The 72,089-nt window shown below is 43.7% G+C and overlaps 3 protein-coding genes across 3 annotated transcripts in view; 2 read left to right on the top strand and 1 right to left on the bottom strand.

Moving 5' to 3' along the window:
- The window catches only part of map2 (microtubule-associated protein 2), a 43,812-nt gene extending 39,238 nt beyond the window's left edge, over positions 1–4,574 (top strand). The window contains exons 14-16 of the mRNA XM_083682604.1: positions 1,701–1,782; positions 2,398–2,510; positions 2,643–4,574. Coding sequence (XP_083538730.1) covers positions 1,701–1,782; positions 2,398–2,510; positions 2,643–2,858 — 411 coding nt within the window. The 3' untranslated portion in view covers positions 2,859–4,574. The remainder of the gene's footprint in view (positions 1–1,700; positions 1,783–2,397; positions 2,511–2,642) is intronic.
- Positions 4,575–4,940: 366 nt separating this feature from the next.
- myl1 (myosin, light chain 1, alkali; skeletal, fast) lies at positions 4,941–9,539 on the bottom strand. Its single transcript, XM_083681571.1, has 6 exons — positions 9,315–9,539; positions 7,978–8,005; positions 6,552–6,695; positions 6,043–6,216; positions 5,743–5,820; positions 4,941–5,446 (listed from the first exon to the last, which is right to left on the bottom strand). Exons 1-6 carry the CDS (start codon positions 9,447–9,449, stop codon positions 5,418–5,420), a joined length of 588 nt encoding a protein of 195 aa, XP_083537697.1. The 5' UTR covers positions 9,450–9,539; the 3' UTR covers positions 4,941–5,417.
- A 9,283-nt stretch (positions 9,540–18,822) lies between these two features.
- cps1 (carbamoyl-phosphate synthase 1, mitochondrial) lies at positions 18,823–53,518 on the top strand. Its single transcript, XM_083681565.1, has 38 exons — positions 18,823–19,079; positions 19,958–20,067; positions 20,577–20,721; positions 20,940–21,029; positions 21,152–21,208; positions 21,317–21,409; positions 21,552–21,641; positions 21,777–21,905; positions 22,055–22,161; positions 22,337–22,478; positions 22,581–22,658; positions 22,896–22,994; positions 23,132–23,227; positions 23,984–24,173; positions 24,333–24,490; positions 24,630–24,758; positions 24,927–25,071; positions 25,263–25,473; positions 25,781–25,979; positions 26,095–26,271; positions 27,199–27,317; positions 30,234–30,375; positions 30,762–30,827; positions 30,958–31,021; positions 31,139–31,320; positions 33,042–33,236; positions 34,628–34,695; positions 36,452–36,527; positions 37,961–38,038; positions 43,349–43,456; positions 43,617–43,706; positions 44,058–44,228; positions 47,740–47,814; positions 47,907–48,005; positions 50,778–50,837; positions 50,983–51,095; positions 52,120–52,249; positions 52,389–53,518. Exons 1-38 carry the CDS (start codon positions 18,960–18,962, stop codon positions 52,488–52,490), a joined length of 4,503 nt encoding a protein of 1,500 aa, XP_083537691.1. The 5' UTR covers positions 18,823–18,959; the 3' UTR covers positions 52,491–53,518.
- The last annotated feature ends 18,571 nt before the right edge of the window (positions 53,519–72,089 follow it).

Genomic DNA, 72,089 nt, shown 5'->3' with positions numbered 1-72,089 from the left:
AAAGCCCTACAGCATGTCAGGGGATGCTACGCTGCCTTTCCTCTTGGGGAACACTAAGCTGTAGTGCACTAGGTTGCCCAGCTGTAACTAAAGACAAAAGGTCACAGTGGTTATGTACATAAATAAAGCAAACACTAAGGGGCATGGTTGACAACGAGAGACAGAGAGTGGTCTCCCATGCCTGGTGTTTTCAACTTAAAATGACCATGGTAACCATGTTGTGATGTTAGCTCTGAGGAGCAGTGAGGAGGGCTGGGTCAGGGTTCACTGCCAGTATGATGCTCTATGTGGCGAGACCTCAGGGAAGCTGTTTGCTGAGCGTCTGAATGAAGTGGCGTGTCACAACCCCAATCCCTCTCACTCACACCCCCCTCACATCCCACAGGTTCTCATTCCCAGTGTTAAACTGGACTTTAGCCATGTTCAGTCTAGGTGTGGCTCCCTGGACAAAAGGCAGTATTCTGCAGGTGGTGGAAACGTGAGTCTCTTACCCTAATACGCATTTATCTCTCTTTCTCTCTCTCTCTCTCTCTCTCTCTCTCTCTCTCTCTCTCTCTCTCTCTCTCTCTCTCTCTCTCTCTGTCTTTCTCTCTATTTGTGGTGGTATCCCTCCTTCACACTCACTGGGTCACAGTTCCACGGAGTGTGTGCTCCTCACCCGGTTCCCTGCATTGACACCTCTCTTCTCTGTGGCTGTGGTTTTTGTTTCTTGGGAGAAAAGGGGCCTCATCTCTGACCCTCACAAACCCACATGTAAAATTGGAAAGATGGGTTGATATAGATTCGTCATGGAGAGGCCAGGCAACCCAAACCCTTGTTGTCAGTGACACAAATCACAGCCGCATCTTTCTGAGCACTCACACCTTCACTAGCACTTGCATGATCAGGGGTTACTGCGACACTATTTCAACCAAAACCACTTATGTGTTCAGCCGATATTATTAACACTGGTAAATGAATGGTAGACCCTAGGCATGTTTCTTGAATCATCTTGATGGATACACCTCCTGTGTTCTTGTGATTTGTCACTGTCTAATGCCTATGCCCCTGTTGTGCTTGCTTTCTTATTCTCATAGTGTAGCCTGTCAGTGAGGTTCCTTCTCTCTCCAGATCACCTGGGTGATGTCATAACTGCATAACCTCCTCTGTGCTTTTCTGTATATTATGTCTTTGCCTGTGGCTAATTCTGAATGGGCACTCTTGTTTTATTGTCCTCCAGTCTCAGGTTTGAAAGATAAAGCCCGTAAAAGTGTTCCTTCTCAGTCCTGAACCTGGTTGGTTGTCATAACAGATGCAGCACTTAATCAAATAAATGAGAGCGTTGTCATTAGGGAATAATTATTTCGATATGCTTTGGCATTTACTACAAAGTGCTAGCTATTGCCGGGACTGTGGAGAACAGCACCCCATGATCCTGAGGTAATCATAACGTACGGTATTGGTGCTGAAAACTTTGTGTTTTCCCCTTCAAGTAGTAGAAGCTTGAGGTTGAATGACTAATATCCCGTCCTACAGCTCACTCCACAGTTACACAACATGTCAGCCGGATAGTACAGTCCATTACTGTCGACAGGAAATGATAGTTTTGATAGTTCTACTTCTTGATCCTCCCTCTCAGGAGAATGGAGATAGTGACAGTAGGTGTAAATGTGTGGGCTCAGACAGGCCAACTCTGACCAGGTCATCCCCTACCCCTACAGGTGCAGATCCAGACCAAGAAGATCGACCTGAGTCATGTGACCTCCAAGTGTGGATCCCTGGACAACATCCGCCACCGGCCAGGTAACCTAGCTGCTCCACCTGGAGCCATGATTCACTCACTCCGTGGGCGGATCTGTGAGCCTATTTCCACAACACACGGTCAGAAGCCACAGTGACCTATTGGAATTAGACTACTGTTTATGTGCAGACCACACAACACACAACAGCCACAGTGTGCACAATTAGACTTTTGTGTTATTGTCGTAAAGGACAGAGTGAGAGAGCATCATAAGAGGATCAGATGTTTGCTATGTGATGCGGAAAATTCCCCCTGCTCTGAGGAAGTGGTGACTGACTGCATTAGAGGGCTGCAGCGCCATCTGCTGGTCACATCCACTCTCAGCTTTTGTGCCTGATTATAAATTCACACTGCGACACTCAGCGAATTGACTTATAGGTAATAATCAATTTCAGGAGCATCTTTCAGAAGCATTATCAACTGATTTATTCAGAGTCTCTTTCATCTGTCTTTTCTTTACTGACAAATTATTTATTAAACATAATGATAGATCAAATAAATGGGAGGAGGACTTGCCAAGTACCTCACTTACTCAATATATGTGTATGTTGCAGTCTATTCTTGACTGTCTTAATCTCTCTATCCTTCTCTCCTGTTCTCTCCCACCACCCGTACAGGAGGAGGTAACGTGCGCATTGAGAGTGTGAAGCTGGACTTCAAAGACAAAGCCCAGGCCAAGGTGGGTTCTCTGGATAACGCACACCACACTCCAGGTGGAGGCCATGTGACGGTAAGTCCCATAGTCATTATCATCAAAGGTTACAGGACATCACGCTTCTCTCAAGGTTAGCATAACTTCACCATCCATATGACATGTCACATGTGTGTCCCCCACCTATCTCACACACCCTACTCCCTCTAGATCGAGAGCCACAAGGTGTCGTTCAAGGACACGGTCAAGGCTCGCGTGGACCACGGGGCAGAGATAGTGACCCAGTCCCCGGGGCCGTCCGGCACTGTGTCCCCGCACCGCCAAAGCCACCTGTCCTCCTCTGGCAGCATCAACATGCTGGAGTCACCACAGCTGGCTACCCTGGCTGACGATGTTACCGCCGCCCTGGCCAAGCAGGGCTTGTGAGCGCCCAGACCCCCATGGACCCCCTGGACCCCCAGACACCGCCAGCCTGCATCCTGTCCTACTACCCAGCTACCCAGCATCCTCCTCATACCCAAGGAGCTGACCCACTACTCTCACTCCCCTGTCAACCAGTAAACAAGAAAAAATCCTTCTGGAGCAAGAGACTCTACATTTAGGAAGTACTTTGGTCAATTTTTGTTTCTATTTCCAACCCAAGTACCTGTCTTTTATTTTTGTCTTTTTTTATGGTGTGTATAGATAGTGTCCAAGCACTGACCCAAGATCAGCTTTAGCTGTTTGCACAAAATAGTCTGGGTAAGGAGCAGGGATTGGGGCAGCTGGTCTCTGTTCAGTGCTTGGGAGAGCAGCCTTTTTCTACACTAGGTAGGAAGTCATGTGGCCACACACACCATGCAGCACGTGTTGTTTTGCTCAGTAAAGTGCATGGACCCAGACTCAACTCAAGCATCCTTGCAGGAAGTCATGCTTGCCCAACATCCAATATATAATATATACACAATATATATATATATATATAAACATATGTATAAATATACCAGCTCTTTGTCAGCAACATCTCTTCAAAACAGTTTTAAAAAAGTACTAAGTCCTACTATAACTTATACCTGTAAAATTGCATTATTGCAAAAACTAGATCATGGTATGATGAGCATGTATCAATTCTAGTACAAAAAGAGGCTATTTTCTATTTCCAACAAAGGATTTTAGTAAGTTATTTCCTGAATCATTGGATAAAAATGAACACTTCATGTTTTTGTAGATATTAGTTCACAACTGACGCGATGCTTGTTGATGACTTCAGACAACTGCTCTGGCATTGCTAAGGAGTGCATAATTCAGTCCTGCTGAAGAGGAGTAATAAACTGCTATCTTTCTCGTGAGCTCTCTCTATTCACTCTAGAGAGCTGGTTGTATGTAACAGTATACACCAGTACGCCTGAACAACCATCTAGCCTATCCTGGTTGTATAGAACAGTATGCAGCTGTATCTCATACCAAATGTCTCATTTTACAGAAACATTGACTTCCTGTAACAAGGAGCCTACAAACAGTCTCAATACTACAGATCCACTGATACGTGGATGATCGTACTGTATGATCTATTCACCAGTGTTGGCTTTGCACCTGGTGAATTTTAGATCTATCTTTAAACATTGGGTAGGGACCAGTGAACACCGCTCACTTTGATCTTCATGGTGCAGGCTGAAAATGCACCCATGAGGGCTTGCAGTTGTCTGAACCACATTGTGGGTGAAGCTATGATGATTATAGATCCAATTTAGGAAGCAGCTAGTCTGGACACTATTACTGTGTCACAGACCCTGTGTCCACGCCGTCTACTGTACATCTGGATGCTAGGTTTGTTTTGTGTAAACATTTAGGGGAAAAGAAAAAACATTGAAAAAATGAATTTAAAAAAAGACATTTCATAAAAACAAACTGAAAAAAAAAGTGAACTCAATCATGTTGCATCTGTTTGATAAAGTGTTCCTGTATATTTTTTCCGTTGCCATTTGTGGTACTCTACCCCTCCCTGTACTCCTGATGTTTGTTTGCTTCTGTGTTTCTTCTGCATCCCCCCATCCCATATCCCCAACCTACAGCAACTGTAAATGTATTTAAAAGGTCAAGTAGATGTACGCAGTTTTTCTCCTGTTGATATGATACTGATAACAAATGGTCTTAACAATTAATGACAATAAAAAGAAAGAAAAATACCTGATATAGGGAGTATTTCTGAGTTTTTCCAACCAATTTTCTTTTGGTTCACAGATCACAGGCTGGACGTCTAGCCCTGTTTAAATATGTCATAGACTACTTCTCCTCTATCAATGCAGACAACCCCAATAATTAAGTATGTCTCATCATGTCTGAATGTATGCTACTGTATGTCATCAGTAGAGCGCAAAGCCACGATAGAACAAGGCACACGTTTCTCATGGCACTGCACGACACACGTTTCTCATGGCACTGCACGACACACGTTTCTCAAGGCATTTGATTTCTTCGACATTCTCTCCAAACTCAAACAAAAAATAAGAGCCTTGACAAATAGGAGTTTGTGAAAAGTTTATTCTGTGAAATGACGAAGGAGAAAAATAAATGAGGACAAAGGGGATAAAAGCGAGTATTGATGGTCAGTCTTCAGCAAAGCCAGTTACTTATACCGGCCCAATGATCCAGGCAGTTAGGGATGGATGGGGCCACTTCACATTTCAGTGAGTCATCCCTTCTGTACCTTCTCTCCCTCACCATTCCACTGTGGGAAGGCATACCCCGACAAACCCAGGGGCAAGAGGAACGTCTGCTGGAAAACAGGATGGCTTCCAATGGAGGTAAATAGAGAACAACGGAGTCGGACAAAAAAAACAAAACAAGGAAAGAACGACGCTAAACAAGAACGGTTTAGAAATGACATCTCATAGTCCATTTTTTCCCCTGTTTCCCAGGTGGTAATGGAAACAGGGAGTGGATGTCCCGACACCATGGGGTCTGCAGATATATGTTAGCTTCCTCACGACTGCAGCAGGAGGCTCCTTACACAGACAAGATGTGCTTGACGAAGGCTGTGAATGGGGTGGTGCACAGGGAGCATAGGGAGAGAGAGAGAGAGAGAGAGAGAGAGAGAGAGAGAGAGAGAGAGAGAGAGAGAGAGAGAGAGAGAGAGAAAGAGTGAATGAAGCTTCCAATTTATTTTGATGAAACACAAATAAAGCATAAAAACGAATGCTCATACAGTACCTGAACTCCGAATATCTTTGAATAATTTCAGAATAATTCTATTCTATGGATGTTCAGTATATCACACATCATAATACAATGGTATAATTCTGTGGTATATCATATGATATTATAGACTCACCCTCGTAGTTGATGCTGCCATTCTCGTCCTCCTGTCCTGTCATGAGAGCATCGATCTCTGCCTCAGTCATCTTCTCACCTGTAGGGAGAGATGGGAGATAGCAGGTCACCAACACATCTCATTTAATATGCATGTCATTTAACATGTGCACACATACATATACACACACACAAACACACACACACACACACACACACACACACACACACACACACACACACACACACACACACACACACACACACACACACACACACACACACACACATTTACTCCACTGAACCAAGCACTGCCACTCACCCAATGTTGACAGAACGATACGCAGCTCAGCGCCCATCACTGTGCCGTTGCCCTCCTTGTCAAAGACGCGCAGACCCTCAACGTAGTCATCAAAGGTTCCCTTGTTTGGGCTGTTGACAATGTGCTGGAGCATGGGCAGGAATCCTTCGTAGTCCACTCTCTTGTTGTTCATGTCTGTGCAGGAAAAGAGAGTCATGTATCACACTGACAGCCTGTAACCCTTAAATGGGTTTTAGAAAATGGAGCCTCTTGCTGCTACTCAGGCTTTACACCATTGGGGGAGCTGTCTGTCATATCAGTGGTGAATTGCAACAATATGTTAGAAAGGGTTCTCACATATTCCACATATTCATATAGGTTTTGTCACCTACTGAGTGACCAATGTACTTGAAACGTTATAATAAAGGGCTCGTATGTGTGTGTGTGTGTGTGTGTGTGTGTGTGTGTGTGTGTGTTTGTGTGTGTGTTTGTGTGTGAGAGAGACAGAGGGAGAGTTTGGTGTGTCTTACCATCTTCAGAGGGGTTGGCCAGGAGGAATTTCACCTCCTTGTTGGTGGGGTTCTGTCCCAGAGCGCGCATGATGTCAGCGATCTGGTTGTAAGCCACCTTGCTGTCACCCACCCTGTCAAAGAGACCGAAAGCCTCTCTGTAGTCTGTGACAGAATGAAAGGAGAGAGGAAGGCTCTTATTATTGTCAGCATCCTTGTGTGAGCCAGTGGCAAACAGAGGCTATCCAGGGTAACAAACCAAAAGCTCTCAGAAACAAACATGCATACTCATTGTGGTTTACATGTGTTGATAAAACTTGGATGGATTATTGTTTAATGTGCACAAGTTTGGATTAATTTTTTAATGTGCGCAATGAATAGGTCTATTGCTGGCGGTTTGATGTGTGGGACAGCTATTGTTGGCCCAGTCATTCTTAGGGTATCCTAACATAGCATATGTGCACAAACATTCAATTAGTACATAATAGTCATTGAGGTGAAAATTGGTATTGGGTTATTTATTTGGGAGCATTTTTTTTTGTTGATATGGGAGCAGTCGGCACATGCGCAGCAGCAGGTTATCTCAGGTGGAACGCACTTCACTGAATTCATCCCAACTAATGACAATAGGAAATCGCGTGGGTTCCACTGGCAGAGACAGTTCCGGGCGATAAGGCAGACACGTCAAAAGGCTTTGCGATTAACTCAAAGAAAGTGATCCGTGGTAAGATTAATAGCGTAGCTCTTAATCTGATTTCCGCGCACGAACAGCTGTCTCTGCTACAGGACGCCAAGGATGAGGCATTTAAAGCACCGACTTGGAATCGATACGCAGCTGAGAATATGAGCTCCTCCTTTATAAGGTAAGACTGTCTGCAAACGGAGGCATGCTGACCACAGCGTAACCAACACCTGGCGGGATGACTAGCTGGCCTATGCTGAGATGTTGGGTGCATACCTCCAAGAGCACATATTAAAAGTATTATCCAATGGTGACAATAAACCGTGAATGTCTTTATTTTTGGGGCATCAAGGCTACTGCACAGTAAAAATTGATTCATAAAAATAAAATAAAAATGTAGGCTGAATCTGACTCCTTGCCACTATTTAGTGAACTCATGTGATTACAGGTGCCAATGTGTTTATTGTTTTATAACTTTACAAGCAACTAAACTAATTGGCAAATAATCTGGGGATATGTTCTAAGGTTGCTGCAGTCATGTTTTGCGCCGTCCATAACTCTCTCTCTCTAGGCCACAACATGTATCTGTTTATGGGAATCTAAAATGTGTTGATGAAATAAACCTAGACTAGGCCGACACTATTTATTCCTCCATCCAGGTTGTCCTTTCACAAATCACTATGTCAGCTACTCCATGTTGTGTAGCAAAGATTTATGGGGAGTTTTTAATTAGAAGAGGGGTACAGTAACACTAGAGTAACTTACCATCCAACTGGTCTGGAGTGAACTCCACCTGTAGAGGGCAATAGAAAACAACCCTAAGAGTACGGACTGGGGGGGCCCATCAACATCTATAGCCTACTCTCAAACCTAGATTCTGTCCCTCCACACACACACCAGACAAACAGACGAAAGGGACACATACAGTTCATTTGGGCACATTGCTGCAATGAAAATCCCAATTTAACTCTTTATTCCATACTTCTGAGAGGGAATATCATGTTTGGGTGTTTGCTAAGGGAGCTTGAGAGCAAATCAATTGATTTGATAATGTCAGCTCTTTCAGGTGCATATATTCCATATGGATTTGGCTTAAAGAGTCATGGTAGAAAACATTACTTTGCAAATGTGCTGTGGCTTATGACAATATTCAGTATTTGTAGCCTCTAATTTCACAGTTGTGGCATTTGACTGCTAATTCAATAAAGTTATCCCGGCAAATAGTAGTTGTCCAAATATTAGTTCATAGTAGTACTTATCCCCCCAAATAGTAACAACTAGTGTAGTTCTTAAAAGTTGTATTTATAGAATCTGCTCTTGCTATATTATCGATAAAACTTCATGTAAAACTCATGCCCAAATGAGTTGCATCTCTACTCATACGATGGCACTCGTTTGTTCGAGGTCTGTCTTTAGATACATTAACATCTCCACATTTGGTGGCATACTGCATTGCCATTTCGTATTTGTCACAACTACATCAGCCAACCAAGGGGTGTGAGAGGTGTGGCCTCTGCGTGCCTCGCGCCTCTGGAGCTATCCATGGTACTGATGTTTCAGTCCTTCCTTTGAACTCACTCAGTGCGGCTGTGCCATTTTGATAGTGTCGACTATCAAATATGTGTACTAGTTATACAGACTGAAAACAACTTCAGAAAATGTCATGTGTTTAAAAACAGCAGCGCTTTCATTCAAGTATGATCTCGTACAATGTATAGGCTATCCTACCAGAATATTAGGCTATGTGACACCATAAACTGAGGTAGACTTCATATAATATGTTAAAGTAGCAGTCGGCCTACTGGGATACCCTTCCTACAACATACACATTTGGAAGTCTGAGGCCTGTCCCAAAAGCAAATTGAAAAAGAGATGCCTATTAGACTTGTAGTGGTGATAATAAGTGGGAAATAAAGTCCCTTGGTACTGACATCATGTAACTTAAGAGAAACACAATTTATAACGAAATCCAATATCTATCAGGCCGAATAGGCCCAAGGTATTAACAGTTGATAGACAAGTGATAGGCCTAATGTGACACAGGAATTATGAACATTTCTTGACCAGACAAACGCACACTCAGGATGGGGCACGAAAGTTACCTTGACGGCGGCCAGGTCAATTGGTGGGGGAGGAGGAGGTGCTTCGGGCTCCTCCTTTACGGGCTCTTTTTCGGCCTTCTTTGCTGCCGGTGCGGCGGGCTTGGCGGGTGCCTTAGCGTCCTTCTTGGGTGCCATTTTAGCAGAGAGTAAGTTTTTCTACTTCACAGAAATACAGACAATTCCCGATGAAGGAAATCTGATGACAACACAAGGAGTATACAGCTTGGAGGGGACTCAGAGGATGAGATGGGCATCTGGGCGTATATATATGAGGATATTTTACTCAGCACCGTCATCAAAATAGCCCATCTAAGAGGATTGGACAACGCGCAAGAGGGGAGGGGTGCCTTTCTATACATGGCATAGAGGCGATCCATTTAAGTCGAAGGGTTGAGCGTCAGAATCTGTTTATTTTGAACAGCCCCTGAATGAAAAAAGAAAAACATGGGAAACGCTGAACGAGGTTGTTCGGGGTCACTAGGTAACGCTAATTTCCATCCCCACACTTTCTATTGGACTTTGCATCGCAGGATCGTCATTTCAGCTAGACCTAGGGTATGGCACACACAAGGAATCACTATAGCCTAGTCATAAGTTGGGCAGAGGGTCTGGGAGTCCTCCCCAAGGAAAATGTGGTATTCTCTAAGCGCATTTCAATGCAATTCTACATCGTTTTTCAGGAACATTCCTCAGCGGCAGTTTGCTTGCTACTGAGTCACCACACTGGGAAAAACCCATATTTTATCTTTTACTTCAGGTTTCGCGCGCAAGGCTTTCCAAAAGATGGATTTTCCAAAACGCAGTTAGCATGGTAGGTCTAGTTTAACCCCAACACACCGACAATCATGCCATGGAATTTGTTTGAATTACTTTGTTTGAATTCTCTACAATCCTTGATTCTGCCCTATTTACAGTTATTGTAGCCTAAAGGTAGCCTTTACCAGCCGCTACGTGCTGGTAAACGGCACCAGTTGTTTACCACTGCAACTCAGCCAGTGTCGTGCCAGCTGGTTCAATAGACTACCCGACTTTTCAAACACAACCATAGCCTAGGTACAGGGGGCAATTTCTAAATGAAGATTACACACATTATAGAGAGGAGTGAGGGTTGTGCCATACCCAAATGACGCCCCTGCAGGATCATGCAGACCTATTAGGCCTATTTTTTCTAAGATAATAATATTATTCTCTATATAGGCTACACTTTGGTGCATGCAGTTCGTGCAGTCAGGTGTCTCTAATTTGTGTTACTAATTCTTTACATCGCATTTTGGCGATGAGTAGAATGTTCTACTGGGAAATAACGTCACGCCCGTGACAACAGAGCAACTTTAATCAAAGAAATTAGTGAACAAGAGCGTCCACTCGTTTCACTGCCCTCCAACAGATGGAACGCATGCGCCAATCACATTAATCTCGCATCACGCTCGATTCTCCAGTGTTGCGTAGACCCGCACGGAGTGACGTTTCACAGTGGCCACACCTCTCTACTCGGGTATGGAAGTGCGGTTTCCAATGGGGTTTTCCAATGTGTTTTCCAGTACAATCGTCTTTTATTTAAAATGCAAGTGATTGATGAGGATGGCTGCTAACTATTTTTCTATTTTTCTCTATATATTTTTTTACACCTCAAACAGTGAATGTCGGAAATGGTCAACAGTAAGCTATTTGTAGGGTCAATGGGGAAACTTTACCCCTGTACCCCAGTAGAGGTGCATGGCTTCAGATTTCCGGGATTTGACCGCTTCCTGTGTGAGTCCCTATCTCAATTTTTAAAACTCTCTGGTAGCATTGCCCCACTCGTTTTGCTATGACTATCATATCCTTGAGTCCTCAGTTTTATGCTAACAAATATTTCCCAAATAACTTTTTCCTTTTTGTCCAATCAGATAATTTCTTGACAATATTCTTGTCTATTAAGGAGACCCTTTTTTGGCTTGTGAGTGCTAATTTTAGTACTAGTGGCTGAAATTATACAAAAGTGAAGAGTAGAATATTCTAAAAAAACAAACAAAAAAACAGCATTTCTCACAATTAAGGCCCCTTTGAATATTATTTATCCACGGTACACAACGTAAAAAGCTGATATGACAATCACCATAGGCGATATCATTAGCTGTCATAGTCAGTGACTTTGGGGAGAGGCCTTCAAGGTGATCACTTGAGCTCTAGGCAGCCGTAACGCACACAGAGACACAATCGCATTGTGGCACATCATCTATTTCACTATGAGTGGAAAATAAAATCAATTTCCGTTACTCAGACACTCAGAATGGATGGGTTTACTGTTTACACACACAAGGCATTCACTTTCCTTTAAAACCATGAGAAGACACAGCATACTTTCAAATCAGCATATTTGCTAACAGCGGTGGCGAGGTGTATATATATATATAGAGGTAGACACTTCCTAAACCTTAAACCATGCAGGAAAGCTAGAGGGAGGGAGTGAATTGGGGGAGTGGGGAAGTAGGGTCTCACACAAATTTGTGCAAATTTAGATTTCTGCCTGTTATGGTAATATGTCTGAATAGACTAGACTATGTGTGGACTTCAGTTGCCAGTTTGTGTCATTTTATCACATTGTGAGTACAGTATGTGTAGTGATACACAGCTGAGGAAAGCTAATAATCCCACAGAGTTGTAAGGCCCTATCTGATCATTTGGGTGGGTCAATATACAGTGTTGTGTTCCTGTTGGCTGCTTCCTGACATGAAATGGAGAAATGAAAGGAGATTGCACAACAGGTGCAATGGAATAATAAAAACCTATAGTTGTTCATTTACACACTCCTTTATGTATTGTCCATCACAAGGTAGATTCAAGACTAATTTAAAAGGTAGATTCAAGACAAGTATAAAACATTCCCGTCTTTCAACTTGTTTCATAGATGAAGGCTTCCCATTAGGATAGCCAACCATTTAATGAAATACTTTGTTTTGATAATGAGTGATCCTCTTATTTGTCCATGTTGAAAGTGAGGGGGGCCGGGACAGGGGAGGAGTGTTGTGCATGAATAAATGACCCCACATGGGGTCCAGAGGCCAGGGGGTGAGAGTGACCATTGAGCCTGGGTCCTATGCCTAGAGGATGTGTGAGGCTTTAGGAGTAGGAGATGGAGATAATGGGGTCTCAGCTGCTGATGCCTGTAATCAGACATGGCCACCAGAGAAAATTCTTGTCTATATTTGTCTCAGAGGGGCACTGCCCCACCCCCTGACAAGGCCTGGTAAAGCAGAGACTGGATAAATTCCTCCACTCTTCAATCCCTTTCCCCCGCCCACTGCTTTCACTGACCCCTTCACTGGAGGTTGAGCCAGAGAAAGCCTCATTCCCTCAGCTGTCATCGGTGCTCGCTCCTGGCATCCTGGGGCACCTTCTTAAGGACCCCTTCCCCCCTCCCTCACCCCTCCTCCAAACCTTGCCCCTCTCACTGCACCTGTCCTGGAGCCTAAAACACACTTTAGGGTTTTAATGATTATAGCAGCTTGAAATACACATGCAGAGCAGCCAGCAGTCTTTTAGGTCGGGCAAGAGGAGAGAGGGTTGCAACATCAAGTTTACAGTAATCAAATGTCCCAAGATGGCCCTTGAGGGCACAAAGTGCAACAAGTTGGTGAAGGAAGAATGCCCCAAATGTCAAATAAAGAGGACCTGGTTTCAAATCATACGCCCATGCAAAATAGCAAAATTATCGTAAAGTTTTAGTTGTTAAGGATGGAGAGGCTACAATCAGACCACACAATTATCATGCTTGAGGAGGGAAAGAAAATATGGTCTCATGTTTAGGATTTCATTCAGTGGACTGGGATGTTTTGTGTGATTGTTGCTCAGCCAGAATTCAGCTTTTGTGAAAAAAAGTTGAGAACTTGAAATTGAGCTGAGAATAAATACACAAAATGAATATTCCATCTGTGAAAAGTTTACCTTACATCAATACACTCTAGGGTGTCAAGTGATTTTAGGTATCAGTGGACATAAATCATCAATAAAAAGATTCTAAGTAACGTATACTTGGATATTCATAAACAGTGTTCCGCCTCCTTTGGTCGGCAGTCATATTGAAGATGTGAGGTCAGTTCTCTGAAGAGGCGTGATTTGCACTGTACAGTAAAGGGCAAGTGGGCTCCATGCTGGAGTGACGCACGCCTCAGATCAAATTTAACCCCTGGCCATGGAGCCAACAGCACTGAGAAGTATACAGTACGGTGGGAGAGGAAGCAGGAGCACCCTTGAAAGGTTAACAGGTCTCAATACATATTGAATGCAAAATCCCACAATCCTCTCCTGCAACAGTAAGGGGGGCTGATGATGGAGGATGTTTTTCCTATACGAGTTGGTCAACTGAACCTTGTTGGCCAGCTTTCTAGGTGTAAAATACACTCATCAATGATACAGGTGAAGAAAGCCCCATCTCTCTCTTACTAGGAATCCCATCCACGAGTCAACAGCACAGGTTTACTTTGAAGCTATAGAATAAATTCAGACAATCTGAGGACTGCCGCTTGGCACTCCACATCCACTTAATAAACACGGCAACTTAACACCAAATGGAATTAACCATGCATCTCTGCCATCCATACCCAAAGTCATAGAGTTTGTTTTCATTCTCTGCGATCCTATGGCTAACTACTGTTTGGAAGCATATCAATTATGACCAAATCAAATTTGCTTGCGAACTTGCATACTCTTAAAGCAATCGACTGAACTGAACTGTATGTTTTTGACACTCAGCTACTTACAAACATAGGGAAGCACTAGTGACCTAGTCGAAGGCTCACACAGCTACTGCCTTAGAGTAAATTAAAAGAACCAAGCATGTTACCATGTGACAGTAAAATCCTGATTTAATTCAGAAAGTCCATACATCACTGTCAACTATCACTGTCATTGGTTACTGAAGCAGGTCGTGTGGCTTACAGGGACCTCAATGAGAGTTCAACAGCTTTAGCTCACCAGCTACAGGATCAACCAAGGTTAGGAGGTTGTATGGGAGGGAAGGTATCAAGCTCTGTGTGGCACTGTGGGAGCAGTCAGGGGGTGGTTTGTTGGGGGTAAAATACCTGTCTCTCTCTCTCTCTCTCTCACACATCATCATTCACTTTCTCATTGGAAAAGGAAGGGTATGACTTTCATAATTCTTCCCAGGCCGACTTGGGACATGATCTGTCCTGGATTTAACCGTTTCCTCACCGGAGTAATGATGAACTCAGTTGACCAGTAAAAAGGACCAGTACTTGTGATAAAACCAGGGTGTTGTGGTTTGAATTGCTAAGCGACTTTGTTTATGTCAAGCAGGATTCGATCTGCAAGCTTCAATGTAATACATATTATGCAAAGATTATACAATAGAAAAATAGTATTGAAATACATGAAGATAATGAGCATAAGCTTGCATTGCAAATAATGGCTCAAAAAGTTTTTAATAAAATGTGTGATTACACAGCGAAGGACAGAACTAATCAGTAGGTTAAAGATCCAACTTTAAGCTTGGGGTCTTACATGGCGAAGAATGATTGAAGAAATGTAAATAGCCTGAGCTCGAGGAAAATCACGAGATGAGTAAGGTATGGCTTGAGTGTACAAAGGTGGTAGGGGTTTGGAGATCATTTGCACTCTGCTTAAAATGTGTGCATGTGAGTGAATGGAGAGGGCTTAATATGAAACTCAAGTTGAGGTCAATGTCAGGATGAGACTGTATGATTCATAAGGGTGTTTTGGGTATCATGTCTGCCACATGCTGCCTCATTGTAAAGATAAACCAGCCCTCCGTGGTGAATGGTGTTTTGCTTTTGGACTTTTGGTTCTGCCCCCCCCCTCCTTTCATGTCCCCCATCAAACCAACAACCCCCCCAACCCCAGGCGCCCCAAAAGGAATGAGCCTGTAACTGAGCCTAGGGGACAGATGGCACCTATTTATAGTCCCCAGCGGAGAGGTGTGAAGTTTCTTGGGATTTCTAAGAGAGAGGCCATGGCTCCTTAAGGGGTCTGATGCAGTCTTTCTGGCCTGCTGCTCATAGGCCTCCACTGGCCAGACGTGGATTAGAAAGGGGCAGGCTAAACAAAGCCAGGCTCTGTCCTTGGCCTGCGACTCCGCATCACCATCACTACACAGGGGACTGTGGAAACTTGATACTGACTGAGGGAGAAACTCCACCATGACTTTATCTTGTTCTACTCTGAAGATGGAAATAACTCCTCTGGGTATGATGGATGTCACAGAGACAGTGCGTCCTGTGACGCTATCCGCAAAGACATAGTCCCTCCAGCCAATCAGAGATCTGTCAATTTTTTTATTTTCTTAAAGAGTGAAACAAAATGAGGAGGAGCATTTGTGCAGTTAATGACCTCAGTTTACTGTTAGTTATATCCGTTGATCTATTCCAAGTATTCTACACTCCCAGACAGAAAGCATTGTTAAAGAATAACAAACAAAAAAATAGCAATGGAATGTTATAGTTTCTTATAGTATTGTTTCTTATATACTTAGGGTTGGGGTCCTATAAATATAGGATCTTGATAGGTTCCCGATATGTCTTCTAATCTCACTTGATGCTGTGTGTATTGTTTGAATGTTTTGATAACTATAATCTCAGTGCTGCCATCTAGTGCTCACGTCGGTTCAGATAAAGAAAATGTAATATACTGTAAGTATATTACAAAACTACTGCTTTGAAAGGAAGAGAATAACAAGTGGGGAGGTGTAGACCAACTCTGACTGAAAATCACTTTGATGCTTTAGCATGTCTTGAGATGATCAGTATTCATTATTAAGCATTTATAAAACCAAACTATCCCCTGTATCATTTCTCTACAACCAGCCAAGATCAGTTCTGTGTTTGGAAACCTCAAGAGAAGGGTCTACAGTATTCTAGCTGGCTATTTTCAGTCCTTCATGTATGGTAGACGTCTAAAAACTGCACTTGTGATTGCAGACAATGTGAGTCCCTCCAGGGAGACAGACACTGGACCCTCATTAGTGGAAAGGCTATGCCAACGAATCAGTGCAGAGATGCTAATCACAGCTACAGTAATAAAGTGCTGTGCATTTCAGAGGCTTCTCATGTTCTCCAATCATCAAGCAATTTTCCATCGTATGTCTATGAGCTGTATTATGGTCAGCTTTGCTCTGTTGCTTTGCAAAAGGGATACATCTCTGAGAATAGTAACAGGGGCCCACCAGCAGGCACTCATTAGTCTTATGGTATTCTCTGCCCTGACCCACCTTCAACAATAAGCTTTTCAATGCTATCCTGAACTGACAGTCTCTCTGCAGTCAAAACATGCAAATCTGGTGTAACATTAGGTAGTTATTACTGTGTAGCACATCAGAGGAACTTAAAGTAAGTAAAAAAATGCATGGCAATTGTGAGGACATTTGCATTTCCAATAAGATTGTTTTCAATGAATTTGTTTTGAAGTTAGATGATGGTTTATTTGTATGTATCAATTAGTCTCACTTTTGAAGATAGAGAGGAGCAAAAGGTAGGTCTGTCTGCCATAGTACAGTACATGCATATACTACGCTGTATCATCTGACTGCCAATGTATTTTCATAATTTTCTTTACAGTATCCATGGGTGGTCCAAGTGCAAATTTGGTCATAATGACTACACTGCTAAATGATTGGCCTGTCAGATGCAGCCTATAGCCTATAACATTGTGACAGCAGGCGGCATCCACTCTTCCTTATGTTGCTACGACTGTTAAGTGGTCTCTAATTGTTGAGTTGATTTAAACGTATTCTTTCTATAAAGCACATTGTATTGTGACTAATGATTGCTTGTGATTGACAAGGTTAATTGACCAGGTGACCTGTGTATTTAAACTGCAGCCACCCACATGAAGTAATGCAGTCTGGAGATACAGTGGTCCTGTTGCTGTGACCATGTGCTTGGAATGATTTTACAGTTTTAAATTAACTAAAGTGATATGCTATACGCCTCTCGGGCTTCCCTGTGTTCCTGATTTTTGGTTTGTTTTTGATTTATTGTTTGTATCCTCCCTGGACTAGGCTGATTCAGCTAAGAAGTGATTCAGTTTTGTATTTGATGATTATTGGAGAGGAAATAAACTCAATTAACTTGGTCCATGCCTGATTTTTTTTTATTGACCTCTCAACCCAAATCAAAGAACCTGTTTGAGTTGAACAGAGCTCCCTATGCTCTGCTTGTCTTAACCCAGGGTAGTGTATTAGGGTATGTTGCTGTGTGTATGAAATGTGCAATATTAATACAGTTTGATTTGAGTCTTTCTGAAAACGACCACTGGAGGACCCCATTGCTCTACAAGTGAACATAGGGATACAATTTGATTCAGAGAACCTGACCTGTGGTTAGAGTTATAGTGATCCCATATAAGAGGCCTACATGTCCACATTGTCTAGGGGAGGGAACTGAAGGTTGGCAGTATGGGAGTCATTTATCAAATATGTTATCAAATACTGAAACAATTATTGTGTCTTGTAAATACTCAAATAACGTGTTAAGGAAGAACATGGAGGCGGCAGGGGTGCATAGGTTTTGTATGTAACAAAGGTGTTGCTGTGCTGTGCCATGGATGGGTCTCTGCAAGGAGTAGGAGGTCAAAGGGGGATGTGACAAATGTGATTCAGTGAACAATGCTTGTGTGATAAGATCTAAAGACTTGCATTGACTCCCCCGTATAGGCTTATGAACAGCAGGCTTTTGGTGGAAATAATGCAGGAAGTAATCCCCAGTATAGGCTTAAAAACAACAAGCTTGTGGTGCACTGGAGACCCGAGATTGAACTCATTACTTGGCCTCCTCATCCTGTGAATGTGTCATGTCCATCTAAAGGTCAAGGGTTGCCTCCATCACAGAGTTTTTCAACGGTCATTGTCATGGGTGTATTGTCTGGATGTTGGAGCCCTAGCTGTCTCTTTGCTGACATGCCCCAGGTCTCATTACTCACGCCCTGCCTGTCTGGTCAGTGTCCCATCACAGACTGCTGAACCCAGCTATAGTGATAGGCATTCCCACCATGCTCAGCAAACATAGGCACCTCCTAATCCCGCTCCACGGTGGCTTCCCATTGTCAGGATGCAGGAGGCTACAAAGAAAAAGACCAAAGATTGGTGTTAAAATAAATAATTATAAGAAGTATCATAGTACAGAATAAACTAGTCTTATAGTTTCCTTTTATTTCCATATAGAGAAAGAATGCCCCAAGTTCAAATGTATTAATGAAATAAAAAAATAAAATATCATAAATGAGTATTGTAATATATGATATATAATGAACTCCTCACGAATAAAATGTATTGATGGTAAAAATGATCATAAACATTTCTCTAGTTAAATACCAAAACGCGTTGATTTCAGCGCTCAGCTGAACCAATCAAAATCCTAAGCGCAACGATTGCGATGTGAAAAACAACTCAGAACTCCATTCCCAGCCAACACCATACATAGTAGACGTCCGTCTGTTCGATGACAACGTCGCTGCTGGCAACTTTCCTTTGACGGGACACGCGGGGAGGTCGAGCCCAAATTCATTCATTCATTTTAGTTTACCTGCTCTGCCAGTATTGCTTTGACAACAATACAATACACACCATACGGCAGAAACTTTGCAACAGAGCAACCCCTGCCATAGTCAGTATAAGGTAATTTTAGAGACAATATGACATATATGTTGCCAGCTTTCAACGTCTTCAAATCTCTAAGGCAAGGATGGCTCATCACCAGAAGACATCGTAACGCAGTCTGTTTGAGATCCACTACTAAACTCTTCAGCGTAAAGGTAAATGAGCAATTAGCTAGCTAGCTACTTTGAAAAAGTTCTGTCAACATGTTAGGTCACGTTTTTGCTAGCCTAGTTGTTGCACGTAGCCCAAGTGCGTGCTTGATTTTGCGGCTCTCAGGTAGCTTCTAGCTCACACGAGGGAAATCCTATTATTTTTGAACGAAACATGGGAAAGAAACACAGTGACTTAAAGTTTACACAGTGGTTGGTAGTAATTAGTGTAATGTTATCCAACTTTTGATAATCAAGACACGAGATAAAGTTGCTTTCCAAATGCATGCGAGTAATGTTGCGTTATTTGGTACACTACTATGCGATGATGATGTCCGCCCCCTTTTACATTGGCATGAATCATAGACATTTTGCACAAAAACCTCTCTCTCTCACACTCACTCACTCACTCACTCACTCACTCACTCACTCACTCACACACACATACTGTTGATAATCCTGGGTAGTGAAAAACAGAACAAGAGAATTGCCTGTCTCAGCATTCAGAGTTGAACAGTCCAGGACTGGCTGCTCTTTGAACATGTGGCAGAGGCTGGTCCCTCTCTTTAGCTTTATTTTATACTGTCAAATTAAAAGTCAAATTCACACTGTCCTCAGGTCAAATTCACACTGTCCTCAGGTCAAATTCACACTGTCCTCAGGTCCAACCCTTGAATGCCTCTTGTATTGTGTGTGCTACCCCCCCGCCACCCGCTCTGGGCACAGGGTCAGCCGTCTTCGGCGCCTCTGGACCAGTTAGGGATTAAGTGCCTTGCTCAAGGGCACAACGGCAGTGGTAGGCACCTTAGATATGATGCCAGCAACTCGCCAGTCACCAGCACAGATGAGTATGTAATGCTCTGCCTGTTTCCCCTGACCCACAGGCCCAGACGGCCCACCTGGTCCTGGAGGATGGCACCCGGATGAAGGGCTTCTCCTTTGGGCATGGGAAGTCTATGGCTGGAGAGTTGGTCTTCAACACAGGGCTGGTGGGGTAAGATGAGTCCCTGATGCACTTGTCTGCTTAGGCCTCTAATCACTGTGGCATCTCAAGACTAATGTTTGAAACCAAGGGCATAGGAGACAGCAGGCACCTTTATTTTGAAAGGCTTCTGCACTGCTATTGTCTGCCTCAGCTGTGAAGAAATGTGGATAAACTTGAGATGTTGAATTGTGTTAAATTTGAACATTTTTTAGAAACTATAGATAGGTAGGTACTTTATTGATCCCCAAGGGGAAATTAAGGCGTTACAGCAGCTCACATCACAAACAACCAAACAACAAAATAAAGTGACAATAGAATAAAATAGACAAGCTTTTTTTATAAGCTTACTAGTTACTGTAGCTGCAGTGTCAGGTTTTATCTCTAGCACTTGCTAAGTTAGCTAGCTAATGTTGGGTAGTTCTGGCTGTGTGATTGCATATACTTACAGTAACAATGCATGGATCACAAATACATGCCTGCACTTCTTATATTGTTAGATATAATTATTCTCTTCACAGGTACCCAGAGACCCTTACAGATCCCAGTTACAGAGGCCAGATCCTTACCTTGACGTACCCCATTGTAGGTAACTATGGTGTGCCTAACACACAAGAGCTGGACGAGCTGGGTCTGAGGAAAAATGTGGAGTCAGACCGTATTCAGGTAGGTCAGGAGGAGCATTGTTACATTGGAGCATTATTACATTATTGACACTGTAACAACAGTGTAATAACAGTAGAATTTGACCTTTGATGCATGCATTTAAAGTGTGTACTGTTAAATCCTTACAGGTAAATAGGTAAAACACTCTAAAGATGGTATTTCACCTGGTATTATTCCTGGTATTTCACTATAGGTTTCTTACACCTGTGTTTGTGCAGGTGTCTGGCCTCCTGGTACAAGACTACAGTCATGAGTACAGCCACTGGAACTCTGTCAAGTCCCTGGCAGAGTGGCTGGAAGAAGAGAAGGTAGTGACCGCATCACAAGTCCTCATCATCGCCTCACATGACAGCACACAGACAGGTCGATGTTGTGTGTTAAATCGACGTTGTCTTGCATTGCTGAGCTTTTTCTTTTTTGTCGTTCAAAGGTCCCTGCATTATTTGGAGTGGATACTAGGATGCTGACCAAGATAATCAGAGACAAGGTAAATGTTTTGTTTGACAGTTTGCATTTGGATTCAAGAAACAACACTGAATGTGTTTGACGTCTCAGAATAATATTGTGGATCTTAAAACTATATATTTTTTCTCAGGGGACGGTTTTGGGGAAGATTGAGTTTGAGGGGCAGCCTGTGGAGATATCAGACCCCAACCACAAAAATATTGTAGCACAGGTCTCAACAAAGGTAACTCTCAGCCCCTATCACACCTGAAAATACTCATTGTTACCCATGACAACTGAGTAGGAAAGACAAAACTCTCCAAACAGCGCTGCTTAGTGCTTACAGAATGCTGATGATACCCTCTCCCTGTCTTACATGTTCCCAGGAGACCAAAGTGTTTGGGAAAGGGAACCCCATTAAAGTGGTTGCTGTTGACTGTGGGATCAAACACAACATCATCAGACTGCTGGTCAAGGTGAGGGAAGGAGACTGGTTTAGGGTTAGGGTTGAGACTGTTTGAGTGTGACCAACATATGAAATATGGGTTTGTATCTGCTAGCACCTTGAATTAATTTGTTGATTGGTAATAATAGTGATTGTGTGTGTGTAGCGTGGTGCGGAGGTCCATCTGGTGCCCTGGGACCAGGACCTGATGAGTCTGGAGTACGACGGCCTCTTCATCTCCAACGGGCCTGGGGACCCCTCGCTGGCCGGATCCCTGATCCAAAACCTCCGCAAGGTACTGTGAGAGCAGCTTATTGCACTTCAAGGACAGGGGACTCGTTAATAGAAACGTTGATGCTATAGCTATAAGCATAAACACCAAGAATGTTAGATGTGACATGTCATTTTAGACTTCTTACCCCCATGTGGCACTGTTGTCCTAAGGTGCTGGAGAGTGACCGACCCCAGCCTGTGTTTGGCATCTGCATGGGGAACCAGATCACTGCCCTGGCTGCTGGGGCCCGGTCTTACAAACTGCCCATGGGCAACAGGTGAATACACGTGCTGGACAGATGCACATGCAGTTTCACCCATCCTTGTGATTAGATTAACTTCTACTTCAGGGGGATTGAATAGATAACACTTTTCTTCTGTACAAACAAGGCTGTAAGTAGGTAGATGAATGATGGCTAGAGTTCACAAGAAAACATGTTTGTGGTTCCGTAGAGGGCAGAATCAGCCGGTGCTGAATGTGATGACAGGTCAGGCCTTCATCACAGCACAGAACCATGGTTATGGCATCGACAGTAAGTCTCTGCCACCAGGCTGGAGCCCATTGTTTGTCAATGCCAACGACGGCACCAACGAGGTCTGTTCCTTATTTATCTATTTTTCTTCAGATAAGTTTGTTTTGAATTATTACATTTAAGTTGTTTGTATTTACTCAATTTCGGTTGTGTTTGTATCCCAGGGCATCATGCATGACACCAAACCGATCTTCACGGCTCAGTTCCACCCAGAGGCCAAAGGGGGCCCCACAGACACAGAGGTAAAGTTGTGATGCAAATTCTAGCAATTAAAGTGTCCATCACAATGCCACCGTAACCATTAGAGACCCATTGGGCCTCAGTTAGATTGACATCCAGGAGGGGCTGTGATTGAATGCAAACCATCCACTGTAATCTCTGCCCCCAGAGATAGCAAGGCAATGCTATAAAAAATGATAGAGCTGTGCTTTCTGTTATTGAGTTGTATCTCACTTATAGTGTTTCCATTGTTTTTGCAGTTCCTGTTTGATGCCTTCATGTCCATGATAAAGAATGGGAAGGGTGCCAACATTGTGTCAGCCATGCCTAAGAAACCTGCCGTCCCACCAAGAACTCCGGTCAGATGCCCACACCAATGATAGTATATTTACTAAACATCAGTCAACCTTGCTCAGTTTGATCAACATATGCCATAATTGTACTTCCCCAAAGTGTGCATTTATCTTTTATACTGTATTGTCTGTCCTTGGTGCAGGTTTCCAAGGTGCTGGTGCTGGGGTCTGGAGGCCTGTCCATCGGCCAGGCCGGAGAGTTTGACTATTCAGGGTCACAGGCTGTCAAAGCCTTGAAGGTGAGAAGACTTTGCAGTGTCAGGAGAGACTTAGCAGCAGTTCAAGATTGTCAAAAAGTTACAAAGAGGCTGAAAATCCTATTTTCACACATATAGCCCCTCCCATAAGCATTGGAAAGAAGAAGCACTTTGTCGTCTTTTAGCTCTATACTCCAAGTTTGGATTTGAAATCAAACAATTAATGTGAGGTTAAAGTCGAGATTTTCAACGTTAATTCAATGTATTCTTTTTTTCTGATTGGTTTCATTATTTAGAAACTACAATCCTTTTTATACATAGTCCCTCTATTTCAGCGACTTGCTTATGGAAGCCCACCCTAACTGAAGATGGCTGTAGTATAGGCCTGGTAGAACATCACCAGAGAATATACCCAGCATCTGGTGGGGTCAATGTTTTCAGACAGTTATTGCATGCAAAGGATTGTGGACCAAATACTAAACATGAATACTTTACTTTATTTGGGCATTATGTTTTTAGGGGGAGTATGTTTAAAAATGTTGTACTTTCTAAATGGTGAACCCAATCTGAAAAAAAGACACCATTGAATTAAAACTGAGAATCTCTACTTTGACCCCGTAGTAATATTGAGGTATAGAGCTAAAAGAAGACAAAATGCTTCCTCTTTCCAATACTTATGGAGGGAAATGTATATTGTGTATGCCGGTCTCTTCCAATGGTGTTAGTATGTTTTGGAAGTTTACATTTAAATCAACATTCATATTTCTGGGTTGTGGGTTCTCTGTGTTCCTGCTACAGGAGGAGAACATAAGGACGGTTCTGATGAATCCCAACATTGCGTCAGTCCAGACAAATGAAGTGGGTACCAAACAGGCCGACTCTGTCTACTTCTTGCCCGTCACGCCCCAGTTTGTCACCGAGGTCATCAAGTCTGAACGACCTGACGGCATCCTGCTTTCCATGGGAGGGCAGACCGCTCTCAACTGTGGTGAGTCCATTGTGTGTATGTGTGTGTGTGTGTGTGTGTATGAGTGAGGGAGAGTGAGAGGGAGGAAGAGAGATAGATATGAGGATATGTGGGCTTACATTTTTACATGCATGCATCCCCTTGTGTTTGCTCATGGTTGTGTTTTCCTGCGTGTTTCAGGAGTGGAGCTGTTTCAGAGTGGGGTCTTGCAGAAGTATGGCGTGAAGGTGTTAGGGACTCCGGTAGAGTCCATCATGGCCACTGAGGACAGGCAGCTCTTTGCTGACAAGCTGAACGAGATCAATGAGAAGATCGCCCCCAGTTTCGCCGTTGAATCGGTGAGACATAAAAAAAACAAATCTACCATGATTAAATTTGGCTTGAATCTGATGAATGCACTGCTGGTCGCTCACAACCCTACAGCAACTGTAGTCATCGTAGAGCTGGGGTGACGTTATGATGTTGTATATCCTACAGGTGGCAGACGCCCTAAAAGCAGCGGAGAAGATTGGTTACCCTGTCATGCTGCGATCAGCGTATGCCCTTGGTGGGCTCGGCTCTGGCCTGTGTGCCAACAAGAAGAAGCTGCAGGAGACTGCTCAACAGGTGGGTCCAGGCCATGCCAATCAGGTCATACTGAGACAAGGAATTTACAAATGCAAAAAAAAAAGTGATCTAGTGATATTTACCCTAATATGATATTTAAGTGATATTTACCCTATTGATGTTTGCTGGTCCTACTGTGTCTGAGTGTGTGCGTACGTGTGTCTCCAGGCTCTGGCCATGAGCTCTCAGATCCTGGTGGAGAAGTCTCTGATGGGGTGGAAGGAGGTGGAGTATGAGGTGGTGAGGGACATCGCTGACAACTGTGTTACCGTCTGCAACATGGAGAACTTTGACCCCCTCGGCATCCACACAGGTTCACACCCCCCACTCACATCTGTAGTGTATAATCTATAGTGAAATTGAAACATTAACAATACCATTTTTATTATCTCACAAAGTCTACTTAGTTACATCATTGAACTTAGAAAACAATTAAGTAATCTTCTCATCACGGATTTGAAGCATTTGTCTATATTCAAGGTGTGGTCCACCCTATCTCCCCAGGTGACTCTATCGTGGTGGCGCCCAGCCAGACCCTGTCCAATGAGGAGTACCACGTGCTGCGTGAGACAGCCATTAAGGTTGTGCGCCACCTGGGGATCGTGGGCGAGTGTAACATCCAGTACGCCCTGCACCCGGGCTCACTGGAGTACTGCATCATCGAGGTCAACGCCCGCCTCTCCCGCAGCTCCGCCCTGGCCTCCAAGGCTACCGGGTAAGAAACACTTCAACGCTTCCCATTAGGCTGTGTTCTGACATCGAATCTCGTGGGGTGTAAGCAGAGACTGTGGTCAGTATTGAAGTATTTTGGAGAAAAATGGGACTGATTGCGGGCATATAAATATTTTTTCATTCCACTGCCTGTAACCTATGAAGGAAGTTTTTTGTCTTGTCCATATTTGAAACGGTGATTTTTACATTGCATCCTTCCATAAGATCATGATATCCAACTTCATCCATCTCAATACAATCTCCTGTCTGAAGTCTCTCAGCCAATCAATCTCTCCTCCTTTTTCTCCCAGATACCCTCTGGCCTTCGTGGCAGCCAAACTGGCATTGGGCATCCCTTTGCCTGAGATTAAGAATGCCGTGTCAGAGAAGACCACGGCCTGCTTTGAGCCCAGTCTGGACTACATTGTCACTAAGATCCCCCGCTGGGACCTGGACCGCTTCCAGGGCATGTCCCACGAGATTGGCAGTGCCATGAAGAGTGTTGGAGAGGTCGGGGACGCTCTATGACTTGAATAGCATAGTTATTCTCCTAGGGGGGTTACAGATGTCTATATACTAAGACCTGTCTCTCTGTCTGTCTTTTAACCCCCTTTAACCCCTCCAGGTGATGGCTGTGGGCCGCACCTTTGAGGAGAGCATGCAGAAGGCACTGCGTATGTGCCATCCCTCTGTGGACGGCTTTGTGCCCCGCCTGCCCATGAAGAGGGCCTGGGGCGCCCAGCAGGACCTGCAGCAGGAGCTGGCCGTGCCCTCCAGTACCCGCATTTTCTCCCTGGCCATGGTACTGTAAGACACCACACCTCTCCTTCACATCCACGTCAGAAATCTAGTACTGAATCTGCAAAGTCACCTCATGAGTCATGAGAACATAGAGATCAGAACAGTAGGGGTGGCATTTGTCTCTGTGACACTGACGCCCTCGTTGAAATGCTTTGATGAAGAAAAGACAAATGCTTGTGACCCTGTGAACCACAAGAATTCCCCATTGAATGTAGGATGAAGTTATTGAGGCTGGCAGATTTATTAAGAAGTAATGGGCCACGTCACATCAAGCTATGAAACATCAATAACTCTCAAGGTTGGCCTTGCGGCAGAGCCAATGTAATTTTGCGTCTCCCCCCCACCCCGCCCTGTGTGTCGAATTTCAATCCAGAGCTGGTTATGTCTTCTATTAGAGAGACTATTAGAGAGACAGGCTGTCTGATAGGCCTGAGTGCCTTGTCCTGCCTAGTGTCCCACACGTAGCACTGTAGCAGGCAGCGCAGGAAGTACAGCCATTGCAGTATCTGGAGCTGGGCCGGTCACACCTCATTGAGCCTCACTTTATATTCAAGGGACACTGCAGACAGACACACTGTTCACAATTAAGAAGCATTATGCCCTCTTTTGAGAATGACCGAGCATGTCTGATAGCTCCATAACACAACTGAGTAAATATTCATGGTGCTAACAAGCAAATTATTATGTCGTTCGAGGAAGGGGGGAAAGTCTTATAAACCGTTTACTGAATGTCACATACATCATTTAGGCCTACCGCTTAGGTGATACTGTATTTATAAGTACAGGTGTTGAACATACAAGGTTGAATTTTTAAAATCATAATCATTTAGGTGTTTTAGAATTCAAATTGTTTTGGTTGTTTTGTATTTTTAAGAGTGACACCGGTTATGTTATGAGACTTAGTGAGACTATCTCCTGTCCCCCCCAGGCGCTCCACAGCGGAATGAAGGTGGATCAGATCCACCAGCTCACTGCCATAGATAAGTGGTTCCTGCACAAGCTGAGACGCATCACCGAGATGGGGCAGCACCTGGGCCAGTTCAACAGGTTAGAGGAACATGTTTGGTAACAGATTCCATTTACCCAGGGGATATTTTTCTCACGTGTGCCACATGAGTCTCTCTTCCCCCTTGTTTGAGGACTTCAGTACACACACACACACACACACACACACACACACACACACACACACACACACACACACACACACACACACAGAACAATGCACACACAAGCATTAAACTCAGCATCAGTACTAAAAGGAACTTGAGGCAATGAACATTGCATCCACCAGGTGGTGCTATGAGGACATTGAATCTTCTCAACAGCTTGATATAAAGAAAACTGAGATCAACAGAGACTGGGAGGAAATTGGCTGGCCGTGCAAGTATTCGCCCTTGCACAATTTTCAAATTGTGTTACCTCAGAGCCTGAAATTGAAATACATTAAATAGTTTTTTCTTCCCACTGACCTACACAGCCTTCTGGATACTTTTAAAGTGAGAGAATGAAAATGAAAAACAGAGAAGACCTGTGTGAAAAAGTATTAACCCCCCTTGCTGTGGCTCTCTTAAAATTAGCTACAATGCAAACACTTTTTTGGGAATGTATAACCTTGTCTTTGCAGGGTCCCTCTGGTTGAATGTATAACCTTGTCTTTGCAGGGTCCCTCTGGTTGTCACTACAAACTGAACAAAAGGAAAGGGAACAATACTAAACTGCTCAGGGAATACTTAAAAAAATATATGAAGTTGAATGGCTGAGAGGGAAAAGCAATGGGACAACATCAATCCAGTCACTCTACAAATCCAAATCTGTGTCAGATTCAACATGGCAATGGTGCTAGTATGGTAAATTTAAAGACAATATAAGGGTTTGGAGAAGGCAGTAAAAGAGGGGTACGGTCAGATTGTGGTGTTGGCTAGAGGTGAAGAAAACAAAGGATCGAAGCTGCAGAAACAGGACAGAGTAATTAAAAGATAGGGTAAATAAGTGATAAACAAAGTTGTAAACAGCCAGGACAAAAGGCTTTTGAAAACAGCCTGGGGCTAATCAAGATTTGACCAGACGAATTGGCGCCAGGCAGGTGGGAGTAGCCCACCTTGATGACGAAATGTAGTTCTTGAATGTTATTGGTGTAAGTAGACAGGAACAGAGATATGTTGAATAGAAGGCGTTAACCTGTGTGAAGTCTATCAAGACAGGTGACGGAAGTGAAAACAGGGTCAACTTTGCAAATTTGAACGGCTTCATATTCTCTGTGAATAAAGTCTTTGAAATAAATTACCGTTAACCGGAGCTGTTGATTCATTCAAAGTATTATTACTTAAATTCTACGACACTAGTGAATACAAACTGCATCTGCTACAAACCAAGACCCCCACCCAATTAGAGACCAAGCAAGAGAAGCTGAGTTAAATGAGAAGGTGATGACTAGATCTACCACTCAAAGAGAATGAAACCAGTGGGCGGAATGCGGTCGGCCCACTTCATAAAGTTTTTACTCAAATCTGAGGGGACCTGAGACAATTAGAGTAGAGCTATCTAACTCTTGAGAAAAATGACAAGCCTTTGAATACTAGAGCCGCTACTACTGTTCTTGATGTTGGCCCACTCAGCAGCATGGGCCCTGGGACCACATCCTGGAGCAGTGACTGGAATGCCCTTTGACACTTGAGGTCATGCCAGTAATTAGAGGTCTCTAAAACTGCAGCAGAGTGCAGTTTAGTGTTGGTCTGTGTCTGTCTGTCTTGTTCGTCTGTCCTGTCCGTCCGGTGCTAACCTGTTTGTATTTATATGAGCTTGTGAGGCCTTTGTGCCTTACATACAGGACAGAGTGATTTGAGTTACTAAAACAGTTAGTCCAATGCCTCCTGCTGCCCTCTGGTGGCCATTTCCCACACCTGCACACATTAGGGGTACAGTATATATTTTTCCCTTCAGTGGAAGGTCGCTCCATCCTCAGTCCACCTCTCCCCCAATGTCTTCCCAACTCTCTCCGCTCTGCCCTCCGGCAGTTCCCACATCCCCCAGATCAAAGCCTTAACTGTCATGGCTCTGCTTAGGATGTTTCAACAGCATTGTAACACTCCTGCTGCATCTGCTGTTCAATAATAGATGATGCTGTCCACTGCCCCACAGCCCGTAGAGGGGGGGCTTTGGCCTGAGTGCAGAGCACGGCGACTGATGCAGAACCAGGTGTGTGCATCAGGCATGACAATTAGCTGAGTCATCATACTCACCCCAGCTGTGTAAGCTGATCTATATCAGCAGTACAGTGCACACACCAGGCATGGCCATACACACACACACACACACACCAGTTATATTTCTGTCTTGATGGTTAGATCAGCCTGCCACTGTGAGTACATTCTTATTCTGTCTTCTAATTATCTTTCATAAAATCTGTTTCAGGACCTCCAGCTGTGCTGTTAAAATCATGTACTATTAAGCACATTGCTGTGATTCACATGCTGATCTAATTTCCTTTTCCTTTATAGAAGTTATTATTTCTCCAGTGAGACTGCAGTGGAAGTTTAAAACACACTTGACATTTTCAATATCATTATGGTGTGAGGTCTTCAATAATTCAGGCTATGAAAAAAAGCAGCAAAATAAAGGTTATTTTATTGTTTTCACTGTTTTTTTGTTTTGTGGACCCTACATCTTTCACCTTAAACTTTCCAGGATTCAAATGAGTTTTAAACAGCTCTGCTCTCTGACCTGGTGCAGGGTGCTTCTGTGCCTGTCCTGAGTTAATGATGTACTATTGATTGCTCTGGAGGCAGCTTTCCCACCCACCTCTGGATAAGCCAGCCAATTCCTGATCTCACCTTTCGCTTTGACCTGTGTTGTTTACTACACAGACACACACCCACATACACCCGCATACCCTAAAACATTTTGCGAAGATCAATTTCCAGAAGTTAAATTAATGTACTTGATCCTCATTTCCATCTGCAGTGCTACTGTATCCCACGACTTGCTGCTGAAGGCCAAGCAGGATGGCTTCTCGGACCGGCAGGTGGGCCAGGCCCTGGGCACCAGTGAAGGGGAGGCCAGAGAGCTGAGGCTGAAACAGAAAATCAAACCCTGGGTCAAACAGGTGAACGCCCCAGTACTCTGGAGCACCATCGTTAGTCAGCAGCTCCCACAGGAGCTGACATGTATGACACTCAACCTCTTGCTCTTATCCCCTTGTGATATTCAGTCAGAGGTGGACGGAGGAAACTGAATACCTCTGACTGAATACACCACACACTCACATGTGTCTTGGTTCTCTGGAGCATGGAAGTTGTCCTCTCTTGGCACTGAAATGTGAAATATTTACCACTTTGATTCCCCACGGCTGTGATAAGAAATAACCTGAATTGACCTGTGGTAGTCTCTGGATTACAGAATTGGTTGAATTGATACAGAATACCCTTATGAGTAGGTTCAGTATTGTAGAATACATTGAGAAATGATTCCGTTTTTACTCTCTCTGGCCAGATTGACACCCTTGCTGCTGAGTACCCAGCAGTGACCAACTACCTGTACTGCACCTATCATGGCCAGGTGAGTCTTGTCTTACTGTCTCTTATAATGAACTCATCATATATTGTCTCCTCCATTTTAATGTCTAAGTAGTGACTGAAGCTATACCCTTGAATGTCATGATCTTGTTTGACGTGCGTCAATCCAACAGGAGCATGATTTAGATTTCAAGGACCAGGGAGTCATGGTTCTAGGGTGTGGACCCTACCACATTGGTGAGATGCGTCATTGTGCTTCCAATATAAAGATTAATTCACAGTTCAAGTTGTTGAACTCTACATGTCTTTATGAATCTGTTCTGATTTGATGTAAATAATCCCCATCCCCTCTAGGGAGCAGTGTGGAGTTTGACTGGTGTGCCGTGTCCAGTATCCGTGCCCTGAGGCAGATGGGTAAGCGAACGGTCGTGGTCAACCATAACCCTGAAACGGTCAGCACAGACTTTGACGAGTGTGACCGTCTGTACTTCGAGGAGTTGACCCTGGAACGCATCCTGGACATCACGCAGCAAGAGGTCAGAGATCAACACCATCCCGTCACACACAGTACATGAGAACTTTCCAACCCTGTTTCTGACATGAATGAGAGATTAATCATTTAAAGCACACATCCTGAAGCTATTTTAAGAATTTGTGATGAACAAGTAGATCCATAGCAAGTAGATTCTATGGGGGAGAATGCCCAATGCATTTAGCCTAAATTTTTCATGCACAGCTTTAATGAGGCATAAACTCAAAAGCACAATTGCTTTAAAGATTGAAGTCATTTTTTTGCTTCTTGAATTTTATATCATTTTTTATTTTTTTTTATATGAGAATATGCTGAGAAGTAACAAGTCAAAAAATACAATTTAGGAGAAATGAGATGTGAGTGGAATTGCTGCAACTTATGATAGAGTTTTCATAGAAGGAAAACCCAGAGCTATTCATCTCCAAGCCCAGGGAAATTAATTCACTGCTCACACTCCACTCTTGCATGGATGAAACATCTCCCGCAATATTCAGCTCATCTGTTGACTCACATTTACAGAAACACTGAAAGCGGTTATGCAAACTGTTTTAGCTTTCCAAATTCACGCTGTGAAAAAGAACTGTGACTTCTCTCTCCAGACTTCAAGATGAAAGAAGTATTTATTGACTTTTCTTGTTGATTATTTTGAAATGCTGAGAACTTGTTATTCACGTAGTGCACACACAGCATATGAGAGTTTGTTGTTGCAAACTCTGGTCCTGCTACCGGCAATTTCCTGACCACTGTTGGACACCTAAGCCCGGCTAATTCCGACTTAAACTCACAGAAAGTTATCAGTTGGATGTCCTGACCAGTTTGGAACCTTCACTGGTTGGAGAGTTTTGTGTGCTTGTTCAAATGCTCGTTATATCCAAGAAGTTTTAGATGTGTTTTAAGTGAAAAACAGTACAGTCCTGAGGACATAATGGTCTGCCTTAGTTAATATATACTCACTGTTTGCAGTGGTCTCTGATGTGTGGTAAATATAGCCTTTGTTAATCTCTGTCTGAGGTGTTAGGGTTAGGGTTAGCGGTTGCTCCGTACCTAGCCCAACTGCATTTAACACCCTGCACATGCTCAGTTTTTTGCATGTGTGTTAATACCCATTCACTTTTCCTTCCAGAGGAATTGTAATCCAGTTAAAGTGGCGACGGGATCATAGTGTGATTCAAGTATTTGTTTACTCCTCCGCCCCTCTCCCCAGTCAGAGCTGGGAATTAGCGTAGCATTAGCATAGCAGATAATCCTAGAAGGGTGTAGGAGAGCAGGGCCTGTGAATAATGATAGAGGTTAGAAGTTAGGTGTTGCTGTGGAAATGCATCCTCCAGAAGATCAGACAGGAAGGGGTGATAAAGGATGCCATGGCATGGCCCCGGTCTACTGCTAGGGTGATCGGCATCACATGAGTCTGTGATCTAAACACTCCCAACTGTTGGAAGTGTTTGAAGATGAACATTGGGGAGCATATGTAGGGGATAGAGCGATGTCGAGGGCATCTGTTGTTTCGTAAAGCTGAGAGAGTCCAACAGACATGTATGGGTTGGATGTGTTATATAAGAGTCTCTACATGCCTGGTAGTTTATCTTCACTTACAGTATTATAATGACTGGACATGATTATAACAGTCAGTCAATCCATAAATATTGAATTTACATCTAACAAATGCTCTGTTTTAAAATTCTATAATCGTGCTGGTATACACTCTGACTTCCACACTGTCCGCAGGGCTGTACAGGCAGCATTGTCTCTGTAGGGGGTCAAATCCCCAACAACCTGGCCATGCCTCTGCACCTGAACGGGGTGAAGATCCTAGGCACCAACCCTCTGCAGATCGACCGGGCAGAGGAGCGCTCCGTCTTCTCCACCATCCTGGACGATCTAGGTGTGGCCCAGGCTCCTTGGAGGGCCCTCAGCTCTCTGGTAAGAGGCCTCACCATGCCCAGGCTGTGTGGCATATGTCTATAAAAGCACAGGCTTTAAAAGAAATCTATATTCTATAGTTGTCATAACTATTTGTATTTACTAAATGTTACTCTGCAGGGTTCTATCTCTAGCTTTTATATAGTGCGCTTGACTCCTTGCATCCAGCGTTGCTTCCATTTCACAGTTTTCTGTCTTTCGCATGCACACCCGAACACTCGTGGGGTGTCAGAGAGCCCGCAGCCCCCCCCAAGTATCAGGAGTGCGGAGACGTGTCGACAGGAAGTGCTGAAACGTGTCTGCTCCATTAGTGTTTCCGTGTTCCTGGCCCTCAGGGAGGCGAGCGGGAACCTGCCTTTAGATATACACACTGCTACTGTATGTCCAATGAAGAGAGGACTATCTTCCCCCAAGCCTTACCCTAGACATTCCATCTGTCTCTCACTTATAGTAACAAAGGACACTATCTGTATTTTAATGGGCCTCCTTTTACGGGAATAATCCAGGAAGCCTCCTGCTGCAGCACAGACAGCCTCCCAGGAAAGGGGATCTGTGTTTTTGTGTTCCATTCCGCCAGGGACTGGTGTGTAATGATGGAGAAACGGAGGGCTAGAGACCGAGAGAGGAAAGAGACCTCTCAAAGGATGATGATGATGATGATGATGAGGAGGAGGAGGAAAGCCGCCAGTCAGGCAGCCCAGCCCAGCCTGCTGCCAGAGCACTCTTGAATCATTCTGGAGGCTTCCGTCCCCTCCTTCCTTTGACATGAAGAAAACCTCTCTTTCTGAAATTTGAACATTGATTTAAATGTTGGAGCTCTCATTTTGGCATTTTTGGCTCTTAGTGTCGTTTTTTATTATTCTGCGGACAGAGTTTTGTGCTCTTTGAAGCCCTGTGCTAATAGCGGGTGAGTGTGAGAGAAGCTTTTAGGTGGAATGAAGTTGCCGCCTTACTCTGAGAGCTGTCTAATGGTTACCTTCCGGCATGCGAGCTTCATAAGAAGGGAATTGCCCTGGAGTAGTGCTTTGATAAATCACACACACACACACACACACACACACACACACACACACAGAGTCGGTTGTTGTACACTCAGACCTGTCCCAGGTTCTGGTTGGAATAGGCTATGCTGGTGAACTCTCTTTCCTCACTCTCTCAAAGACTCTCTCACAGTATAGGGAGAATTGATATTAAAGACCTGCCATTCTATGACACTTGGGCAGGGAATTGCTTCTGTGTAGTTTTGCCACTGCTCAATGCTTGGAAGTTGTCATTTGAAATTTAATGGTAGTTATTTGTCATTTCTTGTCTCCTGTGTGATTCTTAAAAGTAGGCCTGAGTAGAGACAGCACTATAGTGACACCCATCTTGCCCTGTTCTGTCTATTTCAGGAAGACGCCTTTGCTTTTGCCAGTAAAGTGGGCTACCCATGTCTCCTCCGCCCCTCATATGTCCTGAGGTAAGTTCTTTCAAAATCACTCTCTCTCAAACAATCTGGCCATATTTCTGTTATGTTGTAGCTCCATATGTCCACATAGAGAACACATTTGAATTCAATTGAGTGTGTCTCAGAAGAATAAACAGTCGGTGTGAAGCACAAAATTAATTTGAAAGGTAAAAGCGACGAGACTGATCAGCTAAAGCGGGGGCTAAATTACCGTTTAGTATTTGTCACGGCTACCTCTTTGAAGCGGCTCAATTCCGAGAGTGAGGAAATTGAAACACAGTCCTGGAAACACAGCTCATCAGTGTTTTTGAGTGTTGTTCAGATTCAGAGGCTCTTGATTTCTCATTTACACATCACCTTGCAAGCAGACGCTCAATTTGAAAGCGCATTGGGGGACTAATTTAGGTCCTTGATGGTTGTTTGTACCAGCTCACGTGCACCAGAGAGGACCAAACACAGGTGTGTTAGACTACTCCTGTTTTGTTTGGTACCAGCCGCCCATTTTGTAGTCATTATAGCACTTGCGAGGTGATATTAGGGCCTCCAGGGGTGGTGTATTGTTTCGTTTGCATCTGACCCAACAGGACTTGAGTAAGGAGTTTGTTTTATGGCACATTATCAAAGCTTTGAGAACAAAAGGACAGGCATTTTAGCAAGCAGAGACAAATGTATTGTGTAGTGTTCAATAATTGACACCCAGTATAAGAAACAATGACAGTTGAACATAATTTGCCATAAGTGTTGTTTATGGTACATTTTTATTAATGAATGTTTTGTCCCGATGGGCCCCTTCCTCCTTGTGGCATGATTCAGTCCTGAAGTCTCACTTGTTATTCCTCATCCTCTATGTCTTAATTGCCTTGTTTGTTGACATTGAAGAGGAGCCTCTCTTCCTCCTCTCCTCTCTTGATTGTCTCCCTTCTTCATCGTCTTCTCTCCTCTTTGCTGTATCCTCGATGGCCCCAGGCCAGTCTGGCCTCTCAGATCTTGACGCCCCCAAAGCCTTTTAACTTTCTTCTGACATGTTAGTTAATTGTTTGCGAGTGTTCTCAGATTCACTGTCCACTTCATGTCCTGAAGTATGGGAGCAGCAGTAAGCACCAGTACTATAGCATCTCTTCCACCCTCAACACCCAGACACCTGAGAGACACTCTCAAGCTCAAATCCACACAAGAATACCCTACTTAACCATAGTTTATTCAGGGTTGTCATAACTTATCCTTCCCAACGACTGACCTCTTATTGACCATTCACAGTACAGTTCAAAGAACAAAAGCACTAATACATGCTTGAAATACTTGTAACATTGAGGGTTTTGTAAGAGACAGTGCTGGTTGGCCATGTGTGCGCCTCGCAGCTGTCAGGCCCACAGCATGTGTCCAGGAGGAGTAGAGCACTGACCCTAGCCTGTCTGTCCACTTGGCTTCTGCAGTTGGATGCCCAACTAGCTGTCCAAAAGAAGAAAAAATAAATAAAGAAAAAATAACGAGTTTTGCCTAAACGTATATTTCTTAATGACAAAGCTCTGAAACTCATTCTAAAGAGCCTGGAGTATTTGCTGACCTAAATATATTTTTTCTCTTGTCTCCTGTTTTGTTTTTCTGTTTTAAACCTTTCTTCCCGATAATGATGATGCAACTGGGAGATATCAACCATTGAGCAAACAACCTTCATGTTCAAATTCTGTTCTCTTGTTTCCTTCCTCTCTCCTTTCTTTTTTCTCTGTCTCTTCCTCTTCCTCTCCTTCGGTGTTTCTCCCTGTCCTAGCGGCTCAGCCATGAACGTGGCATATGGCAAAGAGGAGATGAAGCGCTTCTTGGAGGAGGCTACTCAGGTGTCCCAGGTGAGCTTTGAAGGTGTTGACATCGTCTTGTTTACCCTCTGGTATAATAGACTCACCTAAATCCCCCCTCTACTCAACACTGAAAATCTAATCAAGCTGTGGCCACTTAATGTACACAGATGCAAACATATCCTCCTCTCACGAATGCACACGCAAAAGTTATCTTTAATACAGGTACAGTATTATGTGTCTATGGTACCAATGTTGGGCAGTGTGCATGAAGTACACACACACACACACACAATCCCATTTGGGTTTGTAGTCTGCTTTGTAACTTGCAGCTCCGTAGCCAGTCTGCCACAGACAAATCAAAAAAATAACTAAATAACAAAACTCCCTGACTCCTGCTAATGGTCTACTCACCTACACTCAGACCTCTCAATGGCCCAGGGGTAGTATTGATTTCCCTCCCTTTTCTCTCTCCTTCCTGTGCTGGCCCTCTTTCTGCTGTCCATGTTGGGTTTCAGTAAAACCGATCTGTTGAGCTTGTGTCCCCAGAGGCTAAGTGTTTTGTCAGTAGAGCTCAGTCAGACATAGTGGATATACTCTACTTTATGACACATACAACAGCTTGTTCAAAATGCTGAATCCAGGCAGCATTCGACATAATCAGGTCTTGCTTATAGTACATGTAATATGTAATGTAGTATGGTAGTATGTAATGTAGTACGGTATTTACTGTAGACAAGTTAGTACAGAGATGTACACTTGATTACATGCACATGCAAACTTAAGCTAAAGCACTAATAATTATAACCTCATTAATATAACTCATTACCAAGCATTTATTAATTCTTATGTACAGTATCCTCACCATGTACAGTACACTTCAAACACACACACTCCTCATGTTGCTCATGTTCCTCTGCACTCAATTAGCTTGTGCTAATTACCGGCATAACTGCGGGCAGTACTTGTTTTGTTTGCCCAACTCTCTCACCTGCCCTTTCCCTCTGGTTGGCACTTGTGCACCTGGCCCCTCACCATGCTTCCACCTGGGGCTTCCTGAGCAGCCGGTCTCGTCAAGCATGACTCCTCTGCCCCTTGCCCTCAGTGCTTTCAGCTCTGACCACATGACCCCCCCCCCCCTCCCCCTTTGCTTACTGCCAGCCAAACAGAACACCTCTTAGTCTGAAGTGGAGCAGGCCCTGTGGCCTGTGATTGGATGAGCCCTGTTGCTGGCACACAGAACCAGACACCTGCCTCTCAGGGCTGGCGGAAACGCAGCACACATCAAGAGCTTCTGTCTCCCTTTCAGACTTGTATCCCGCTGGAGCTTCACTGGCTTTGTTAGTGATATTGCCTATCTGAGGTGCTGGGGAAATATTTCGGTATGACTGTATGCAATCGGATTTCTGCCAAGAATCCCAACTGAAGTGTCTGATTATTGTACCTTGTAGTGTGTTCTTATATGCCCTGCTCTGTTTCTACAGGAACATCCAGTTGTCATCACCAAGTTTGTAAGTGGGGCCAGAGAGGTGGAGGTGGATGCAGTGGCCAAAATGGGCAAGGTGAGCTACAGTAGTTCTCTATGCTGCACGTAGAGCAACAAGTGTGGGCTTCTACATATTTTATCTCATTTTAATCAAGGTGAGGTGAGGGATAACACGTGTTATCATTACTGAGCCGAAAATTCAGTATGTAACAATGTTATTCACTCTACCACTTCAGTATGTAATACAAATTGACGTTCTATGCAGGACACTTTTTCTGTCTATTACTCCACTCTGCAGTAATTGAGCATTTAATTCACACTATTATATTACTTCACTCTGTAAAAGGAGGGATAGATGAGATATTGTCAGGAATAACAGCCCTGTAGAAGAATAAGCATATGGAATATCCCCCATCTGCAGTGAAACACATTATAGCTGTGAAAAGAGGATTGGCAGATATATATCAGGGAAAATGGAATACATTAAATTGAAAGCCAGAGAAAACGAGAAATATGTTTTCTTGATTTGTATAAAATCTGTCAGGCTAGATGGTATCTATCCAAGGCTGGATGAACACATTTCTTTCGCAAGCATGTATTGTTGGTTTTGTGAAGGATTTTTAGATATGCAGCCCTGAATACATGTTTTTCCGAAAAATATTTTTGGAGTTCTTTGACCTTTATCTTTGAGATATTTTTGAAGCCAGAATTTTCTTTGGTGACCTTTAGCCAATGAGGCGGTATGTTTTCCAGTCTGTTCTGTTTTCAAGCCTGTTCTCCAGTCTAAGTAAGTTAATTTAATCTTGTTTAAATTCAGTGTGTTGCTGGTAGTTTTGCTGTGGCTATCCTGCCTTAAGCTCTGGGACCTAGTTTCTGTTGAAAGCTATCTGTTTGAAGCCAATTGCTGTCAATCTCCAGTGGGAGGGCCTGAAACTATTCTGCAAGGTATTTAACTCCTGCTCACCTTGGACCAGGACGAATACATTTGGGATTGAGTGGTGAAACCTGTCTGGTCGTTAACTGACCGTTAGGTGGGAGGGGCTGCTACCCTGCTAGTCATCAGCAATTACAGAATCTGCATTTCTGTCTTGACGGTCAGAGCGACAGCCTCTACGACAGCCTCCTGACACGAAGACGAAAGAGTCAATCTGTGGAGTCCATCGAGGCAGGCCTGAGAGGAAGGCCAAACTACTAAGTATTTTCATTCTATTAGTTTATTTTGTCACTACTCTGAGTATATTGAGCACTACCTACATCTTGTATTGCCCACAAACCCTCTATCTCTATACCGGCAAATATCACAATGTGCTTTCTCCTCATTCCTGTTATTTCATCCCTCAGGAGGACACATCGACGCTAACCATTCCAATCTAATCTACCCACCATGCTCAACTGACCATGACCTCACTGTCGCGGGAGGACTTTGGAACTGCCAGTCAGCGGTCCGGAAAGCAGAGGCTATCTCAGCTTACACCTGCTTCATGTCCCTCCACTTCCTTGCCCTCACAGAGACATGGATTACACCGGAAAACACAGCTACTCCGGCAGCCCATTCTGATGCCTACTCCTTTTCTCATTCCCCTAGACCATAGGTGTCAAACTCATTCCATGGAGGGCCGAGTGTCTACAGGTTTTTGCTCTTCCCATCTACTTGATTGATGAATTAAGGTCACTAATTAGTATGGAACTCCCCTCACCTGGTTGACGAGGTCTAAATTGAAAGGAAAAACCAAAAACCTGTAGACACTCGGCCCTCCATGGAATGAGTTTGACACCTATGCCCTAGACTCTCTGGTCGAGGGGGAGGCACAGGATTCCTCATCTCACCTAAGTGGTCACATAATGTCCTTCCCCTGTCACACCTGTCCATATCCACCTCCGAATTCCCTGCTGTTTCTGTCCCCTCCCGTGTCAAGCTTCACATTGTTGTTATCTATCGTCCACCAGGTCAGCTTGGCCATTTCTTAGATGAGATGGATGTCCTTCTCAGCTTCTTCCCTGAGGACGGTACACCGCTCTCACTACTGGGTGACTTCAACATCTAGTCAGAGAAGCTTCACTCGTCTGGAGTACTTGACCTTCTCTCCTCCCTCGGCCTAACCCTGTCCTACTCTCCTCCGACTCATAAGGCGGGCAATCAGCTCAACCTTGTCTTCACCAGATCCTCCAACACCTCCAACCTGTTACCCCCCTGTTTTTTGTTTGTTTCCTCCCTTCCCCTCAAATCCACCCCCTCCCAGTCAGTCTCTACCCACACTATCCCCCCCTCTCCCCTGACTATATTCTAAAACTGGTCACATCTAAGCGGGCAACCACCTGCCCCCTTGATCCTATCCCCTCCCCCTTTCTCCAATCCATCTCCAAAGACCTCCTTCCATTCCTTACCACCATAATGAAGACCTCTCTATCCACAGGATCTGTCCCAGCTGCCTTTAAGACAGCCAGAGTCAAGCCTCTTCTCAAGAAACCAACTCTTGACCCATCTGCTGTCCATAACTACAGGCCGGTATCCCTTCTTATCTAAAACCCTTGAACGTGCTGTCTCTAACCAACTGTCTCACTACCTCCTTCAGAACAACCTCCTTGACCCTCCCCAATCCGGCTATAAGGCTGGGCGCTCTACTGAGACTGCTCTCCTTGCTGTCACGGAGGCCCTCCACTCTACTCGAGCTTACTCTCTCTCCTCTGTTCTCATTCTTCTGGACCTGTCTGCTGCATTTAACACAGTAAACCACCCGATCCTTCTCTCCACCCTCTCAGAACTGGGCATCTCTGGCTCTGCACTCTCCTGGTTTACATCCTACCTGGCCGATTGCTCTTACCAGGTGACGTGGAGAGGATCGCTGTCCTCTCCACGAGCCCTCACCACTGGGGTCCCCCAGGGCTCTGTCCTAGGGCCCTTACTGTTCTCCCTCTATACCAAATCTCTTGGTTCTGTAATTTCCTCACATGGTTTCTTCTACCACTGCAGATGACACTCAACTCTTTCTCCCCTTCTAACTCACAGGTGGCAACACGTGTCTCTGCGTGTCTTGCAGACATTTTCGCTTGGATGTCAGCCCACCACCTCAAGCTCAACCTTAACAAGACTAAGCTGCTCTTCCTCCTGGGGAAAGCCTTCCCTCTCCAAGACTTCTCCATCAGTAGAGCACTCCCAGACAGCCAAGAACCTTGGGGTGATCCTTGACAACCACTTATCCTGTGTGGCGAACATGACAGTGACAGCACACTCCTGTAGATTCTTCCTCTACAACATCAGAAGGATACGTCCATTCCTCACCAGAGAAGCAGCACAACTCTTGGTCCAGACACTTATGATCTTTCGCCTTGACTACTGCAACACACTCTTGGCCGGGCTCCCCGCCTCCGCCATCAGGCCTCTGCAGCTCATCCAGAATCTCCCCAAATTCTCCCATGTCACCCCCCTCCTTCGCACCCTTCACTGGCTCCCAGTAGCAGCTCGCATCAGATTCTAGACCCTGGTGCTTGCCTACTGGCTGGCAAAGAGAACAGCCCCTCCCTACTTGCAAGCAATGGTCAGGCCCCAATCTACCCTGCCCAATCACTCAGCTCTTCCACCTCGGCTGGCCGCCTGGCACTGCCGCCTCTACTTGGATGCAGCAGTCGCGCTACTTGGTCACGGCTTTTCACTGTCCTGGCGCCCTGCTGGTGGAACGAGCTTCCCACTGCTGTCAGGACTGCAGAGTCACTACCTGTCTTCCGCCGTAGATTGAAGACCCACCTCTTCAGGCTACATCTTAACTGTCCCTCTTAAAGACCTCTTCATCCCCACTACCCTCCTGTAAAAGTTATTCTACTGTAAATAAAAAAAGCATTGTGACTGCCAGTAGCCCCTGGACCTAGCATAGATTACTTTTTCTTATGATGACTGATGGATGGATGATTCACTTACTTAGACAAATGTACAGTATTTGTTACAAGTCGCTTTGGATAAAGGCGTCTGCTAAATACCATAAATGTAAAATGTAATGTGAATGTTTTCTCATTTGCTTTCACTGACATACAGTATGTGGGTGTTGTGTGAATTAACACTAGTTTATTGATACTGAGAACTCTTTTTGTGGGGATTTACATATCTTCAATATGTTTTTATTTGTTTTTTGTTTGCCACCCAATTAACCTCAAGTTCTATGCAGATAATCATAAGAAGGCTCTGTATTATTCTTGTCTTGGCCTTCACAGATAACCGCAACATTGAGGGGAGGGATATTTAGCTATGCTGTCAGGAGTCAGTGACCCAGGGAAGGCTTGGGGCAATGCTTTCCTGGAATAGCTGCAGTGTCAGGGAAAGGTGATCTTGCCATGTAAAATAGTTTTGCTGTGTCAGCTGAGAAGCCTGTCATTACTAGAAGTGGGAGTTTGGCCGACATTCCAGAGACGAGGCCTTAAGTTTCACTGTTACATCATTCTTTGCTCATCTCAACCGGAACTGGTGTCCAATATCAGACATCATCGTAGCTGAGTGCATACTGTATGCAGATGTTAGCTAGTTAGAGACTGCATAAGCTGCTCAACCATATTGACCATCATATGTGAGAAATATCAAAGCTAGTGTGGTTGGTTTGGAATTCTGATCAACATGACAGGACAAGTTTGGCATGAGCCGAAGTATATCTGATCATTATTGCACATATTTTATGACAGTTGGTTTTTCCATTCTTTGATGATGTTACGTGATGGAGGACCTGTATGGACATGATTAGAATAGCTGTTATGCATTTATGGCTGTATTTATGGCAGCATTTATGGCTGTATGTTTCTCTTTTTTCCACTTTCCTTTTATATCCCTTCTTTCCTTTTCTCTGTTGCCCCGCTCTTTTTCTAGCACATTACCGATCCAACCATTGATAAACAGGTCTTATTATTCATGGCAGACTGTGTGAGCAGCCAGGGAGCTCTTTATTTTCCCTCCCCCATATTAATTACAGGCTTCATCAGAAGTGAGCTAATGAATGGTGCGGTTAGCGGGTGTTTAAATGTGCTAATGGCACAGAGGTTCATTGATATACCACTCCTTTTCATTGGGGCGAGGTGTGGGGGAGTTAATAGTGTCATTAGCAATACTGACACTTTCTTCACCGGAGAGCATGTTGCTAAGAGAAATTCCCCGCTTTATTTTAACTGTTCATTCGCCTCCGGTTACGGTAGCCGTTAAGAACCACTCCATCGGTATTTGCTTACATATACATAGGCTAAGGTTTTTGGATGAAGTCATTAATTGATAACAGGAACTGATATCATTATCTATCCATGAATAATTGTTCTCAGTTAAAGGGTGTTGATAATGATAACGCTAGTTGGCTGTATAACATATATGATACGTTATATATGACTATGATATGTTATATATGACCTGTCTTCTCAGGTGCTGGCCCATGCCATAACAGAGCATGTGGAGGATGCTGGGGTTCACTCTGGAGACGCCACCCTCATGCTGCCTACCCAGAGCATCAGTCAGGGGGCGCTAGAAAAGGTCAGCACTGATAAACTTGTTAAAAGTTTTGTTGCGTTTGAATGTTATAAATGCAAGCCTAACCGCCCATAATGTCTTTACTCTAGCCCTGTGCATTTCCTCACAGTTTAGTTCATCATAAACAGCATTCATATTTTGTGTTTTTTCCTTAACTCTCAAGGTGAAGACTGCCACTCGAAAAATTGCCAAGGAGTTTGAGATTTCAGGGCCGTTTAACACTCAATTTCTAGTAAAAGGCAACGATGTGATGGTAAGAAATGGTTCCCAATGCATGAAGAAGTGATGGATTGACATTTTCACGGCCAGTTGTGGAAAATGCAATTTGGTCATACATCGAAATAACTCTCTGTGGTCACAGCGAATTACAAAGCTGGATAGATTTCATTATTGGATGCCGTTTTTGCAAATTTGATTTGCCAAAGTTAAATGGTACCTCCCCATATTGGACTCCTGTGGCTCCTAGCTGGTTATAGCCCTATTAGATTTGAAAAAAGGACAGTGTGTGAACTAAGTGAATTTAAGTTTAAGGGAGACAGAGAGAACCAGAAGCCAAGTTATTGTGTGTGTGTGTGTGTGTGTGTGTGTGTACTCCCTCCCTCAGGTGATAGAATGTAACCTGCGAGCCTCCCGCTCCTTCCCCTTCGTGTCCAAGACCATTGGGGTGGACTTCATCAACGTGGCCACGCGGGTCATGGTGGGGGAGCCAATGGATGAGTCCATCCTGCCCTCCCTGGAGAACCCCATCATCCCTGTGGACTATGTGGGCATCAAGGTGAATGTCTGTCTCTTTTGTGTGTGTTTCTTTGTGTCTTACCTGCTATAGACTAGGAGGAGTACTGTAGGGGAAATGGATGACGAGTACTGGTAAGCAGCCTCATCCACCTATTATATCCTCCATAGTCTTCATGACTAAGTCTGCAATGAACTGCTGTAGACTGTTGTATTGCTTTAAGCATGGTAGGTATGTTTGCAGCCCCAAATGGATATACACTCACCAAGCACTTTTTTTCGGAACACCTGAACACCTTCTCATGGTGGAGGTGGTGTAATGGTGTGGGCAATGTTTTCTTGGCACACTTTGGGCCCGTTAATAGTAGTCAATCATCGCTTGAATGCCACAGCCTATTTGAGTACTGTTGCTGACCATGTGCATCCCTTCATGGCCACAATTTACCCATCTTCTAATGGCTACTTCCAGCATGATAATGCACCATGTCACAAAGCAAAAGTTGTCTCAAACTGGTTTCATGAACATGACAATGAGTTCAGTGTTCTTCAGTGGCCTTCCCAGTCACCGGATTGGAATCCAATTGAACACCTTTAGGATGTGGTAGATTCACAGCTTGAAAGTGAACCTGAAAAATCTGCAGGAATTGTGTGATGCAATGATGTGATACTGTATCGACCTAATGATATTGTATGTTATTAGGTACATATATATTATATGAGATTAAGGTTTCAATGGATATGGGGGGTAAAGGTGACAATTGTGACTCCATGCCTATAGTTCAGTGTTGACGCAGAACGTTTCACTAACTTAGCTGTAAGATTGGAATGTGAGTGTGGTGCCAGCTGCCTGAACGGTGTGTTTTCTCCCAAAGTAATTTCCTGTATAATTACAAAGGATTCGCAGCACAATGGCTGTGGGTTGGGAGGCAATCGGGCAGGTATAATCCCCACCTCCTGCCTCGCTCCAAGTTTTCAATATATCCAGTCTGCCGTCGAGGAGAATATTAAACAGAGCAGTGAATACTCCGGGGGCGCCGAGCTGAAAAGACTTCCACATTTACCCAGAGTCAATGATACAGACCTGACTCCATGATTAGCTGAATGGTGGGCATGCACAAAGGAAGAAAACCATGCACACAAATGGTTGTATTTTAAACGCCAGTAGCAATCTGCAGAATCTCTTTAGATGGTGGAATTCTCTCTGCAACTTTCTATTATTGGACTGGTTTCAAAACCAGTGTTCTCTGTGTTGTTCTGTATCTCTCCCTATGTCTAGCTTACCCCCTTCCTCCTTTCCCTTTCCCCTGTTGATGGGGGGGGGGGGTGAAAGCATTTTTTCCCCAATGGCACTATGATTTGACTCGCTCTGAATTGACAGACTTTGACCAATTCAAAATTCCATACTCTACTTTCACATCATCTCCGACTCTCGCCATGTCCCATCTCTCTGTATCCTGGACAAACATGCTAAATGATGTGCGTGTCAGCATATGCTCCTGTCTAGACGTTAGACGGGGCTGTAAACACATTGGAATGCATGAATACGTTATGCAAACCCGTACTCCTCGACCATCCAAGACAGAGTGAGAGTCCCTCTCTCCCAGCCTCCCTGCTAGTACAGACAGCAACAGCTTCCAGCCTTTTCCCAGAAAGACCAGCAGACTGTGTTTTATCTGCCACTTCCCCCCCCCCCTTCCCCCCCTCCTCCTCAGCCCCCTTGTTCAAGCTCCAGGAACATCTTAGGAGCGAGATGTTTTCTTTCCCTAACAAGTCCCAATTGTGTAATTTTATATCAAACTTCACAACAATGCAACTGAATTAAGGCACCAAGATGACTGTCTGAGGAGAATAATACACACAGAGGGGCTGTTTCTGTGTGAAGGAAATGCTAGTAATAGTTGTGTACAACTTGATTCACTTGCATGTGAATAGACATTTATACAGGTGTATCTCATGTCTCGGACAAAGCCAGATGGAAAAGTTTGTGCTGAGGCTTTTCAGTGGAGCTCAGCTGGAGCATTATGATAGGATTGTTCACATTCAAGCTTGTTATTGCAATTTTACTGTGTTTGGATGCACTGACCCTGGGGGGGGGTTTCCATGACAACTACTGCCCTCTCTTAGAAACTCCTTAGAGCAAGCAAACATTATTAGCTCACTCTGAGCTACTTTTCCCATGATGCTTTGAGTTTTCATGAAGGAGACACAGGGACTTTTCTTGGACTTCAATGGTGAATAATATGGAGCATCTGCAACAATGCTACTCCATACAGTTAGCTAGCTATACCACGTCATTAGATAGCCAGTGACGTTATTGATGTGGCCATCCTCTCTTATAGATGGTCAGGTCCAGATACTCAGGTTTATCCTGATTTAAAAGAAGCCAGTGATTTCTCACCAGATCGACTGTCGTGAGTACATAGAGAGCTTTGTGAAAACCCTCTGAACAAAGCATCAATAACGAGATTAATCAGGGCTGCTGGTGCGCATTCCCCTTGGTATTCCTCTCCCTTACATTAGCATGCAAATGCCCGCACTGCGTAGCCAGAGCTGATTAGATAGCTGGCTTCAAGGATGAATCTCCCCCCAGTGGCCTGTGCTCAGAGGAGTGCTGCGCCCGTCTGTCCATCCTCCCGTCCATCCGTCTGTCCACAGAAGAACGGGGCGCCCACACTGCTGCCGCCCACGCCACAGAGCACTAACTGGCACCCCACCCTCCTCCCGCGCAGGGGTAATGGGAGCTGTCTGGCTCTAATTGGAGAGATAAGAACAGCTTTCCACACTGGGGCAATCAGAGGGGCCCGGAACTCTAATACATCTCTAACACAATAAAGAGGAGTGCTCCCCTGTCTGTCCTGTCAGTGACGCCACCTCCTCCCATATACTCACTGTTGGCAGGCTGTCAACAGCACTGAATATCAAGCAGGGTTGGTGAGACATCCAAATGTTGCAGTGTAGCTTCCCTCTCCCCCCCCCCTCCTCCTCTATTTCTCTTTCTTTCTTCCTCCTCCCCTGACTCTCTGTCCTCTGTCTCACTATAGTGGCTGAGGAGCCATAACTTTTAACAAACATCAGTTGAATACTTGAGTGTCCTGTGAGATTTTTTTATGATTCAGGTGGTGAACCTTGAGGTGGGTGGTGGTGTTCTCCACCTCTAGATGGCAGCCTTGTCACAAAATCTTTTTGCTTTGGATCTCTTCCTCGTGCTGAATTCTCTTCCTCTCTTGTTGAGCATAGCCAATGGCTGATTGAATTTACAACCAAAGCCAGGCATTTCCTACCTATAGCAGACGTCTTCTTACTTACAGCCATCAATAACTTTCTTGAGGTACAACAATAATGATTATCATAATTTGTAGCGTCATTTTGATGCTGATATGATTTTTTAAATGTTAACAAACCAAATGTGATTACGTTACAGAATACCAAAATGAGATGAGATGGTGCCCCCACTCTGCCGCACCACAGCTCTAACTGGTTATTGCTACCTTAGCTTAGCACTAACTAGTTGGTGTAAACATGTCTCTCTTCCTGGCTATGTTTCTCTCTGATAGGCTCCCATGTTCTCCTGGCCTCGTCTGCGTGATGCTGATCCAGTCCTTCGCTGTGAGATGGCCTCCACAGGAGAGGTAAGCATGCATGTACACACACACACACACACACACACACACAAACTTGCACCGGTGAACCAAGGTTAACAGTTCTCAATCTCCCCTTGTAGGTGGCCTGCTTTGGACCAAATATCTACTCGGCCTTCCTGAAAGCTATGCTCTCAACAGGCTTCAAGTTACCCCAGAAGGGCATTCTCATTGGGATTCAGGTAAGAGGGTTAAGAAAGCAGGCATAAAAGGTAATCGTCTTGTGGCGTGTGTATGGGTTTGTTTTAGGGCTGTCAGTCAATTTATAAAATAAATGGATTAATTTCTTCCACCTTCACCTTCCTACGTAGGTGGTCAGTGATTTTCTAACATTTCTAGACAAGAAACCCAGTGGTGCCTAAACAATGTGGGGGAGTAATAGGGCACTTTATAAGTTAACAATGAAATTACGGTGCAAAGGTGCAAATTGCCATACCCATTCCACTGCTTATTGCTTGAACCGAGCTTCATGGGTACAACACTCTTGTTTACTTGACATACCTGTGTGTGTTTGAGACATCTTGACAACATTTTCTTTGATTGCACTGAATTAGTGTCTAGGTAAACAAACTTAAAGACCACGTACACTTACAAAATGCTCGCAAAATTGCCTGCTGATTGTAAAACCAAGTTGTGTCCATAGTCTCCGTATTGTTAGCAAAATTGCTTTTCTTCAGGCTACTACGCACAATGATTTAGTGCTTTGCATCTAAAGTGGTTTTCAGGTACATGTCAGTGTGTGCGTGCGTGTGTTGGGGGGGGGGGGGGGGGGGGTTACAGGTACAGGGCAGTTTAAAAAGGTTGCTCCTCATCTGTATGTCAGAAACAGCCATACATGCAGTGCTCCTAAGATTAATGTACCAGTCACATGTGTGATGCGTAGCGTTCCTCAAGGAGCCAGTCTTTTTCTGGATGAGTGCCTCAGGCCAGATCCCAGACACACTGCAGCTGAATAGCAGGATCTGAAAAGGCTGATGCATGGAGATCATAAATTGTAATCGATTAGTGGATTTGCCTCCTATAGTGCGAACGGTTGTGAGGTGGGAGTTAAACATGTCTTTGTGTCTGTTTTCATTCCCCAATGTGTCTGGCTGTGTTTGTGCTTGTCTGCAAATAAGAGAGCCACAAAGAGGTCATAGACTACACAGCGGGGAGGTGGTGAAATCGTAGGACGGGCTCATTGTAATGCATGGAATGGAATGAGGAATGGTATGAAACATTTCATAAGATTCCTCATTCCATTCCATGCATTAGAATGGGCCCATCCTCTGATTTCTGCCTTCCACTGGACTACAGTTTGTTTTGTGAACGGAAGTGTGTGTGTGTGTATGTATGTATGTGTGTGTGTGTCATTTCTTTGTGTGTACTCTGTTCTGTGGAAAAATACAGTAAACAGAATGTGTAGGGTATAGAGGATGTCGGCTATGAGCTCTCTTTACGTCTGAGTCTCCATGTTCTCTTTCTCTTCTGACTCTGTCTGCGGCTCACACTGGCTGTCTGCATGGAAGTCCTTTGAGGTGCAGATGGGAGCTGACAGCGGTTCTTTCTCATCACGGCGTCTAGCCTCCACATGTCACAAGTGCTCAGTGCAGGCGTGATAGGCGAATAGCGTACCTTTATGAGGCCTAGCGTCCCCCCCCACCCACCCCCGCCCCACCCAGAGAGCTGGTAACCTGCCAATACTGTCATGTCCCATCCACAGTGGTGTCAAAATGGCTCTCGGGGCCACAGTGTTACTGGCTCCTCATCCTTCACCCAGATAGAGAGAGATACAGGAGGGATGAAGAGAGGTGGTGGCGCACACACCAGAACAAGGAAGACCGCCTTTTTAACTAGAGCAAGTAATGTGGAGGAAATAGAGCCACCAACAGACTGAGTGATGGTGCCATTTAATTCCATGTTCTAGAATTGATTTCATTGTGTGCAACAAAGCAGACAAGTTTTTACAAAGTGACTTTGTGTGTGTAAACGAATATGCTGAACACATTCCACTGTCGGCATAATCTCTCAGAGCACCAGGCCTTGGTGTCAACTATTACTGTATGCTATTCCCTGACTAATTACCCAATTACTCATATTTATTTATTGAGATTTTCAGAAAGACTGCAACATTTAAGTAAGCAACATGTTTACGGAGCTGAAGGGCAGTTGAAGTAATCAGCTTTAAGTCAGCCACAAACACTCACCAATGAGTGTTTAACAGTGGATAAATCCATTAAATTGGTCATTCGGAGCTGTATAGAGAAATGTGTTAAATGCTGCAGTTACTGTAGGATATTAATTAGTACAGAAACATATATTTTTATCTCAATCCATTTCTTACCAAATTTTTGGGCACCAAACATTTGAAATGAAGGCTGGACAAGTGATTCCTAACCTTAAGCCCATGCTTGTGGGGAGGTCTGACTTTCTTTTTAGAGAGGTCTGATCATCATGGGGACCCTATTTTACTAATAAATTCCCCTAGTGGCAAAAGTTATTGAAACTTAAAGACTACATCTTTAAAAACAAACTTAACATAAACTTGTGTGTATGTGGTTGTTAGATTGATCGATCCCCGGGGAAATTACAAAAATGAATTTGCAAGTGTTCATTTCATGGAGTGGAGAGGCAATATTGTGTAAGGGTCATTGTCCGTGATATTTGTGCAGTGTTATTTTCTAATCTAGCTGCAGGTAGGAATGGCAGCGTGAAATCTCCATTAGGAAGCAAGGCTGCGTTTTCCTCACCATGCCCTCTTAATGGCTGCCCTACCTGGCTGAGAATCTGTCACACTTTTAAAAGCATGATTACTTAACCATGGCTAAGCCAGTGTGACCATGCAGCTTTGCTATTGATCAGCAGAGCGGAGAGAGGAACTTGCACAGATTGAATCTCCTCTCAGCGATGTCCCTGACTACGACTAGCCTCTGTTGTTGACCACGGCTGTTTGTGTTGTGTTGTCTCTTCCACAGCATTCGTTCCGGCCCAACTTCCTTGCCACGGCACACCATCTGAATGAAGAGGGCTTCAAGGTGAGTCGGTTCTCCTCTTTCCTCTTTCTTTTGGAGGAGGTTAGTCTTGACTTCTGATTGCTCAGACTCAAGCCATCTGCCAATCTGAGCAGCAGAGGAGTAGAAGAGACAAACCACTAACCCTTGACGCCCCTCCTGTCTCCAGCTCTATGCCACAGAGGCCACCTCTGCCTGGCTCACTGCCAACGATGTGCCCGCCACCCCAGTGGCCTGGCCCAGCCAGGAAGGAGGCGAAGCCAGTCTGCCCGGCATCAACAGGTCAGAACGGAGACAGACAATTGATTTCACTTTGAAGAAGACATGTTTATTTGGTCTTCAGATGACAGAAGCATCCTGTCTCACTTAGGCAGGATTTACCGCCCTCTTCAGACCCTTTACTTCACATCAAACCCAACCAAATACAATCTTCCAAGCTGCAGTCTAGTACAATCTAAATGTACAATTGAAATGTTCTCTCCCTAAAGAATTTGGAAATATCCAACATCATTACTGATATTGAATGTGACAGCACTTCAATGCGACAGTCATTGTTCAGATGAGAAACATACACAGACTTTTCAGAGCTTGACAAATAGGCCATCATGCCTAATTTTTCTTCCATTATTTAGGGAATTATTTGAAAACTATTTTACTGACACTGTTTACCAAGATTCAGCACCTTATTCTTTACTGATAAAATAGCTACTGTACCCTGTGTAGTTCCAGCATAACATGATGAAACTCATTATATTTGACATTTGGAAATCTGAATATTGTCTTAAAATGCACTGTCTGCGCATTCAAAGTATTTGTTAAGAACCGTAGAATACAACAAAATGAAGGCAAGCCGCCAGTGTAGTACACACACACAGACATACACACACACTCTCTCCTTCCACACACTTTCTCTCACAATGCTGCTGTCAGCCTCAGGAGAAGGCACGCAGGCCATGTCTGTTGACAGAGAATTTAGTGTCACCTTTGTTGTTGTACTGTTGTCGCTGCCATCTTGCGTCCATGTTTGCATTAGCATTCAGTCCTGATGCCATGCAGCCTGACAAAGGGCTTCAAATGAAAAGGGCGATGCAGACACCCTGAGCCTTTCACAGGCCGTGTGTTTATCTAGTGCCCTGTTATTTGTTGCTTTGCCATCCCTCTCATAGCCTAGGTGTCAAAATAAGAAAGGCAACAAGGAATAATCATAGAGTATCACAATATTACAATGAATACATAGTAAAACAATATGTTAAGGTGAAACCAGAAATGTGTTTACTCTTATCGTACGGTTTGTATTTCCATACAGACTGATCAACGAGGGTCACATAGACCTGGTGGTCAACCTCCCCACCAACAACACCAGGTTCCTCAGAGACAACTTCCTGATCCGCAGGATGGCTGTGGACCATGGAGTACCCCTCATCACCAACTACCAGGTCTGGAGATAACATGCACAGTAACAGAACTACAGTAGCCCAAATCACATCAGTTTCCTCTTACTGTACTATCCCCGTGCCTTTCTAAGCCATCCCCCCCCCCCCCCACACACACACACCCCGTTTCTCCTCCCCTCAGGTGGTGAAGCTGTTCGCTGAGGCCTACAAGTACGCCAATGACTTGGACGCCACTAGTCTCTTCCACTACCGCCAACGAGACGCCAGCCAGCGGCAGGGTTAGAGCTGCACCCGCACCCTTCCAGCTGGTCCCACACACACACCAACACACTCAGGGTCCACACACATCTGGATAGGCCATGGCCTCTACTTGGGCCTGCTTCTAAAGAGCAGAGTTGTCCTTGTGTCTTCCATGAAAGCTGTTGCTTGTCTTGTTGTCCTTTGTGATGTTGGGAAGATACAAAAGTGTTTTACTAGAAGTTGCAGCTGTCTCTCTGCCAGGGGTAAACCACTCTGACTGATGTGAGGCATACATGGATTATGCCACTTCTTTAAACAGGGGTTATAAAGCCTAGATATTGCACATCAAGGAAGTGTACTTGCGTTGCTTTGAGATTTCATGAAAGCAAACCCAGGGGGAGTATATTTCTTGTTAATGCTCCACAAATGCATTGTTTCCTTTAGTATAGCTGCTGTTTTTCAACATGCCATTCATTAATAACAAGTGCCTTTTTCAGTGCTTTTTTTTTAAATTCCAGGGCCTGTATTGTTGGCTAGGTCTGGAACCCTGTTAGTGGTAATGAATGATAAAAGCCTAAGCTCTGAGCTCTTTTAACTCCACAAAATTGGTCACTGACCAACCTCTTTCCTGCACTGCCTGATAATGCATTTGCACAGAGATGCAGTAGAACAGTGTTGTATATCTGTGGCATTTTGGTTATGGATTAAATATGATATTATGGACCCAACTAGGACTGTTTGTTTTTGTTTGTGTGTGTGCGAGTGCCTACCTAATGAGGGTACGTATGTGCATGCATGTGTTCGTGTGTTAATGTGTGTGTAACAGGCAGCTACGGTTAACGGTTCCTCATTGTTCATATGAGGAATAGCTTTCCCAAAGAGCTCCTAGGTAGAACACCAACCTCTAAGTTGACAGTCATTTGGTGACGATACTAGTCACAGTGCTAGTAGAAGATTAGTTTTTTTTAGATGTATTTGTGTCTATGTTTGGAAATATGGGCTTGAATGTCAAACTGCTCTCCCATTTAAAACATCTGCATACAAATCCAATAAAACCAGTATTCTCCATGATTATGTTGCAGTTTAATGTTTCTTAATGCATGCTGTATATTAGCCCTGTGTCTCATCTCTGTTGGATGTGTTCCTCTGGCTTGTGTCTGTATGTGTATTATGACTATTATAAAGCCAATGTGTTTTCCTCCTACGTCAGCAGCAGTCTCCTCAATAGATGCTGGTCAGGCATAATGCAACTGCATTGGAACGTGAGATACTGTAATGCTACTACTCCCACATACAGCACCACCTAATGAGAATCTGGTAACACTTAATATGAAAGGAGTGTACATAACACATTCATAACATCTGACAAACACTTCATAACATCTGTCATATTTCATATAGATGTCAGATTAAATCGGGAATGAATGTCAAAGTAATGGTCCCCCGAACTAGACTGTACCATAACACTGTCGATATGGCTCAGGATGTACCCTAAATGTGCATTTCCCACTCCGACCTATGGAAGGCAGCAATAGCCAGGAAAGCGCTCTACCTCGAGCTATACAATGTACGGTATTACGCTCTAGAGTGCAACAACGCATTTTAGAACACAGCCTATGACTTCCTATGCTATCACTGGCTTCAGCCTAGAACCAAGAACCCTAAGTTAATTAGGTCCGTGTTGTAGCTAACTAAGGTTAGCTAGCTACAAGCTTGCTTATCAAGAGTAAGACAGTTTACCTGTTCCTACAATTTACTGGAATAGCTAACAACTCCAACTCAGACTAGTGGTATATTCTTATATACCACTCTTGTCCTGGTTTGCTGTGATCTCTTTCCACACTCTGTTCTTCTTGTTATGTTTTTTTTTGCCAGACAAGACCTAATTATTATAATATACCACTGGTCTTCGGGTAAATTGCAGGAACAACATTAACATCATTTCAACTTCACATATGCCACTAAAATGAACGTCAAAGACGGACATAGACGTCTTTTCAACGTTTAATCACGACAGAATGTTTACTGGGATGCCATGCTTCACTTAGATTGAAACGGTATCATCTGTTCAGTAATGGAGGAGAGATGTGAGAAGACACTTGCTCCATCTGTATACCCTGGTGTTTTGTTTTTGTTTTAGACTGTCATTGCATGTTAAAAATAACAACTTATTTCCTGGTTCTTTATTGACTCCTTTTATACCCTATTTTAAATGTTTACATTTTACATACCCTGCCCCCTGTAGTCTCCCGTCAGATTCCCCTCACCTTTTTTAAGTATTCATAGATATATAATTGTCACTTTACTATGCATTATCCAAAAACCTCTATAGATATGCTACGAATAATTAATGAGTATTGCTTTCCACACCAATTTACGAAAGGGGATACATGCTTCATGTTTGTTATGAACAATTAACGACTGAGTCGGTATCAAGTCATTTTGCCCTTTTGATGATTGGCCCCTATGCAAGTCTAATGTAATTGCCCTTAGCCTTCACCTTTCAATCCGAGAATCCATCCAGAAATCAGCACAATTACAGCCTTTTCAATAAAACTAAAGTAGTGCACTTAATGATTGACGTGTGTCCTGATATGACTTTTTTTTTTATGTGTACGTGTGTCATCAGTAATCGACGCGTGCAGTATGTATTGACTTTGATGTGTCTCTTGATAGTTAGCCTAATAGCCTGTAGTTGATCGGTACTGCTCGCAATTAAAATAGGAACTCTCCCACCTCGTACTACTGTCCATTGAAAGGGACATTGAAATAGACAAAGAGAAAGAGGTCAGCATGTTTGCCAAAGTGAAGGAGAGGAGGATGAAGCTGATATAAGTGCGGGCCGGGGCATACACACACTTGTATATAGTTATTATCGTTTGCGTTTTTCATGTTTGGACACAATTGGACACTTAAATGAAGACAAGCCGAGGCCTGGCCTAGACACTTCGAATTGGTGAGTGGCCTACCTCTTTTTCGGCACTGAATGTGCTTTCTGCTGTGTTGTATGATGTGTATGATGTGATCTGGACAAGGATAACTGGCTGGCTTGTGTTGGAATTCTTGTTTGATGTCTGATTTGTGCAGCGATTGATTGTCAGCATAACGTTTCATTCTACTCTATATGGTCAGTAGTGTCAGTGTCAGGTGGGAGTGTCTGGTCTCCTTCATGCACGTTCTAGGTTTTTAGTTGCAAGTGACTGAAACTTCTCTCAGTGGCACTGTTTATTGTGATGGTGTTGTTGTACTATGTAGGTTATTGATTGTGCCAGTCGTTCCATTGTAGTAAAATAGCAACCATTTGGTTGACCGGTTGATTTTGAAGCATTTGAAAATATTATGCGCGTCGTTCCATTGGCAGTGTTTTGGAGCTAATGTTGCTTGAATAGGCCAATAGTTAGCCTCATAGGCCTAGGATGGTAATTTTGATAAGAGAAATAAAACCCTTTGTACTTTGCCTTATATCTTTCTTGGTGGTTGCTTATTGTCTACATCCAGTTCCTACAAATTAGCAATGTTGCCGATGCACCTTGATAAGGGGTCGAGCCAATCATTGCGAGCGAGTGAGATATTTTACGCATAGATCTATATCCACGCTAATAGATAAACGATCATAAATTAAGCCTATGCAACGGGACATTTTTATTATGCAATTAAAATAAAAAGTATAAGCTCCATCCAACGCATATGTCACACATCAATTCAGTTAATTACACAATTGTGATAGAGGGGCAAAGACCAATTATTGGTTGTATGCCGAGGATTTGTATTTATAGTTTGGGGGAACTTTTTGACTTTTGACTTCCATTCCCGATTTAATCTGACATACTGTTCCACATATGTCGTATATGACGTAGGTGTTAAATATATACTTTATAAGAGGCTGACACAACATTCATGAAGGTGTTATGAATGTGTTATGTACACCCCTTTCATATAAAGTGTCTCAGCATAGCCATTCACTTTGTATTGCATTACAAAGGGTGATTACTGGGATGCATGACGATATCATACATGCATTGAGTTCAATGTTTGATATGTGTTAGTCATATTTTGACCAAAACAATGTCATGTAACTTTAGTGCATCAGTGAGCATTCAGGATATTGTTATCCCATTCAATCTAGCCTTGACTGTTTTCCAGTCCTCTGCTCAGTTTGCTGAAGCCCACCAGAGACATGTTTTACATCAGGTATAGAAACCAAGCAACAGAATGAACAGAAACAGTTTAGATGTGTGTAGATAATTCCAGGTACTACCAGTACCTTGTGTGTGTGCCTGCAAGTCCCCCATTGATTAAAGTGCAGGGTCATTAAGTTTAACCTTTGCCTGTTATCTTAAAATTGCCTATCAAATTAATGGTCTGTTTTTGGGCTGCAGAGGTCCCAGCTCCTATGTGAAGAAGGGGTATCTCCCATTTGGCTTGTAAAAAATGAAAGGCGTAACCAATCACGGATACCAATAAACCAGTTTCATCAAACTATCAACAGAGGAGTTGGATTTGTATAATGAACAGATAAAGACTCACCTCCAGGGCGGTCTGTAGAGTATTCTACAGAGATTTCCACCCATCCCTCTTCAAAGACTCCACTTAATGCTGATTTCACCTGAAATAAACAACTTTAATGAGATTAGTTCACGTTCCTTCCCAACATGTAGATGTCTACTTTGCCTGGGGCAGGAGGCAGACAGCTGTATCACATACATGTAAGCCACGAACGCCACAAGGCTCATAGGTTGATAAATATGCTGTTATGCTGGTGTTCTCTGCGTCTAAGAATAGGGTAAAGGAAGCTCCACGGTTTACATAGAACAGTTCATATCACTATCTCTATGGCTATGCATCTGTGTCAATCAGAGCATTCTATTAGCCATGGCCATTAGCATTCCACAATATGGAAGTCACAATACAGATTACACAGTAGGCTCCATGTTACTTAAATCAACACTTATTTTATTTTGATTCAAAACACGTGTTCATGTGTTCACCTTCATATGGGAAACAGCTCACCATTGAGCCTACCTGGTTAGTTCTGTGCTGATTTAGACCAGCAGGGGGCGCTGTAGATACAGTTGTCTGACTGCAGTCACACTAACTCAAAGCAGACTGGTCCTGCCAGCCAGCATGTGTGTAGACGTCCTGCTGGTCATCTCCATTCCCTTTCAGTCCAGCTCTACACACACACACACGCACACACACACACACACACACACACACACCACCCGCCCACACACTGGTTGTTTGTCTGTTCTATCACTGCAGGGCCTAGACAGAGGAGAGGTGAGGTGAGTGTGTCAGCATGTTCAGTGGAAGGTTAGATCTCATTCAGCGTATGTTGCCACATTAAGGCATGTCAGAGGCAGATAGAGACTGGAGCCGGTCACTATGGCGATGTGAGAGTCAAACTGACAAGTCAGTTATACTGGAGACCACCGATCTAAGCTGGAAACCAACCGAAAACAGGACAAGACAAATCAAACAGCGTAGAAAACAAGGCATGAATACAATAAAAAACATTTTAAAAATAGACATCACAAATAATACCAGAATAACATACTACATACAACATACAAAATGGCTTACGCTCGTTTACCCAGATGTTCATTCATCATGGCACAAGCCCTACTTTAACCCATCAAGGTCCCCTCCAAATCAAAGAGTGTGGTCTGGCCAACAACACCACCCCTCTGTTTGAAGAGAGAGGGGGCAACCTCATCCAGGAATGCTAAATAATGCACTGAGCAAGCTCAGTTGCTATGGGGGGCCTGCTGGTTCTCTAAGAAAGAGAAAATCAGCCCTGCTAATTGACATTAGTTTTTCACGCTGAGCCAAATGAATTATCCATGGTAGCGGGAGAGCGAGGGAACGCGGAGCCCTGCCGGGCCAGCCACAGAGATGGCCCCTGCTTTATGCAGATTTGATTGGCAGCTAGATGAGGAGCTTGTCTTTGAGCTTACATGCTGGAGGTGCCTGTGCCAGCTGATGTGACAGTGCCGCACCGCCATCGGTTGCCTTCTCATGCCCCTGCAAGGTGACAGGAAAGAGGTAAACACCATAAGGGGATCATAGAAATGTGTGTGTGGTACCTGGCGAGAGCAGTACAACAATTTGTGTGTGTGTGTGTGTTGGGGACGTAGGTAGAGTAAGCGTGCATTAAGATCTCCATTTTGGAAGCTGTATGCATATGTGTATGAGGATACTACTGTGTGGCCTCAGAGACTCTGACCTCTTGAATAGCGGGTTACTCACACACACACATAAGCTTGAATTAGAATTGAATACAACAGCATGACAATCCCATTGCATGTAATGTTCTATGTGGCTTTTGCTGTTACTCCCAATGTAAGACTCATTATGTTCTTAATAAATACCTTTGATGTCTGTGAGATGCTACCCATTAGGTTTAATGGTTTCTCCTAGCAATGATGATTACACCACTTAATTGTTTCTTCAGCCATCAGGAGGTTAGAGTTACCATTAAAGTTACCTGACCAAGGGGGTTCACCATATGCCCATGTTTCCTTGCTGTTACAATGCAGATACACAGACATGTTAATTGTTCCCCGCTCGGTATATCCTGCAATCAATAACAACGCTCAATGTAAAACTATATGTATCTGACACATAAAAAACCTGCAAACAATCTCCTTGGAATAGTATTAATCAGAAAATATAGGTTCAATATTGAGTAGAAAAGTGTGAAAAGGACAGCAGTTCAAGTACAGTTTTTGGTCGAAGGGACGCTGGATGAGATTTAGGCATACCTAGCCCTACTGTAGCTCTGTGATGCTGTGCCTAACAATTCTACTATAGGGGAATCAGATCCATGGCTGAGAAGCTCATTTACCTTTATCTAACACAATCCTGTCCCAACAAGTCTCTTGACTCCTCAGTAAATTCTTATTTAAAGTGAAAGAAAGGGCCATTTATTGAAATGGGGCACAGCTGTGTATGCTTCCATGCTTGTCATAGAGCTGAACCTTTGGTTTGCTCATGTGTTCTTTGATTATCTTTGTGATGCATCAAATGTTCTATCCTCTTTGGTTTGCTTGATGAGCTCACTTACATTACTTGCAGTTTAAAATTACAGCTGTTTTGTTTGTGTACAATTCTAATTAGCAATACTTTGCTGAATGTACATGTCCCTTTCCACTCCTAATTTCGCTTTGTAATGTTTCTTCGAGTTTCAACGGGGGGCTTAAAATTGGGCATTTTGCAATTAGCTTAACAAAACTGCACTGGGTCCTATCAACTCCCTTGTTTAGTTGAAGGAGGTGCAATTATACATAGTGGAGAATTGGTGTTAGTATTCCGATGGCGAGAGAGAGATTTCCCTGTGCAGTCCAGTGTGGCTGTACCTCAAGCTCCTGAATGCCAAACACCGGGCGTGTTCTCACAGGGAGGGCGTCTGCTGAGGAGAATCCTCTTGTCTGGTAAAACTGCGGCAAGCCTGTCAATGTCCAGAAGCATCCCTCAACACTCTTCTTGGTATCTGCATCACCTAATGAGGATATTTAAGTGTTAGCGAGCAATGTAGCGTATAATGATGGGATGTCATTTCATGTAATAACTACATCACAATGCATTTCAAACTTCAGGGGATGCAACAGGCCATTTTTACATGGTTCATCTGGTCTAGTTTATCAAGAACTATTAATGTAGGCAACCTCCTGTGGTTAAATTGTTTCTGTTGGGACAATTTACAGATATGATAAACTATACAACAAAATAAGAACAATAACAAAACGGCATCAGGAAGCAACACACTCAACGAGTCATACTCAACAGAAATAACTTCTATCTTCTGAATCGCTTCGGGGCTTTCTTCTTTCTTTCCACATAGTGTCAGATCTGTTGCGACATGGCCTACAGTGACAGAGACAGTGATCTATTGCTGAATGGCCTACAGTGACAGAGACAGCAGTCCCTGTGAGAACAACTGTGAGGAGAATCACAAGGCTTGTAATGCTTTTATGGAAATGACTAATTTTGTTAGATCATCATGATCATCAAAAGCTTTGTCTCCTTTCCAAGGTTTCCGTTTTTATCATGGATACTCAGGCCTGGAGTATCAAACGAGTCTGAGCATGTAAAGGCTCGGATGTTCTGGACTGAATTACAGGCCCCATGCAGAGTGAGTTTGGCTCATTCACAACTAATTGGAGACAGGAGAATGGACCAAGGCCCTCTAGGAAGCACAGAAATCCCATGTAGCATGCTATGCAACACTGTAGTAATGGACTACAGTGTGGGTGAACATCTGGTTCTTCCAAAAATGTCTCCTTTCTAGAGATGATGCCAAGAGGTCTGAGGATCCTGATCAACAAAATTAAGTTAGCCATTCAGGTCATCATAGTCAGACTGTTACCATTCTAAAAGGTACCAGCAGAATTATTTTTAGAATTTACCAAACCCAGGTAGGACTGTAGATTGGGATCGCATGAAGAATGGGGGAGATGAGCTCATATGAAAGACTACTCCAGCCCCCTGTGGAGTGTTCTGAACAACACGAGATATCATTAAAAATGCAAGGAGATGCTGGTTGCATAACCGGCAAAAGAAGCATTTTTTTTTTTAACTCATTAGATATGAATCCAGGGCAAGTAAATATTTCACCACAGGACACTGTTGTGTCTATGCCTCCCCTCCTTTGACCCACATTGAACCAATCCCTCAAGTTCTTCTACACAAGGAGGCTCAAGGAAAGGTTCTGTTATTCAATAGGCTACAGGTTAAAATCCCAAGTAGGATGCCAGTTTCAAAGTGTGCATTTAACTGTAACTACCACCACCATGTCAGGTATTCACCTCACTGCTTGTGTTCAGCTGAACTTATACTGACTTCTCAGTGTGACACAATGGCAGAAGAATGTCTTCCATTGTTACCAAAGCTAAAGGGTTAAAAGAGAGAGAGACAGAGGCCTCCTCGGTATGTCTGCTTTCACCCCAGGCACATTGTCTGAGCCATTTTCAATTTAACACTCCCTGGAGATGGAGAACAATAACATTTATTACACCTCCCACAACCATGGCAACAGTGTGCCAGGTATGACAGGGCGTCACAGGGTGGCTAGTGCTCCGATCTGCTCTGCCTGGAGGAGTAATGGCTGTTCGCAGACAGGAATGAAAGTCATAATGAGATCTGAGCACTCATCGATTATCCTCGTTAAAATACAGATGATACTCACTATTCACACTCAGCACTCCCTTCCGTGTCTGTCCCCGCTGTGCCCGACAGAACATGGGGAGTCAGCACAGCAGCACCCAGCGCTCCCCAGTACACTCCTCGCCCCTCTCAACAGGCCGCCATCCATCCCCTGGGCACCCGACGATGACCAGTGCTGTCGTCACGGCGCCAGGCTCTCTGATCAATCACAGTCACGCCTGCAGGGTCTCCTCTGATGCAAATGCATTTGTATTATTGAAGAGGTGTCTGGATTCATTCAATTATAAGCAAACAGTGCGTCTCAGTTCCCCTTGCTTGGGTGCCAAGAGAAGGAGGGAAAGACAGAGGGCTCATTTTAAACAGTACATGCTCTGAGGAAGCTAGGGTATGACATTAGGGCTTGTAGTAAGCTACTGTAGTGTTCTTAAAAGCAGGGATAATGTGGATAATTCAGGGTGGAGGACTAGTCATTACTACCTGAGGATTCTGCAGTTACGTAGAGGAAGCACCTAACAGAAGTCTTTCTCCCCTAAAATATAATTTTAAACACTATCCTTAACCCCTGCCCATAACCTTAACCTCCCTATATATATACATATACTTTCATGAAACGTACTGGTTTGCTTTAGCACTGCAGGCATCTAGACATTGTAATGTTGATCTGGGGTACAATATAGATTTCCAGGGTTTAACAGTCCTGATGGGAGGTCATGTCATTTAGCAGTGTTAAAGGAAAGGGGGCATGATCTCCCGTCTTAAATTACATTCTCTCACCTTATGAACTCCAGCAAACCTTCAGATCAACACTGCTGTTTTCTGCCAGGTGAGGCAACCAGAGGGACTTCTCCTCACTTTCCTCCTCCTCTCCTTCCCACATTCTGTTCTGCTGTAGGTGTAGCAACTGATGGACTGTGTCAGCTAATTGACCATAGAGCACATAATCAATATCTGTGCAACAACACTATCAAGACTAGTGTTTCCTTACATGAGTCAGTTGCTCCTTCACTTCCACACAAACACACACACATACACACACATACACACCACCCGCCCACACACCGGTTGTTTGTCTGTGCTATCACTGCAGGGCCTAGACAGAGGAGAGGTGAGGTGAGTGTCTCAAGACCTCTGAGGTGGCTGGTTTTATTTTTGCAGTCACACAGCGAGCTTCAGAGTTAATGCCAAGTGCTAATTTGGGGATTTTTATATTCATTGCAATGAAAATGTCAGCCTTGCCGATTTAGCTTGTTTATTGTCCATTTTGAAGAACAAAATGATGACACAGTTGTACCAGACTGCTGAAAACTGCCCCTGCATACTCAATGTTCTATGTATTTAAGAGTTTGACAGACATTCAAAATAAACTCTGTACAACAAATGACATTAAATGTGAGATTACCAGATTTTCATCAGCAAAGAGAGAAAATGATTGCAATTATTTGAAAATGGAGGCTTGTTTGGCAACATAAGCTGGAAAGCTACAGGAAACATCCAGCCCTTCTTCAAGCACTGAAACATTATTTAATTAGATAACTAAACTCTGTAATAGGTGATGTTTGTTTACTGTAGAATTTAAAAAATGGCCTTTCAGAAGTTTCAGCATCAGCCAAAATGGCCCTGGGTCAGGCAAGCTTTTAAAAAGCAGTGGATTTAAACGAGTGGGGGGAATTGTGTTCAAACAAGCCTGAAGAGAAGTGAACAGAGCAGACTTCAGGCTGCAAGTCCTCAGTGGACTCCATCTCCAGATCAGCCCAGATTGATTTCTCTTTGGTACTGTATGCTGCATGCTCTTGACTGGTTCTCTACATTCTCTATGCCTGTCTCTCTGGGATGGAAAAGGCTTGGTGGAGAAAACTGTAACCAGTACCTGGAGCAGAAGAGGGAATAGTTTGTGGGCTATGTTACATAGACGTAGAGTGGAGTGGGGTGAAGCATGTTTTATTCAGTAGGTGAGCACCATTGGTACACCTGACAGTGAGGGAAGAGAGGCCTAAATATAAAACCTTCCCCTTAAAGGTCCTGGATGTAACATTCAAGCTTTTTAAAAGCTTCCTAATGGTTGTAATGACCATGTTTAATCAGCGATCAGGGAATGATATCCCTTGAAAGAAATATTTCAGGAACGCAGTTTTGGTCCCGCAAAAGCACTTTCTCAAATGGAGTGTCCTACCCGATACTTAGTTTGTATACAAACATGTTGTTATTTTCGCCTTTCTGTCTCTGGTAGCTGCCTCTTCGAACCGTTCGTGCATGCAGAAACACAACAGCTAATGTCCGACACTACAAGTCCATTTCGGGGGGGTTATATTATTATTAGGGAGTATGTTGTTATTTGGAACTTGAACTGAATTTTACTGCAATGGCCAGAGGTGGCAGGTATCCAACAAACTTACACCCTGCTCCTTTAAAGACAATTTGTAATTTGCCTTTTTATTTTTGAGTTTCTAATTGAGCTAGTGCGTTGGTGAAGTTGGGGGCGTATAAAAGAGACTTATCAATGCAAAACTTATATGGGATGATAGGGGCTCCACAGAGAGATGCCAGTGTAGAGAGGGGGTGAGAGGGTTGGAGAGGGCAGGAGTGGGGGCCTGGCCGTAACGAGCTAGTATGGTCAAAGCCAAATACACTGTGTTCTCTTAACAGGGACACTCTCGAGACAATAAAAATTTGACAATAAAAAAAAGTTCAAAGGCATAATCTTACAGAACCGTATTACATAGTAAGTAATTAGTAAGTAGGCCAGAGTTTGTTCAGGTCTGTATTCAATGTTTAATCTCCCTTACAGCCCCAGTTGTGTTTGATCTTGGTGATGATGTGTTCCTGATTTATATTATGCATTATAACTTGAGTATTTTCTGTATGGTCCTCTGTGGCTTAGTTGGTAGAGCATGGCACCAACAACGCTTAGGTTGTGGGTTTGCTTCCTGCTGGGACCATATATACTGAAATGTATGCACTCACTGCAATGTAAGTCGCTTTGGATAAAAGCGTCAGCTAAATGTATATACCATACCAGATATGTGAGCCGTAGAGATGCCATACTCTGGGCTGACAGCGTACATCGTATGAGATTGCCGTAATCCGAAGTGTCGGTTAAAAAAGGTGTGCTTAAGCTGGGTTTGTTGTTTATAGCTTTGTGTTTCCCTCTGAAAGCTACTAAAGCACAGCTCAAGTTGGGCTCATACTCAATATTTATGAAATTGGCTCTGTGTGAAATTGGTTTTTGCCTAATGGATCCCTGCATGGGTGGGTTCTCTTATACTGTGCATAGCCTTAAAGGCACTGGAGTCACAGGGAAGGAGAAGAAGAGGGGAAAAAGGAAAGTGTAGGGCCACACAGTGGGAAGAGTCTTCCAAAGAGAACTTCAAAGCCAGCAGAGTGGAGATGGGTTTATTCATGGGCACACACACACACACACACACACACACACACGTATGCCTGCAGCTGTGATGGGTTCGATGAAACACACTCTCCTGTTTCTTTGGAAGGCTTCAACAACTACCGTAGTTTACCTCTAACTTCACTGTGCTCCAACGCTTGTACTGTGTCTTGTATCTATTGGATTAGTGTGTTGGAAATCACCTCTCCTTGTGATTCAACCAATGCAAAGTGGTTTTGGTGTTGAATTCAACCAAGAAACATCACCGTAGAGATAATGTATCCTCTAATAGGGTCAAGAGGAAACCGTCCTGTCATGGAGGAGACATAGTAAAAAGGCCACTCACAGCGCTAGAACTCTGTCATCTCGTAAGAGCCAATCAGCTAGCTAACGAGGGTGGGGAGACCAGTGGGGTGTGACGGTGAAACCAATCCTGGAAAAAAAAAAACTCGAGACTTGATTTGCTGGACAGAATAGTGTGTGATGAAGCTGTGCTACATTAAGCAATAATTGGAAGCACCTCGCGATTATGAAGACGGGGCCATTTTGCTGTTCTGCCAGGAAGGTATGAACACATCTCCCCTCCTTTTTCACAGATGGTTAACTTAGATGAAGTGGGGAGAGTGTAGACTATGATGCTGCTATCTCTTAGGGCCAGTGGATGCCTCTCAGTCAGCGAGTGGCTTAGGTGGTTAATGTAGTGATCGGGACTGTACAAGCTCCTTCTGTGCTGTAGGAGAATGCTCAGACATTTACTACAGAACCCCAAGTAATGAGTTTTCAAGTGCCACAGGCAAAGGGCATGATGAGAATTGGTGAGCGGGGTGGTATTCCCAAGGCTTGTTCCCTCTTCCTTTAACTTCTTTGATGCCAACGTCCAATCAGATATCATGGTCAACATCTTTCATTTGCCCTTTTGAAGATGTTATGCATGTGTGTGTTTGTGTGTGTGTAATCAGTGGGCCTTAAGCCTACAGCACACTGCAGTTGAGAATGAAATATGATCCAGTAAAGATCACAGATTTTGGATCACAGGGTCAGACAACTCCCCTCTGGAACAAAGAGGCTCTAAAGTATATCATAATTATACTAGTAATTATCTAAAGGTTGGAAGTTCCCAAGAACATGGTTGTCACACAATTTGAGTCGTGCAGTTTTCATGAATATCCATAAGTTAGAAAATGTTAGATTTAAAGGTCCAGTATGTAGATTTTAGCTTTAAAATAGTGCTAAATGGTCAGGATAAATCAGTAGCCATCAAGGAATGAGATCACATGATGAAGAAGTGAAGAGTGCTGTATTAGTCCAAACAAAGCGTTTTCTAAAATCTGGTGTCAGATAGGACACTGGCCAACTACGTGCCTATTTCATGTTTGGTTTGTTTACGAGGATATGCATATGTTTGGTGCTATTAGAAAACGTACCACGTGCATTCAAATAATGGTTTGAAAGACAAGGATTAACATTACACTAAGGGTCTGTATTCCTACAAAGGCTATTCATTGGATGCTATTCATTTAAACTGCTCCAATTTTGCACTGAGGTACAGTACAGACCTTGTGAGTAAAAAGGAGCAGAATTTGAGAGAGGACCATACAGAGAGAGAGAATTGATTTTACTCCATAAAACAACAAATAGTTTTTTGTTTGCAAAAGGTTAGGGCACTTTCTGTTGTTGATTTTTAACCTGATTTATTCCCAAAGACTTAGTTTTCCATGCCTTCCCTTCCTCTGCAGCCCAGTGTCTCTGTTTGCTGTTAAGAGGAATCAAAGACACCAATCTGTGATAGAAGAGGACAGAGGAAACCTTCGCTAACGCATAGATCTTCAGAAGATGTAGTCTTACAGGTGGGATCAGTTTGATTGTCTTTTCTCCATGGTTCTTTCCATCTCTTGGTTCTACTAGTTTGTGTAGCGTGTGGCTAGCCAATAGAAACATGAGTGGCATTAAATGCATATTGGACCTTTATTTTTTTCACTATTTTCACCTCCACAAACATAAACCTTGGTGAGATATGTGCAAAGGCAATCAATGATGGCAGGTGACAAGAGTCGAGGTGAGAGAACTAGCACCATAAAGCCACTTCCCTTGCCTGCCTCTTTGTCCTTTGGGATTCAGGACGCATCAGGAGGTAAATTCTGCCATCGGATCAGGACAGATTGCGGGTCTGTGTTCCGTAGCGTAACCAATAGGCGATTGGATTGAGTATAATTCTCTCTAATGACGAGGCAGGCTCAAGGCTGTTAGTGGTAATGAGAACACGGTACGTGCCCAGAGCCAGGGACCGCTCTTCTCTGCTCTGACTCCTGAAGCACTGCGGCTCTGCTGTAAAGGAAACCCACCATCATGCTATGGGGGAAGGGACGAGAGGGCTCCCAAATACCTTCCACCAACCTTCCACCAATTCCCTCTGCTGTACAACCCGATGAGAAGCAAAAGCACACAGTCTGTACCTGGAATTTGCTAAAATACAATGTCATAGATTTGATAAGACCATTCTTTTGTTTTTCCAATGTACATTTCATTCAAGGCATTGACTCTGTCATGGCTCCATCATGCTACAGGTATGGCAGACTTGGCCTATATGATAATGGACACGTTTAGTAGGCCTACTCTGCATATACTATATCCCTGTGTTGAGAATGTGATCCCTGTAGAAGTGGCAGATTGGCACGGCTGTGGTCTGGTGCCTGATGGTTATTCCTGGCTGTCGCAAGTGTGCCACAGACACCTACCAGGCTCACATGTCACACGCATGTTGCCAAGACGGCATTTCCGCACCCCTGCTGAACACAACGAGCGTGAACACAGCAGAGCGTCCCTCTGTCTCACTCCTACTCCCACACACACACCTGCAACTCTATACACACTTCTGCCACATACACACATGCATGCACGCACGCACGCACGCACGCACGCACACACACACACACATGCACGCACGCACACACACACACACACACACACACACACACACACACACACATAGCAGCAGGCACTGTTATGGTTGAACAGGATCACTTAGTGATCATACGGTCATCATGCGTTTGACTCTTCATATAAATACAATCATTCAATACAGTTCTAGCTGCTTACAGTATCAGTATCCACCATTACTCATGAGCCACTGTGTGTAGTCTCTGAATAGAGAGCGGAGGAGAAGACCTTCAGATGCAGGGCCTTATGACAACCAGATGAGCCTTATGATCACCAGTGAGTCTGCCCAGTTCACACTCTGCACAGCCGCACTGTCTCAACAGAGAGTTAATGGTGCTGCACCACCATGACCTTCTCACCCTGTTAGAGACCCAACAGTGGACAGCTGCTGGCCACTCCACAGTCACCACAGTGATGTGGGGACGATACGTCCATAACCACACCATCATGAAACCTGAGGAATTTAACACTTGATAATCCTCATGCAATGATCATGAACTGATAACAGCTTTTGCATCACTCTAAAATTCAATGTAAAGCACAATGTTTAAAGGGACACCTCACTTTTAAAAACAAAACAAAACAAAAAAAAACATTTGTTTTCCTCATATTCATTATATCCAGCACCATATCACTTTGACGCAGATTTTCGATGTTTGGTTGTCAAAAACATAAGAAAAAAAGTCTAAAACAAATGACCCCCTATGATGATTTTGTGTAGTTGTTCAACGCAATCCCCCTAGCTGGAAACTTGTAGTAGTTTCTGAAAATCACTAAATAAAAATAAATATTTGCCCAAATTGGGGTATTTCCCTTTTCTCTTATCTTTTTAAAAGGAAAACTGAAAGGAGGCTTATTTCCTGCTGTATATAAACACCAGCCCTAGACAGCCCCAGTATGATGCTGTTGGCCCACCAGGGGGAGCTATTGTAGCTCAGCTATGCCATCTGTGTTGTGTGTGCTCACTTCTGTTTACTGTTGACAGCTTCACAACCATGGTCGCTACACAAAGGAATACAAAAGCTTGACTACCCCGATACAAGGGTTTCATACTCAGAAAATGTTTGAGAAAATGTACATTAGCCTACATGTGCTTTAAACATCTTAAATATGAGGCCTAACACACTACACAAAATCTGCTTCAGCCAGGAATGTCAGTATTGGCACTGTACTGTATGTAGCTGGCTGATGGAGAGATCACGGATAAAATGGATTCAACCTGTCATTCTGTCGTTGTTGGATCTTTACTCTTTGAACTACTTTGCACCCACATACAATGTCTGCTAAAGTCCAGATTGATCAGACTTGCTGCCAGCATTGACCTGCTGCCTGGGCTTTGAAATGTTCTATGGACTTACCTCATGGCTATCCTAACCATTACCACCGATCTATCTATTCATTCATCTAAACCAATATGTTCCATATGAGATCTTTCATATACAGTATGTGCTAATTAGCAAGGGGCATTCATTATTGAGTATAGTGATACCTGTTACCTTTGCTAAGTAAAACAGAGCAGGAGGAGATGAAGGACGGAGAGAGAGAGAGAGAGAGAGAGAGAGGGGGGCAGGGATAGAGGATAGAGGATAGGGCGGAATGGGACAAAGAAAAAAAAAATAGTCAGAGAAATGACGCACACACACACCACACACACTACGATCACCTGTTGAATTTAAAACTGAGGTTACTGATCATAGCTGTCGGCACTGACATACCCCATTACCCTCTCTCCACCCTACTGGTTCCACTTCTAATCAGTTACCACACAGGCAACAGATAGTATCCTGTGGTAGGTTTGAATTTCATGCACCAGTCAGTCAGAAAAGGCTCTGAAAATAAATGTGTAACCTGGTAATTCCAAATAATCGTATCTAAATCAATTAATTGCTTTTCATCTGATGCAATTAATCATCTCATATTGGATACCAAATCTGTCGGGATAGAGATATTTTACAGTTGGCCAACATGTTTCTCAGCGACATACTCACCATTATAGGAGACATGAGAAAGCATCCTCAAAACAGCCGTTTGTGTTGTTGTGCCACTGTGTTCCACAAGTCAGTCATAGCATCAACAATGATGATTGAATTAATTTGTAATTATGAACGCAGCACAGCGCCTGTCTACCTGCTGTGACGGTGATGAATTGGAAATGCTGCATGGTACAAATAGGATGAGCCCTGGTGTCATCCAGTCATTAATGAACAAATGCTTTTCACTCAGAGTAGATCCTCTTAATTGAAGCCAAACGGCTCCACCACCAACTTGTGGCCTTTTCTCATTGGAAGCCATTACGCTTGCAGTGCCATTTGGTTCAAACAGACTCCTCCTGTGTTTGCTCATTTCAAATCAGCTGAACAAAAGATCGCTTGGATACTTCACAATGTCCTATTATCTCAACAATGGAGTCATTACAACCTCTGTTCCAGCACATCACCTACCGCTGTTGTGGGGAAAAAAAACAAAAAAACATCACCTGTTTTCCAAACTTGTTTGTTCATTTCATACAAGAGTGATTTGAGTTGTCAATCTGTGTCCTACATTCAGGAATGACTGAATCCACAGAACAGAAAAATACCGCCTACTGAACACGCCTTGAACACACCTTTGTTGTAAGCTTATCAAATCCTGTCACATATTAACACTTTTAATTTTAACATATTAATTTTAACATACAGTATTCCATCAACACTCAACACATAGCCAGGAGCATAAAGCATTTGTTTGCTTACGCTGTAGGCTACATATTATATATCTCTTGCTCAAAAATGAATTAGTCATTGTCCAACACATCATTTATAAAACTCCAATACCTAGAAATGCTTTTTCACTCAGTGGGTTTAAAAAATGAATTTATTTAAGCCTGTCACTCATTTTCCATAATCAGTTTTTCTGCACTGCGGAGTTGTCAGGGGTTGCCAGGTGACGGAGGCCACAGACAGAGTTCTGACTGCGTATTGTACCTGCATGGGCCACACGCTTCAATGTAGAACACACATACACACCACATCAATGTAGAACACACATACACACCACATCAATGTAGAACACACATACACACACCATCAATGTAGAACACACATACACACACCATCAATGTAGAAAACACATACACACACCATCAATGTAGTTTTCGACTATGCTCCATCAGTCTGAAGTCTGATACTGCTTTGGGGGTCAACGGGCAGTGAAAGAAACCTTACCTCTACATAGACAGTTCTAATTAGTTGCCAGCCTCTTTTCTTGACCTTTTGCCCGTTTGTTGGAGAGCTGACAATCTCACTTAAATCACCAGTCACACCATTCAATGCTACAGTGTAAATGTTTGATAATGGCCCTCTTGCAGCAACACCCATATTTCATCGTGCTTCAGATCAGCCTTCCTTGACATTCCTGACAGGTAGCAGAGAGGCCAACGTCTTATTCCGTTGCCGGAAGCGAAGCATTAAAAAACACTCGACTGCCAATAAATATTTATCTGTGGACAGACAAAAATTAATTTTAAAGGCAGCGGTTTTGGCTGGCCATGACGCTTTCAGATTTATCAGCTTTCCTGGGGCCAGTGTGAAAACAGAGTGCAAGGGCCAGTCTTCCGAATATCCTGAGCACAGAGAGGAGAATACGTCTGCTTGCTGTTTAGGGTCCGATACAATAACAGTCCTAATACGTCCCTATGGCCATGTTTATGCCAGCGGAGCAGAACTCACTCATGTAAGTGAACTAAAAATAAGCAATTTACACCAACCATGCAAGCAGAACTCCCTGTGGATAACTTCAGTTTACCAAACAACTTCTAGATAAGACTAAAATCCAAGGGATAACAACTAAATTTGCCGGTCTAGTTTGATAGATTCTGACAATATTGTGTAAGCACAAGGAGAGCCCGCTAGTACCTTACAATACAGAATCGCAGCTGTATTGGGTTGCTGTGGCAGAGGCAGTCTGAGCATCATATTTAGACTCTACAAACTCTCAAAAGACTTGAGCGATTATCTGGGAGACTGCAGCAGGTGCTACTGGTGCTACTGCTGCTATGTTATCACGTCTGTGACGAGAGCTAATGAGTATTTGTCAGTCCACACCTCCACATTGCAGCTGCTGGCAATGCTGGATTTTTGTCTCTCTTCTTTGAAACCAAGTTCTGCATTTCTTTTTTTCTTT

Source organism: Argentina silus, assembly GCF_951799395.1.
Source record: "Argentina silus genome assembly, chromosome: 12".
In the NCBI taxonomy this organism is placed as follows: Eukaryota; Metazoa; Chordata; class Actinopteri; order Argentiniformes; family Argentinidae; genus Argentina; species Argentina silus.
This window is presented reverse-complemented; position numbering and strand designations above follow the sequence as displayed.

Excerpts from the sequence above, each read along its gene's own strand:
- myl1 (XM_083681571.1), bottom strand. The coding sequence starts at position 9,449 with ATGGCACCCAAGAAGGACGCTAAGGCACCCGCCAAGCCCGCCGCACCG. Across the intron at positions 5,821-6,042 it reads TATCGTTCTGTCAACATTGG|GTGAGAAGATGACTGAGGCA; the intron begins GTGAGTGGCAGT and ends CTCTCCCTACAG. Across the intron at positions 5,447-5,742 it reads TGGCAGCATCAACTACGAGG|CCTTCGTCAAGCACATCTTG; the intron begins GTGAGTCTATAA and ends CCCCATTCACAG.
- cps1 (XM_083681565.1), top strand. The coding sequence starts at position 18,960 with ATGACATATATGTTGCCAGCTTTCAACGTCTTCAAATCTCTAAGGCAA. Across the intron at positions 22,162-22,336 it reads AAACTGCCCATGGGCAACAG|AGGGCAGAATCAGCCGGTGC; the intron begins GTGAATACACGT and ends GTGGTTCCGTAG. Across the intron at positions 22,995-23,131 it reads CCGTCCCACCAAGAACTCCG|GTTTCCAAGGTGCTGGTGCT; the intron begins GTCAGATGCCCA and ends TCCTTGGTGCAG.